Source organism: Thalassophryne amazonica, chromosome 16 (assembly GCF_902500255.1).
Source record: "Thalassophryne amazonica chromosome 16, fThaAma1.1, whole genome shotgun sequence".
Taxonomy (NCBI): domain Eukaryota; kingdom Metazoa; phylum Chordata; class Actinopteri; order Batrachoidiformes; family Batrachoididae; genus Thalassophryne; species Thalassophryne amazonica.
In genome coordinates, this window is record NC_047118.1 from 16,823,377 (window position 1) to 16,877,821 (window position 54,445).

The 54,445-nt window shown below is 39.7% G+C and overlaps 1 protein-coding gene across 2 annotated transcripts; it reads left to right on the top strand.

Annotated features, from left to right (window-relative positions):
* The first annotated feature begins 11,403 nt into the window (after positions 1-11,403).
* unkl (unk like zinc finger) lies at positions 11,404-41,699 on the top strand. Of its 2 annotated transcripts, XM_034189517.1 has the most exons (16): positions 11,404-11,525; positions 12,164-12,373; positions 18,751-18,927; positions 19,142-19,275; positions 19,445-19,580; positions 19,664-19,781; positions 20,250-20,334; positions 23,592-23,752; positions 24,084-24,272; positions 30,630-30,680; positions 30,929-31,106; positions 32,396-32,485; positions 32,591-32,824; positions 34,978-35,165; positions 35,248-35,505; positions 35,677-41,699. In XM_034189517.1, exons 1-16 carry the CDS (start codon positions 11,461-11,463, stop codon positions 35,830-35,832), a joined length of 2,430 nt encoding a protein of 809 aa, XP_034045408.1. In that variant the 5' UTR covers positions 11,404-11,460; the 3' UTR covers positions 35,833-41,699. The 2 variants fall into 2 exon arrangements, with proteins under 2 accessions (XP_034045408.1, XP_034045406.1); XM_034189515.1 differs by lacking the exon at positions 24,084-24,272 and having other exon boundaries at positions 11,413-11,525.
* Positions 41,700-54,445: the final 12,746 nt, after the last annotated feature.

A 54,445-nucleotide genomic window follows, 5' to 3' on the forward strand; every position in this document is an offset into this window, starting at 1 on the left:
TAGAGTTCATTTGAACAACACAATGAAAAATTTCATTTCATTCATACTTTTATAAATTGTTTGAAAGGACTTCAGAGTGCATTTATACACACTACTATTTTGAATTAGTTGACACTGCTGTGTGAAAAACTGCTATGTCATAACCTACCATCCCTGGTTCTCAAGACCAGGCACCTATAAGTAGCTCTACTCTACTCTTTTCTACTCTGTTTTACTCTTCCTTTTTAGATATTTAGATATACCTTTGTATACTGGCATAGTTCCACCTTAGAATTGGAATATAATATATAAGATATCTTACTGAATTTTCATGTGAAAAACTGTTTTACATGTGGTGAAACTAAACAGGTCAAGTTGTATTAACATCAAACTTAAAGTTTTATTATCATAGAACTTAGTCATATTAAAGGGCTTCCAGTTGTTAACACTGAACTCAAACTTTTAACATCATGATTAAAAGTGTATTAACATAGAGCTTAAACTTGTATTAACATTGAACTTAAAACTTAAGCATTAAGCCTAAAACTGTACTAACATCAAACTTAAAGTTGTATTAACATTGAAGTTTAAACTGTATTAACATAGAACCCAAAGTTGTATTAACACTGAAGTTAAAGTTGTATTAACATAGATTAACATTGAACTTAAAACTGTATTAACATTGAAAATCAAGTTGTATTAACATTGAGGTTATAACTGTATTGACACTGAAGTTAAAGTTAAATTAGTATTAAACATAAAGCTGTATTAACATCAAACTTTGCACTTCAAACTGTATTAATGTTGAATGTACATTTTTGTTAATAGAACTCAAAGTTGTATTAACATTGACCTTAAACCTGTATTAACATTAAACATAAAGTTGTATTAAAGTGGAACTTAAATGTGTATTAACAATGATGTTATAACTGTATAAACATCAATCTTAAAGTTGTATTAACATTGAAGTTAAAGTTGAATTAGTATTAAACCTAAAGCTGTATTAACATTTAAAGTTGTATTAACATTGAACTTTAAACTATATTAATGTTGAACATAATGTTGTATTAACATTAAACTTTCAACTGTATTAATGTTGAACGTAAAGTTGTATTAACATAGAACTCATAGAAGTTATGGAATAGTTAGAAAATATCAATATCCTATGTTAATACAATACTTGGCCTGTTTAGTGCCACATGGGGGTACAAACTAAGTTTAAAGCAACTAGTTTTCATGCAATTTCCTAGTAAAGTCAGCAAATTCAGGACAAGGGTGTATGAATTGTGATGTTTGCTTATCATTATGTCCAAAGAAACATGTTTAAAACTGAACACAAAACTCTGCAACAGATTTAAATTACAAATTCAAATTACCAAAAATGATGAAGCACAGAGGCTAAACTGTGTTTATGATGTCACTCAGAACATTCCATCAGTTTTAAATTCTCTTTTTTGTTTGATATCCAGCAGCACGGTGGCTTAGTGGATAGCACTGGTGGCTCACAAGGAGAAGGTCCCAGATTTGCTTCCGACCTTGTCCTTTCTGTGCAGAGTTTGAATTTTCTCCCCATGTTTGCGGACGTTACCTCCCAATGCGCTGGCTTCCTCCTACTTCCAAAGATATGCAGGTTGGTTGAACTGGTGATTCTAAATTGACCGTAGGTGTGTGATATCGTAAATGTGTTTGTCTGTCTATATGTGTTGGTTCCGCAACAGACTGGTGCCCTGTAAACCTATTGCCCATTGACCGCTAAGATAGGCTTCAGCCCTCCCACCAATCTCACTGTAATAATAATTACATCGTGATACCTTATAATTTGATTTTTTAAAAATTATTTTGACAAAACAAAGATGCTCGTTGACACTTAATCAAAAGCTAACACAACACATGCAGAATTTAAAAAAAAATGTTAAAAAAATTTTGAATTGCATTCTAACACAACCTTTATAAGCCTGCCATAAAGTTTTACAGTGCCTCTGTGTGCTGATCTGTCAAATTCAACCACAATACTTTCTCCTTAAAGGGGCCGTATTATGAAAAATAATTGTATATACTTTTTACACTTAATACAGCTGGCATTTCCTATTAAACAGCCTCAAAGTTTCACTGTTCTGCTTATTTACATGTAGAAACTACAGCGGTATAAAGCAAAATGTAGACTCACTTGTTCTGTGACCATATGTAACAGAGGTCTATATGTGACTTCCTGTTCTCTCTGGGACACGCCCCCAGTCTTTAGAAGAAAAACAAAGATATATCACCTTGTTGTGGCAAATATTGATACCAGTGACAATATTCACCCATTTTTACACTAATTATTGTTGCCCATTGGCGCATAATCAGTGTTAGCCACCAAACCTAGGCTTTGGAAAAAACAAACAAACAAAAAACCCCAACACTGACAAACATTTCAAGTTACAAGTAACTTCCAAACTACATGTGACAGAGAAAGATGGAAGAAGAAACCATTTTAAACCACCATGTCTTAAACTGGCAGGTCTGCTAGGTGACAGAGAGTATCCTTTGGAGTTTACCGAGCCGGGCTGAATGGTTTGTGCTGAAACTCCCACACTCCGCCCGTGGATTCTCTGCCATGTTCATGCCGGCTGTCCCCATATGTGGTCAAATCCCGTGATATCACGTAGGTGTTCAAACGAGACTGCGCTGCCCTGTTTGGTTGGTTTTGTGTTATTGTGTTAACCAACTAGAGGTGACAGATTCATGTATTCATACAATCAGAGATGCAGGCAGGTGGAGCAGATTTTCAATAATTGTACTTTTGACAACATTAAAAAGTTTAGTTAAACTTTATTTCCAGATAGAACAAACACATATTAAAATATTTGCATTTTTGACTGTGCTATATGTGCCATGTTAGCATATACTGTCACAGGCGATGATATGTGCCAGCAAAAGCATGCGCTGTGATCCATCAGCATGCGGACGGCATAGCCAGCAACTGCTCCTTTCCATTTAAAGCAACAAGCACAAATTTAATAGAAAACTTCTTTTTTTTTTGGACCTCAGTGTCTGTTTCAAATTACTGAGCAACAACCAATAATATTTGTGTCTAAGATGTCCATTGATCTATATTACAGTTGTCTGAATGTTTACATGGTGATGGTCTAGTGGTTAAGGTGTTGCGCTTGAGACCAGAAGATCCTCAGTTCAAATCCCAGCCTGACTGGAACATCACTAAGGGCCCTTGGGCAAGGTCCTTAATCCCCTATTGCTCCTGGTGTGTAGTGAGCGCCTTGTATGGCAGGGGTGAATGTGAGGCATAATTGTAAAGCGTTTTGAGCGTCTGATGCAGATGGAAAAGCGCTATATAAATGCAGTCCATTTGTATAATAAAACCCCTTTTAATATTAGAATCTTGTTATATTTGGCAGTGATTACAGCCAGATCTCTTTCTTATTCACATTTTTACAAGATCAAACAATATATCAGGCACAACATGTTTTGGGAATTAGAAATACTAAAGAGGTTGATGAGCAACACAGACAGTAATGATGCTTTTAATGACAACATGGCAAAATGCATTACACTTAACACGGAGATTCCATAGCTTGCACATAAGAAGAAAGGAAAAAGAAAGAAAGCAAAAAAACAAAACAAAAAAAACAACTTTTTGATGGCCCTGGGCTGTGTTTGTACATAAGGCAGCCAAAGATAATGATGTGACTGGGAAAAACAGGAGTCCAAACCACAAAATGTTGTTGCAGCTGTAATAGTCCCAACTGTCTGGGAAAGCAGCGCTGATTGAATGATTGTTTATTAGAGGGCAGCAAATGTGCAAAACTTGTTGCAGCACCACACCGAAGATTAATGTGCGAGATATTTCTGATACACAATGTTATATTCTGTGTGAGGTCACAAAAATAAAATAATGCAATTTATTGCCGAAAAGGTGCATAATAGTTCAATGAGGACTGTCGGGTTTATAACTCTTCAAGTTCAAAATCGCTGGTGGGGAGGTGGAGGACTAACGTCTTGTCACATGTAGCAACATGCACGGTGAAGGTGCTGTGAGAAGATGCCGACTGTAGACTATGTATACAGCTGAAGATGCTGAGGGAGGTTAAAGGTTTGCGGTGACTGACGTCACAGAAAGGAAGAAGGGTTTGACTTCTCCCTCGCTCGCATTGACAAAACTTCCTTTGGGTGATGCCCGATTAAACATCGAGTTTGTGAAAATTCCTCAACGGAAAAAAAACAAAACAAAGCAAAAACATCTGATTGCAGACGGCACTCTGTCCGTACTGTGCAGTTGTTGTTGTTGCTTAATTATCCTGGTGTTTATGAGCATCAAATAATAACTACAATAATGATATTTTTCCTCTCTCATTAATAATCATTATTGGAGTTTGTTACCACTGCAAATTCTTCACTGTCCAGATGTCTGTTTGTTCCTCGGCTCTGGAAAAGTTTCTACATGTACCCTGGAAAAATGCAGTGAGTGAAGGAATATAAAGACAAATAAGTCCATCTACTTCAATAAATGCTGTCATATTAGAAGTCTAAAAATAAAAAGAACATGAAAATGAGGAACATCTGATTAAACATGGGTTAAGCCTGATGCACCATATCAACAGAAAAAGCAATGTTGTTTTGCATTACATCATTCACTTACTCACTCATCCTCAACCGTTTATCCATTATCGGGCTGCGGGGATTTTGCATTACGTAATATTTCAAAATTTCAAACTTTTGAAGTTTTTTCTGTGTACATTTGTTAGAGACTGAACGACAATAAAGTCTAAGTATAATACAGTAAAACTCGCATATCATATATTCAGGTGGACCAGCAAATTTTGTAAAGTTATAATCGAAATCCGGTCTATGTATAAAACGGACAAAATCCGTTATATTTATGTAACAGATTAGTTACAGTCAGGAGGCGCCGACTGATCTACGGGGAATCTTGAATGGAGACCTGCCTAATTTAATTAACGAGACAATAATTCCTCTCAAAAAAATAAAGGCCTGCCTTAAATAAGCGGCGGGTATTATGTAGATTAAAAAGATTACATTTGGTCGAGTCACTCTTTTTTCTAAGTCCACTACGGAGTGCACCTTAAAATCCTCTGCAGCTCTGTAACTCCATCGCCATGTAATGACGGCAACGTGCATGACAGTTTTAAAATTCTCTGTCACGTCTTTATGCAATTTTTCTGGATTTGTCCCTCAACGAGCTCTTCTTTCTACAATCATCTATTGTACCTACAAATCACAGGTAAGGTGTACAATTTCCTCCATTAACTGGAGGTCATTTGAGTGTCATTTTCCAACTTCACATTGTTAAGTTTGTCATATTTGCAGGATATTCTCTGCCAAACATATTTGACCCAGGCTGTGGGTCCCGGATCTGAGCACGGTTTGGAAAAAAATAAACGGCCAGGCTTTTAACCATGGAAATACGGTACTCACTTTCCTTGAATCGACGAGTGTTAGTGCTGAACTTAATTTCGTACCCCTGTTACTGGGCACGTCGATCCAGACTGCTCTGTCTGGTACATTCAAGGGGCTTGTAATGAAAATGCATTGCGGTCTGACAGGATGTTTTGTCCGATGTGAGCGAAAATCCATTATTCAAAATCCGGTATACATTTTTTTATTACATGGAAAACCATACAAAAGCATTGGAACTTTTGTTTTTGTCCAGTGAGTACGAATACCCGGTTTATACGATCACAGTTTACATTGAGTTTTACTGTATACCATATACTAGAGCTCTTGGCAAAAATCTCTATTGTACCTGCATTAATAATAAATGTCCACCAAATGGAGATATTGCTCCATATGAGTATAGGCTGCTGTGGGACATGCCAATGATGACCAAACCATGACCAAACTGTTGCTTATATTAGTAGATACCTGCCTGCCATCTGCTGTAAATGTCTGGAATCATTAAAAGGAATAATGTCATCACATTAGTGGTTAGCATTGTTTTCTCACAGCAAGAAGGTCCTGGGATCTCTATCTGCCTGGTCCTTTCCGTGTGAAGTTTACATGTTGTCCTCATGTTTGCAAGGGTTTCCTCTGGGTGGTCCGGCCTCCTTCCAAAGACATGCAGATTAGGTGGTTTGGAAACTTTGAATTGAGAGTGGCTGTGGATGTGTTGGTTGTCTATATGTGGCCCTGTACTAGCGTCATGTCCAGGGTGTACCCCGCCTCTCAGTCAATGACTGCTGGGATAGGCTCCAACTCCCCCAAGGACCCTTGATTGGACTAAGTGGGTACAGAATAGTGGAGATTAGAAACAAGTATGGTTTTGAAATTATGTTCATCTTGAAATTAGTTTATATGTCAGTTTCTGTCAATTCTATCTTTTTTAAACATTCTTTCCTTATGACATCACAAACATCTGGTGCTCTCTGTCAATTAACAGGCCTAAGGATATGGTAAGGTTGGAAGTATGTGCTCTGTGAGTGCCCTTCCACTTTTCTGTCTTAAAAAAGAAGGCTTTTTTCAGTCACGTTTCCCTCCAACTGTTCCTCCAGTAGAACTTGTGGGATCATCAAAATTTTATTAAAGTTTAAATTTTATTACATATACCTGTACATTCTACAATGCCATGAAAGTCTTGCAGTAAATAATAACATTTAATAGTTTTCAAAAAGCTATGGGTTGATTCAACTCTATGAAAATTCTGTACCAACTGTTGTGATTTTATTTTATTTTTTTTAATTAAAATGAAGGAAAGTAAAAGTTTTAATGTGAGACCATTTACATTTCACAGGTTTACCTAATAAACTGGTAATTCAGTGTTTATCCAGCTCCCAATTTACTTTCAGTTGAACAACTGTAAAGTTGATGATGGAATATAATGTGTGGACCCAGGTTTTTGACATTTAACACCAACTTGCACTCAGTTTTGGGTTCCTAAAATATATCAAAATTGTGAAAACCTTGAAAAATATCTAACATAGGGAGGATGCAGGACATTGTCCATTGGTAAGCTGAGTGTGGCTGGTACAAGTCAAAGTAATTGGACAGTTCAGGGTTAATGCATAATTACAAGACAGTGCACTCTATGGGCCTCAGCAACTGAATAATGGATTAAACATATAATTGCATTTGTAAATTAAAATTCCTTACAGGGAAAGGGGACTCAAGAGTACAGATTAGCTGTCCAGATAGAGAAGGAAGCGAAAAGAGTTGGACCACATGCTGCAAATAACAGATTCTTCAAAAAACAAACCTTATCAAATTGTTTAAATGTCCATGTTTTGGATATTATAGCCAATGAAATAAAAAATGTGACTATTAGATCACATTTTCCTGGTTACATTGGAGGGAGCTGATGGAGAGTTATGAAATGAAGTAAATGCTCTTCCAGGAGAAACCTGTAGCATGCACTGGCTCAGGCTGAGCTCAAAATGTGTGGCAGATTTGGAGGAGGTCAACAGCAGGAAAGATGGCAGGATTGTGATTAAAAAAATACAATTAGTTATGCACCAGCCAACACTCAGATATAGATATGTTATGTATCAAATGTGTGAAAGTGATTATGTCCATTAGGGAAGTGTGTCATCTGGACCATCCACTTTCTATACCTGCTTACTCCAATTAAGAGTCCCAGGCATGCTAGGAGCCTATTCCAGCAGTGATGGGACGTGAGGAGTGGTGCACCCTGGACAGGACGCCAGGGCCACATATAGACAGACAAACACATTCACACCTGGACACACAGCTACGGTCAATTAAGTTTTCCAATTCACCTAACATGCATGTCTTTGGAAGTGGGAGGAAGCCAGAGCATCTGGAGGGAACCCACGAGAACACGAGGGAGAACATGCAAACTCCACACAGAAGGACCACAGGTGGGAAGCGATCCCACATGCAACTTTCTTGCCGTGAGGCAACAATGCTAACCACTAAGCCACCATGCTCCCATGTTCAGATCCATGACATTTTAATTTTATCAGGATCACAATGAAAATTAAATATGCACTGGGCAACAACAAAGTAAACCTATGTGCCAGTTTTCAAAACTCACCTAAACTGTCATTGTATAAATCGGATATTCTCACTTACCAGACAAAAGCAAAAGTCCCAATGTTTTTGTATGTTTTTCCATGTAATAAACATGGCTATTACATGGCTACATCGCTACGTGCGCTCTGATTGGCTGATTTACGGTCTGCTGTTTTCCCATATCAGACCGTTACCACGACAACCAGTCCGGATCGCGTATCACATTCCTTACAAACCAGAAAGCTAAAAGCACAATTAGAAAAACCAAGTTGGACATGAATATACGCCACAAAAATCTAAACAGCATCGGAAAAAACACAGACTGAAAGCTTACCAGCGAACCTGACCATCTGTTAGCAAGTTCTTCATGGAGATGGAGAAAGCAAACAGGTCTGACTGCAAACCCAAAAACAGTTAGCAGCTTTTTGCTCATATCGAACAAAACGTCCTGTCCGATCGCAAAGCATTTTAATTAAAAACCCCTCACATATATCGGACAGAGCAGTTTGGATGTAAACAGTAACAGAGGTAGGAAATGAAGTTCGGCGCTGACATTCGCCAATTCGAGGAAAGTGAGCACCGTGTTTCCTTGATTAAAAGCCTGGCCATTTATTTTTTCAAACTGTGCTTAGACACGGGACCTAAACAAGGCCGTCCGTAATTCAAGGATGGTGATTATGAACAAAATTCTGCTTGCTGCCTGCACTGTAATATGGTGTTAAGTTTCACACATATCCCTGGGTTTGACAAACCAAACCCCTTTAGATCACAGTCCTCTGCCTGGCTATGAACCTGCACACCTGCTAAATAATGGAGAATGCAAAAGCCTGTGATTTGTCACTTTTCTGATTTCACTCATTCCTCTCCCATCATAATTTAAAAGTGTTTGCAGCGCGTGCGCACTGATTACATTTCGATCATGGATCAAATACATTTGGCAGAAAAGTCCACAAATATGACCAACTTCACAACACAAAGTCGCTCATATGACCCACAATTCATGCTAAATGGTAAATGGACTGCATTTACATAGCACTTTCCATCTGCATCAGACACTCAAAGCGCTTTACAATAATGCTTCACATTCACCCCGATGTCAGGGTGCTGCCCAACAAGGTACTCACTACACACTGGGAGCAACTAGGGGATTAAGGACTTTGCCCAAGGGCCCTTGTGATTTTCCGGTCAGGCTGGGATTTGAACCAAGGATCGTCTGGTCTCAAGCCCAACGCTTATCCACTGGACCATCAACTCCACCAATTCATGGAGAGAAATTGTACCTACTGTATCACTGGTTTGGAGGTTGATGATTGTATAAAGAAGTGGAGGTTGTTGAGGGACAAATTAAAAAAAAAAACACTGTTCCTTCTGTAAATTGCATAAAGGCACAACAGAGAACTTTAAAATGGTCACACGTATGCTGACGTCATTGCATGGCCACAGAGTTACAGAGTTGCAGAAGCATAAAACAGGCTTTAGGATTTTAAGGTACCACGCCACAGCGGACTGAGAAAAAAAGAGCAACTCAGCCAAATGTAATCTTTTTAATGGACATAATGTCCAGCACTTATTTAAGGCAGGCGTTTATTTTTTACAGACAAAGATTTGACCCGGTCATTAAATGAGGTAGGTCCCGATTCAAGGTCAAGCTTTTAATCAAGGAAATAAGTAAGCCTAACTGGTGCTGGGAACTCCCGGTAGATCGTTTGCACCTCCTGGCTGGAACTAATGTGTTACATACATTAATGCAATTTGTCCATTTTATACATATAACGAATTTCGATTATAATCAACAAAATTTGCTGGTCCACCTGAATCCATTATATGAGAGATTTCTGTAGATACTTAAGGGGAAAAAAGTGAGATGCTGAAAACCTTCACATCTCAAACAGAGAATGTCGGATCCCCAGTAAATTTCAGGGGGTTCTGGTAAATTTCAGGAGGTTCTGGTCGAACTGTAATAAAAATTCAGTACACACCCTGCAAAACGAAGATATACTTGTGTGCAAAAAGTTCAAATACATATGTAGATCAATCAAACACCAGTAAATGTTGGGAAGGTGTCGTAGCACGGACCCACAACAGGGGGCGCAAATGAACGGACAATGAGTAAGCCAAAAGGTAACAATTTAATGTTGTGATATTACACAACGAAACGTGTCTTAATGTTCACAGTCAATAAACACCAGGTGACGTGTGGGCAGGCTCGAAGATAGAAGACGCCCGACGAGAGAGAAGCCGCGTCCCACACGGCCTCCACCACCAACGGCCTGAAGAACACCGGAGCCGGCAAGTCCCGAGTCCCCAGGTGGCCTCTGTCTTCGGCTGTCGACCCTGGTACTGCTGGCAGAAAACAGAAAGATGATGTGTGAGTGTGAGTCCGCACACTCAGTAATTAACAGTCCAGACACCGTTAGGAGGGAGCACCTCCACCTCCAAATCACACACACTCGTGCAGCTCCTGATCAACCACTTATCTGGGACGGGGTGCGAGGTGAAGCCGTCACTGTCACACCAAACGCCAATCCTCCAGACAAGGAAAGCACCAGGAAAACGGCTGCAACAGAAGGTCAGATTACTTTTCAACGTATAAGTCAGCAGAGAAAATTACCTTAGTACTGGTAGTCGATTTCTCGGCGGGGAGGTGGAGTTGCAGTCCGGCTTATATGGTGGTGTAGATGAGTGACAGCTGGAGTAATGAGTGACAGCTGTCACCTCCTCTGGGTCTGGCGCCCTCTCGTGCTTGGAGCCCGCACTCCAAGCAGGGCGCCCTCTGGTGGTAGTGGGCCAGCAGTACCTCCTCTTCAGCGGCCCACACAACAGTAAACCTGTATCAAGGGAGGTGGTGGCGTAACAGCTTGCATGTTGGACTGGGATGCCAACAACTCGGGTTCGCTTCCCGATTGCAACCACGCTCCCGACTGGTACTCTTAACATCAGTGCTGAGGGGGAGGAGTGACATGTGTCGTGGGCCCTTCTGGAAACAAGTCGTAGACTTTCGTTGGTTACCCAAGTTAAATAAGAAACCCTTCTTCTAAGGTAAAATGCAGGTGACAAAGGTGCAAAATTGCATGCATATATATATATATATATATATATATATATATATATATATATATATATATATATATATATGGAAGCAAATGAGCAAAGCACTCAGGGTCTTTTAAAAAGTGTACTGATCCTTTAACAACACATCATTTTACAACTGATTTTTCTTTTTTTTTTTTTTTTTGCATTTGTCCTTCACATAACTAACCTTACCATTTTGTGTTTGGAAGAACATTTCTGGGGTTCCAATACTACATTACATGAGATTCAATGGAAGCGTCATTGTAAAATAAACAAATTAAAAAAAATAAACGAATAAACAAAATTATTAAGTGTTTGCAGCACCCCCTGGCGGTGACTTCAAACTTCTGCCGTCGTGCAAGAGGACGTGCGCTCATGCCAGCAACAGATCCTGGCGCATGCGCACTTCATTATTTTGACTGAAAAATGCCGTCGGTTTCGAAAACGGCGGTTAATGCGTCTCCACAAACCGAGAAACCAACCCACTACACGTAAGTACAGCTGCTGCCGAGAAATAACTGCGGCGACGGTTCCGGAACAGTTTTTCCATTTGCACGCGTTCCTGTGTGCATTTACGGCTCTTGCATTCCTCGACTCTTGTGTGTGTGTGCGCGTTAAAAACATGGTGCTTTTCCTGGCTTTGTGACTGCACGCTAGCGACGCTAGCCGCCGTTTAGCCGACAAACCTCTCCGTCGACACGCTCACTGTCGTCCGAGTCGTTTGGGGCTGTTTTCGCGGAGCGTGGTAGGCGTTTCGAACGGTCCGCTGTACGGTTAGCAGTCCACTTCTGCTAAACGATTAGCCTGGAGGCTCGCTCGCCAGTAAACAGCTCGGCCTTATTTTGAGGTCCCTCTCGCTACGCACTTTTAACGACGTACGCTCGCGCAGTTTCAAGCAGCCTTGCGTCGGTATTTGTGCTTATTTCTGTTCCTGAATAGCTAGTCAACGCTAGTCACCCAAAAATACGCTGTGGGCTACACCACTATTCTTAAACAGCTACTGCTAAACCCTGCCTCCCCCTTATACCGTTTACTTTTGGTTGGTAATAAATTTTTTTATGAGCGGTTTTTAAACGGCGCCACTTTAATTTTGTTTGTTTGTTTTTCTCCCTCTCCGTGATGCATTCAGGTACTTGAAGGAGTTCAGGACAGAGCAGTGTCCGTTGTTCCTACAGCACAAGTGTACACAGCACAGACCCTTTACCTGCTTCCACTGGCATTTTCTCAACCAGCGACGAAGACGGCCCATTAGAAGAAGAGACGGAACTTTTAACTACAGCCCAGACGTATATTGCACAAAATACGACGAGACTACAGGCATTTGTCCAGATGGTGATGAGTAAGTAGAGTTCCCTCACTGCTACTTTGCAGCTGCTTCAAAATAACAGCGTGGTGATGGTGCTGTGTTCAAGTCCCTGATGCTACAGAGCGGGCTGAGATTGGAGCGCAACCGATGTGGTTTCTGCTGGACCCATGCTGATTTTTCCCTGCACTTGTAATAGCAAAATGTGTGGGTGGGTTAGTCTATCCCAGTCATCTTATGTAAGCAGTGAATGTTATCATCTAGTGTATATACAATTTAAAAGGTATATAATGAGGGCAAACTTATTCAAATTTGGTCAACTTTGATGCGCCATATCAGTTGAAATTTGCAACTTTGTTGAGCGTCTGTTGTATCCCATAGATGTGTCTGCTACATCTTGGATGTGGCACACCCTTCATGTCGGCTAACAACAAGATACAGGAAAGTAAAACCAGAAATAAACAATGGGCAGTATGGATGATCGGGGATGACACTAGGGCTAGGAGATAATATGATTTAAGAAAAGGTGCAGTGATAATATTTAGATTGATAATAACAAGCTTTCGACATTTATACTTTTGACTTGCATGTTGCCCGTGGGGATCCATGGGCTCTAGATTGGGTACTGTTTTTCATGGGTGGTAATAAATTGTGCAACGTTTCTATAATGAGTTGGAAAGGTGTGTGAGTCCAGAATGTTTTTAGAACCTTAGACCTCAACAGTTTTTAGATGATGAACTCAACCTTTTTATTTCCTGTTAATTGTGTAATTATTGTATTGTTAATTTACTGTCTTAGTGTATTTATAAATTGTTTAGGTTCTTACCATATACACACTATTTTTAATATTTTTGTTATTACTTTTATATTGTCATTTGATTTTTAAATGGACCTCAATGGAAAAGTGTTTTCACTCTCTTGTCATCCATGTATTTTTAACATATTTACAATTATATTATGTAGTTACATTGAACATGCTAAATAAAATCATGCATGCCCTTCACACTTTTAATATAAACATGATTTACTGCCCCCTGCTGGAATGGTGTGTTCAGAATGTAATTAGTAACATTAGCTAATATCTGCAGTTTCTTCAAAAATATTAGTCCTATCAATGTTCTGTTTTCACAGCATTCATCCTTGACCCAAAATACATACACATACCGGCAAATGTCAGCTCTCCCCGGTTTCTCCTTGATCGAAATCATACATACGCACGCAAACAGAGACCACTTGGCTATTACATTATAGATATGCATAAATCTAACAGCTTATCACACAGCAGTACTAAACAGCAGCATTGGCAGTTTTTAATTTTCACAACGTGTCTGACCATTATAACGGCTAAGTGTTATTTGAGCTACCTGTGGCAAAAAAAGAGATTGGGGGGGGAGAGCAACCAGTGATTGGCACAAAAATGACTGCAAAAGTAGTGTTGTCCAAGCTGAGGGAACTTGACCAAAAAAGTGTTATGTAACTGAGGACTGTAGTTGCGCTGATACTTGTAACAGGATTACAAGGATGTAAATGGAATTAAGAGAATGTGGATGTGTCTGGAATTAAGAGATTATTGTTGTTGCTGCTATTATTGTAGTAGTAGCACTTTGTAACCATATATGCAGAGACCAAACTTGAACCAATTAAACCCACTAGAAACACTAAAACACTTCATGTTTCAGTCATTATCAGGATGCCCTTGAAACTGAAAGCATTATTAAACAAATATCAATCAATGTAGGGATTAAAATTCTTCATCGCTACAACGGATTTCCGTCAGTTGGGCTGCCAAAAAGCACTTTGCGCTAATGGCGGTGAGCATTACTGTGCCTGTTTGGGGTTCTAGCTTTAAAATCAGGATAGGTAAGATGAGGAAAGCCAAAAATATTAAAATGATTACGGCTCTTGTGGTTAGTAATCTTATCAAACAAACATGTAAGTTGTGACATCAATTTTGGTTAAAGGCAAAGAAAAGCTGAAAATGTGCAAAAGAAAATACAAATGCAACATACATTTAGTATAACTAAACTGAGGAGGATCAGGGTGAGAAAATAGTCAATAAAAAACTCTCCAGAATGCATCCCTGGACATCAAAAACCCACAAATTTCTGACCCCCTTCCAACAAATGTCTTTTATCAAAAAAAGAACACCCCCACCACCCACCCACCCATTTCAGATCTTGGCTTCAGGCCTGAGATTCTAAGTGGTATTGAATTAAGTAAAAGCTTTACAAAAGCTGTCCCCCTAAAATGTGTTTTTTTCCTGAAGTATTTAAATAATGTGGAGATTAAAGTATTTCTATAATATGATGCTGCATTAGAAAAGCGCAACAATGGTTAGTCAGTGAAATATAATCTTGTTTAGCAGGAGAACAGTTTGCCATTTTCATAGCTGTCTCCACCTTGTTTTACCTTAAACACTAGCATGTGATCATAAGAGTTTCTATAAAGTAAATGGTGACCAGTTTATGATTTGGCCGTTAAAAAATTTTTCTGTCAGTTTTTTCATCTTTAATCCCTGTCAGTGTGGGGGGGGAAAATGTAAAATATATTTTGCCCTATCACCCAGCCCAAGATGATACCAAAACACCTCATCTGCAATTTATCCATGGAAAACTTGAAACTCACTTTTGAAACCTTAGAAATTTGCTCAGGAGTCCTTGTGGAACGGAACACATCACATGCTGTGGAACACTGGCACCTGCTGGATGGTTCAGGAATGTGCACCCACATCAATTTGTGAACTTCGTATTACACGCATACAGTCACTTCAGGATCTGTATTGCAGTAGAGCTGCAATGATTTATTGATTATGAATCAACTCTTAAATTAATCAACTGCTTTAATAATTGAGTTGCCATTTTGCTGATTGATTTTCATATAGTTCTCTTTGTATCTCTTCGCATTGTTCAGAAGTAACAGATGTTCAACTCCACTTGTTTATGGGTATTTAGGGGCCATTTCTGCTATGAACTAGTGTGAAGGTGTTTACAGATTTTGAAATGAATATCAAATTTCAAACCAGTCTAATGGTCCAGTCAGAATTCTGAAGGGAATCAAATTTACAGGGTACATTACCAGCACAGGCAAATCAGTACGTGTGACTACAAGCTACATTAAAATAGTTGGTGTACTTTACATACAACAAGCTGGCATCATGAAACACACGAGTCAGTATAGTGGAAATTGGTGCTTGTTTGTTTTCAGGCAGATCATAAGAAGTGGTGAGAACGTTGCGGAACATGTTTAATCCGTCGCACTAAGTTACTCTGGATGTGATGGTGTGCCGTCCACCGTCCATATTACATCACAAAAATGAGAGATGGTGACCAGCAAGAGCGACCAGCAGCTGAATCACACATGCATTGTGTCATGGTTGAATTAACACTGTTTTTGTTGTTGTTGTTGTTTTTTTTTTTTTAACTGTGTGTGTGTGTGTGTGTGTCTCGCTGTAGTAGGATCACGTCTCGCAGTTCATGCAATGTGAAAAGGTGAAGTCAGAGTTTATGTAGTAGTAGTGTGTTAACAAGTATCTGTCAGGTAGGATTAAACACTACATTATTCTAAATTTATCAGGGCTAACAAAAGAGTAACTGAGTTGCTTTGTCAAAACTGACTTGGGCTTATGTGAAAAATTCAGTGTTGCATAAGATGCTGATGACACAAATGATTACAACATCCTTTGTTTTCCCATTGTAAATTGATTTTGGGCTTTTGCAGTGTTGGCCAAACATAATAAAACACATGCAGATGCTGCCTTTGCTTAATTTGTGGAGTTTCGTGGGTTACTTGGCCGATAGATTGACAACAGTGTTTACGTTTGTAATTGAGCTTGAGAAGTTTGTCTTTCTGATACTTTGTCATGTACAGCCACTGTATTCTTCAGTCATTTTGATGGGAAATGTCAGACTGCCTTGCTATGTGCATGTGACAGTGTAGTTGTGTGAAACAACTGTTGTCCCTTTTTTATTATTTTTAAATAAAATAGACATATTAAACACTGTCTTTCACACGTATTGACTTAACAGTCCTTTGGCACAGAATAGCAGCATCGGTATTCCTCATTAATTTACGTTAATCTATAGCTAGTTGCTTTAGGGCAACCTCATTTTGCATGACTGTGAGGAAATGGTGCAGCACTTAAGCACCACAGGGAAATAAAAATAAATTAATGAACTTGTTGGGGGGGGGAAATGGAAGACTTCACGTCTTACTCTTCCTCCTCTGCCAATAGCAGCTATTTTTGTATGACCTTATGTGTTGCCATAGCAACTGTTGTCTCAAGAAGGGAAAAATTGGTTTGTTCGCAGTGACTATTGATGCATTGCTTGAGACACTGCTGCAATGTCTGTTGCTTTCACAGTAAAAATGATGTACGGTTATAAGAATATTGTGGTTTAATTCGGTTTGAAAGTCATTTGCGTTCATGGCACATTGTTTGCATTTGTTTCTAACCTTTGCAGTGTTGGAGGGTTGTTATTTTTTCTTTACTTTTTTTTGCTCTAACTTGATTTTTGAAGACATTTCACGTGGTCTTGGTTTTGAACAATTAATGTTTCTTTTTAGTGCAACAATCCTAAAGCCTAATCCATTATTTCATTGCATTTATTTTTCAGACAAAAGTAGACTGTCCCCTTATTATCGATAGGATCGGCACAAGTATTTGTTGGCAGTCAATACCGATGTAGGGAAATTGGTTTATAGACATTGTTCAGTGTCACTCGTGCTGGCTGCATACAGTCAGTCTGGAACATAAGTAGTTGGACACCCACACAAGCCTGTTAAGTCCTTCACAGTTTCCATGTTTTTCTTGGTGGCTATCCATGGATGCCAGAAACAACCATTTAGCCTTCTTGGACTGTGATGTTACGATGGGAGAGAACAGGCAGCTCCAGACAGGGGTTTACAGAAAACCAACTCACACTGACCAATATCTGCTCTTTGGCTCAAACCACCCCCTTGAACACAAGCTCGGGGTGATCAGGACACTTCAACACAGAGCCCTACAGGTGCCCACAACTGCAGAGGGAAGGGTTAAAGAACAACAACTTGTCCGGAAAGGCCTCACAGTATGTGGGTACCCACGATGGTCCCTGGACGAAGTGCAGAATTCCCAGAGAACAAAGAGAGCAGATAGACAGGAGACGGAGACAAGAAGAAGAGTGTATCTCCCTTATTTAGCAGGAGTAGGGGAAAAACTACAGAGGATCTTCAGACAGCACAAAATCCCAGTTTACTTTAAACCTTTTAACACCTTGAGACAGAAATTAGTTCACCCTAAGGACAGGATCCCTAGTTGCAAACAGAGCAATGTAGTGTATTCTATCAGATGTCAGGAAAACTGTAACGAACACTACATAGGTGAGACTATGCAACCTTTACACAAAAGGCTATACCAGCACCGCAGAGAGGGCGCCAGTGGACCTCAGTCTGCAGTTCATCTCCACCTTAAAGACACTAACCACACGTTTGAGGACAAGGAAGTTAAAATATTAGCCAGAGAGAAGAAATGGTTTGAGAGAGGGGTCAAGGAGGCATTCTTTGTGAAACGTTTGAAACCTAGCCTTAACCGGGGAGGGGGTCTCAGACACGCTTTATCCCCTGTTTACAATGGGGTACTCAGGTCAAAGCAGTTTCAGTCTTTTGTTCATGGTAATGAGTCATTCATGTCATCAGCAGAGTCGTCAAGGGAGCGATCAGGAGAGGGACAGCTGCCCTGTCATTAGGAGGGTGCTAACTAGAGCACAATAGGTGCTAATTAGAGCTATTGTTTAGTCACCAGCCTATAGCAAGTCTGCCTCTCGGTAGGAGGGGTCTGGTTAGGTTTAAAACTCCAGCTTTTGTGACTTCTTGATTATTCTTCTCTACAAGAGTCAAGACAGAAGTCAGACCACCAGAGCAAGAATTTTAGCTGAGGAAGCTTCTGTGATTTGAAGCGAAATATCCTCGCGTCAAGCAACCCAGTCCAGTCGAAGATTCAAGCTTCTCTACTATACCAAAAGTAAAACTACTCATGTGGAATCCCCCATTTCAGAGTAATATATATTAAAGTCTTGGATTTATGGCATCTTTCACTTCGGTGTGTTCATTAACACTGTGCAATACAAATATATTAAATTAGAATTGAAATTGTATTGAACCATTTTTTTCTGTCAAGTTATTAGTTCAATATGATGTAAATATTATACTACCCAGGTAGTATGCAACAAGATGCTGTGCTCTCAGCTGTAAATTATGTTGACTATTGCAGTGTACTGTGATACTTATCTTATTGTGAGGTCCTTGCCAGTACCCAGCACAAAAACAGAGGGTGCTCTTTCTGTGTATATTGTATAGATTTGAATGGTGTGTCATATTGTTTTTTATTGTGATGAGCCATTGATTTTAATTGCAATATTGTATGCTTGTATTTGCAGCTGTCCTTATTTACACCGGACCACTGGTGACACTGAGCGTAAATACCATCTACGCTATTACAAGACTGGAACTTGTATCCATGAGACAGACGCCCGAGGGCACTGCGTGAAGAATGGTCTCCATTGTGCTTTTGCTCATGGGCCACATGATCTCCGACCTCCAGTCTATGATATAAGGTGACACACAAAACAAATATTGGCTTCTCGTTTCCCTGCCAAGCTTCTTAGCTCCAATAAGCCTCACAATAGCATGAACATATTATAAAGTCAATATATGTGTTGTAAAGGCTTAATGGTTCACGGGACTTGCTTTGTTCCTTTAATGTGTAGGGTCTAGCTTTATGTATTTGTTACAAAACAAAGGATGAAAATAGTGTTCTAATTTACACAGAGAGATCCAAGCACAAGAGGCCCTCCAGAATGGACAGTTGGGACCTGGGGATGGTATTCCTGATCTACAACCTGGTGTGTTAGCCAGTCAAGCTATGATCGAGAAAACCCTAACAGAAGACCCCCGGTGGCAAGGTGATGAACCTCCACTCAGATGTTGATTTCATATAATGTTGAATAACAGCCAGCTTGTTACAGGGTAGTTATCTACATCATCTCAGTTCAGTCAGCTGTACTGGCATGAGTATAGTAAACTAGATTATTGCCAAATTAATGTCAAGGTAATATTTGCTTCCCTTTGCAGATACCAACTTTGTTTTAGCTAACTACAAAACCGAACAGTGTACTAAGCCTCCGAGACTATGCAGACAGGGCTACGCTTGCCCCCACTACCACAACAGTAGAGATCGAAGACGAAATCCAAGAAAGTTCAAGTACAGGTGAGATTTGACACATTTATTCTTAAAAGGCGATATGTCCTGCAATTGCATCATACCGTGTGACTCTGTTGATGATGCCACAGGTCAACACCGTGTCCTAATGTGAAGCATGGTGATGAGTGGGGTGAGCCTTCAAAGTGTGACAGTGGAGACAGTTGTCAGTATTGTCATTCTCGCACTGAGCAGCAGTTTCACCCAGAGGTAAGAAAATTTAAAAAGTAGAACTGTAACAGATGGGTGGCTTGTTGAAATTTAAAGCTTTAAATATGGGATTGTGTTGTGATTATTAGCACTGTTTTAAAATCCGCTGTTGTAGGCTGCATCTATTTAATGTAGCATTAATTAGATTAATTAATGCTAATTAGATTAATTCAATGAATTGACAACTCTGAATGAAAATAATTACAAGTTTACCTTCATGTTTCTGCTAGCTTACATGCCTCACCGTGTTTGTGTAATTTTTATAAGTCCAATATTCTGTGCTAATCGATACAAATAAATGAAGGAATTGGAAATAATCTTTGAGTGCTTTTAAATGAACCAAATAAGTAAAAGATATTGAGTAAATATGATGTATGTTGTCAGAAAGATTTTTTTTTTTATTGTGCAAAAGATTTCCTAGATTCCTCTTGCAGTTTAAACATGTTTTCTTTGTTTTTCTTCTATAAGATCTACAAATCTACCAAATGCAATGATATGCGGCAAACTGGATACTGTCCAAGAGGGCCGTTTTGTGCATTTGCACATGTAGAAAGTGAGTAAAATTTGGTCATCACAAATCCTGTTTTATTAAATTCCTCATATGTTGGTGTATTCACATGACCCTGTGGTTAGACAAATGATTTTTCTCCAAGTACGCTGTTGACTGATATGCTGTAAACATGGCAATATGTATCAGGGGTGGAGGGAGTGAGTTTTTATGATATGAGAACTGAATTTTGAATCTGTAAAATTGAAATGCTTATTGGTGAGGTTAGAGAATGTACTACTGTTACTCAACAGGGGGCACAGTTTATTTGTTATAGACTTAATCTGCATATTACTTGACATAACCTCAGTTTAAAGCAGACATGAAAAACATTTAAACAATGGCACAGTGAGAGAACACAGGTGCTCTGGTTGAGTAGATTGGGCTGAGGTGTTACACTGCTGGGTGTAACTTGGCATTGAACCTTCACACTGAACATGGAAAAAAAGGTGATATCAAGAAGAGTTCACCTGCCTGATGTGCAGTTGCACACAAATTGATACACCCATTAAGTAAAATTGCCTAAAACTAATGGAAACTATTTTTAAAGCTTTTTTTTGCATTCAAGTCTTGGGTTGTAAAAGATACATCAGAAGTAGCAGTTCACTTCAAAATCTATGTAATTACCAAATATGCAGTATGATGATGATCCTGGAAGGGAACAAAAGACAGAAAATGTGAATGTGATTGAAATGTGAGCTATTGTTTTTGTACATATAAGTCAAGAAATACAGCCACTCAGAGTTTATTATTCTACCCCCCTGAAGTAAGTCAAAGTATATTATAGTATTAAATTGCAATATTTGTAGAGTCACATTTGCTAAAGAACTGTGATGTACATAATTGGCAATCAAGTATTGTGATGTACAGTGTAGCTCATCAAGAAATAAGTGTTTTGTTCGGGCCGTGTGTGTTTGTTTTTCTGTCTCATTTATTGTTTTATGTGCATTTTAAAATACTTACTCTTAATAAATGCATAGCTGATCATCATTTGACAAAAACAGTAATCATTTTTAAGGAAATGATGATGCACATGTTAAAGTTGTATGTGATCGTTAAGTTGAATGCTGAAAAAAGTCAAGAGGCTGAACACTGGACACCATTATACTTTGTTTTTATTTGCTGTGGAAATCTGGTACACCATGACATTCTTGGCCAGTGTCATTTCAGATTAGGGATATACAAACAGGGAAACATCAGTGTTGGCCAATAAAAGTTTGAGAGGTTAATTATCATCATCTGCTGATGTGAAAAGTTTGCGCTGAATAAATTATCCGAAGTGATGCATTCACGGTGCAGCATGTATTATTCTCCCTTTATAGTTGAGTCGAAAAAGGGGGTTAGCGTGCAGTGGTGCGCACAGTTCTGCTAATCCGCTAATTAGTGAAGCTAACTTATTTGTTAGCTGATTAGTTTTTGAACTAACTTTGAAAACCATCAGCGGACCAATTAACTTCCGCTAAATTTAGTTCGGATAACTTTTAGACCACTAACGTGTTTTTGCGGGCATAGTGTATAAAGCTTAACAGTTAAAAACATTTGTAAAGCCTGAAATCATACATTTTAGTGCCTGCCTGTTACACGTTTTGTAGCAGACAGACAGCTATTAGAGGTAGAGCTCAATCCTTTGCCAAAGAGGAGAGCTACCAGAGAGAAAGGAAGAGGGAGATAAAAAAAGTTCCTTTATTTTCATAGCCATACAGACTTGCAGACATATCACAGGAGTCATGCACAGCAAGACAGCTTTGATTTATGGTTAAAAGTTTAAACAAACTAATTCTGGACAAGTCTGTTTTATAAAGTGAAATTATTAGCTGTATGTTTTAGTTTTAAAGTAATACACTAATTTTGAAGATTTTAGTGTCTGTAGACACACGTGCCAATAGGCATTATGGGAAATTAAGTTTCCTGTCATCAGTGGTTGGTCGGTGTATATATAAAAACCAACACACAAGTGACTGCAACATGTGTTGGTTTTTACAAATAAATCTGTATTTGTAAATATATTTTTTCATTTGTAAAAAAAAAAAAGAAAAAAAAAAAGCCAATTTGAAAACTGAAAAGTCTAAGTGATTCAGCACTTTTAGCGAATGTGTGGCAGTTGGTATTCACACTGCTATGAATACTCCCATCTGCCATGCAGTAGATGACCGGAAAATAGTTTTCCCATAATGCCTTTAGGCATGTGTGTCTGTAAACGCTAAAACTTTCCAAATTAGTGCATAAACATATAGCTGATATTTTCACTTTGTAAAATGAGGTGATGTTAATTTTCAATAACTTGTCTGGAGTTAGTTTAAAATCGTAACTATAAGTCAAAACTGTCTTGCTGTGCATGACTCCTGTGATACGTCTGTATGGTTGTGAAAATAAATTAATTGTTTCTCTTCTTTCTCTCTGGTCACCAGGTCTCTTGCTGAGAGAAGGCAGATCTGAGACAGAAGCACTGGCTCATTGTTGTCAGTAGCTGCCAGTGTACTGGAATCGATACTAAAATTAATTGGTTTAGCTGTAACTTCTGCATAATTTTGTAGGGGTTTATTGGTTTAGCTTTATAAAAGTTAGCTTTTCAGTTAGCAGATTAACGGATACCACAGCTAACTTTTTGGTTAGCTGTGCCAACCACTGTTAGCGTACACCCCCGGAGATAAACCTTTAACATTTTTATACAGGGAAATATGTGTAGAAAAGGTTTTGCTATGTTAAAAATTTCACAAATTGCCCCACATATCTTTTTTTAATGCAAATTAACTCAACATTATGGAAAAATCTGTTATTCCCCATATCTCCATTAATATGGGAGATAACTAAAAATATAAAAGCATCTAGACCCATGTTTTGACAGTCAAGGATCATTATCAGACCTGTCTTGAAGTGATCACGTGTCCTTTTTGTAGAATATACAGACTAGTGCCGCCATTACTGAAAAATTTATTTTTCACCACATCTTGCCATTATTTAAGATAATTAAACAAATATGGTGTCTTGACCTATGTTTTGAGGGTCAAAGAACATTATTAAACCAGTCCTGAAATGGTCACGTGTATTTGGCATGTTAACATGGAAATTTGACAGAGTAATTGAAAATCAGTATTGACACTCAATCCCTTAAAACTTCTGCATTGTCATTGGCTTCACTCATCACTTTCATCTCCAGAGTCAAAGTCAAATTGTGGGCTCCAGGCTGTTCAAACCAACAGACAAATGGACAAAAACATGACCTCAAGGTAATAATTATGTGATATTTATGCTAATCCTTCCAGGAATTCCCTCCACAGAAGAAACCATGAGCTCATTTCTTACAGCGATACAGTCGGGTTCACAGCTTGTTTCCCAGCAGTATTCGGAGTGTCCAGCCAGTGAGTGGAACAGCGGAGGCAACTCCAGCACCAGTGCAACCAGTAGCAACGGTCAAGTAGGAAGTGTATGTCTTCATAATTATATCAGAGTCGCAATGCTTTTATGAAATATTCTGAAAATAGTATCGGAAAAAATGTAAAATGCAAACCAGTCATTTACATTCTGTTTGTCATTTTCTCATTTTAGTGTTGGCATTTTTTATTTTCTCCATTATTTTCTTTCACTGCAGTGCACCGCATCCATACATTAGTTTAAGAGCAGGCAATTTTCTGGACGAAAGTACTCATTTAGAGGATAACTTATACTACCCGTTATAACCGTCAGACACTTTCAGAATAATTTGAGGAAAAATGGGATCGTTTTTATTTATGATTATGTGCACTTGTCTTTCTCAGGTTTCGTGTTCTAATAGCTCAGCTATAACGCCAAACTCAGGAAGCGACAGTTTGTTATCCCCAGTGGCATCCATCAGCAGGCCCAAATCGCTAACTAATAGTAGTTTATGTTCAGAGTCTGCTGCATCCTGTGTCTCATCTCTGTCGTCTAACTGTCCTAAAGCTCCGGGCTTTGAGCGTGAGGATCAGGTATGCAGACTGCCATCTATAGTCCTCTCAGCAATTCAACACAAGCTAATCCAAGATACCGAAATCATCACTCATACATTTCAAGTCACTGTTTTACTTTCGTTTATTATTTCTATGCAATTTTATTTACTTATTTCTTGTTTCCATACAATCTGCATTGTTTTTTCCTGGTTAAGTATTGATGAATTTATGAATGGCTGCTCTCTTCCATGGGGAAAATTGCACAACGACAACACCACGAAGACTGGTTACGAAGGACCCTCCCAAAACACATCTGTTCAGCATTTTGACATATTCACCATCAAAAGACCACAAAAAACACAGATTTCAAGATGCAAAAAAATTACGGTTTCCCATCCACTTCAATAAAAGATCTGAGGGAACAGTCCCGAGTCACTGAAGTAAAGCAAACATTAAATCTCTCTCTCTCTCTCTCTCTCTCTCTCTCTGCATGTGTGTCAACATGAATCAAACATTTTTACACATTAAGCAATCTGTGACTGCCTTTCATTAACCAATAACTCTGCTACTTAACAAAAACATTTTAGGGATTTCTGAGAGATATTAAATCACATTACGTCTATAAAAATGTAATTAAGAGGTGTTTGACTTATGTTTGCAGCAGGACAGAAAATTGAAGGAAGCTCTTTAATCCACAGGTTTTGCCTTCACTTTGACTTCTTTCTCAGGACATGTGCTGTCCATCGGGATACATTGCAGACAAACCCGTGTTCGATTCGAAAGAGTTTAACCCTTTCTTCATTTATTTTGGGATGTCAGAAGAATAGATTGTTTCATAGTTGGGATTGAAGCGTGTTGTGCAGACGCGGCAATGTTGAGGTACCTTGATGTACAACACGCAGTGGTGGGCACACTTCCGATAACAGATAATTATCAAAGATAATGTTTTCTTTATGGGATTATCTTTTTAGATAACTTTAAAAACCATCATCGGACCATTTATCTTCCGATTAATCTTTGTCCGATAACTTTTAAACCGATAAACAAAACTGAACAGCGACAAGCATTTTTAAAATTAGTTTAGCACTCACCTGTTAAAAATTTTGTAACAGACGCACAGCTATAACCTTTGCTAACAGAAGAGAGCTGCTTGTATAAAAAGCATCTCAATCCTCTGCAAACAAAAGAGAAACAGCCCCAAAAGAAAAAAAAAAAATTTCTTTTAACGCCATACCAATAGGCTGCCGATATCACCTAAGTCATCCAGAGGCATACGTTTTTAACTTATGGTTCAAATTTTAACCAAGCAAATTTTGGACAAGTTATTTAAAATTACTGTCATGTCTGAAGTTTTATTAAATGAAAATATCAGATGTATGTTTTAGTTTTAAAGTAATGTGCTAATTTTTAAGGTTTTGTGAGTACATCCTATGACCCGCAATGCATTTTGGGTAGGATGATGTAATCTCAGTACATCATGACAGGACAAATGCATTTCAGACACTCTGTTCAGGCTCCACAGACAACAGCATTAAACTCTAGTGCCTAAAACTCTCTTGAATATATTCTCTGCGTTTATAGATGTTGGTTTTATTTGCGTTTGTTAAATTCCACGCATTTTAAATGTAGCAGACAGGGATTACTGTATCTGGAATTTTGTTTTCAAGGCCTCTACTGCCATCTACTGGTCAGTAGTGTTCACTAAGCGTGTGGGAACCAGTAGATAGCAGTGTTCTATTTATTTTGACCCCCGTTATGTCAGATGATTGTCAAATCAACTTTTTGGCTTTGCAAATGGCTTTTTTTGTGTGCAGTGAATGTATACATTATACAAGTTTCACTTTTTTAATGGAATTACAACCTTATTTCATTTTCAAATTCTCTAATTTTTTGCATCCAGCCTTATTTCCTTTAGAAATTTCCTTGACAAATAATATCAGTCTATTAGGACGTCAGGTTGTGTGTTACACATATACATGTGTGTGTATATATTTTCCAACTTATTCCCATTGATGAAATGTTTCTTTTTCTGCCTGAAAGCTTATTAGATGAGTGTGTTCACGGCTCCGTTTGTTTACAAAATACACACGTGTTACAGACCTTGAAATCCAACAGCAGGGATTGATATTATCCAAAGATTTATGAACATACAAATTAACATGCTTACACTTTATCATGATTTTCTCCGTTGTGAGATATAAAAGTGTCTTATCGTAGCGCTCGTGTGTATGTGCATTATAACGCAGCGCACGAGCGACGTTACGATATTCTTCAGAACGACAACATACGCAACATGCATCCAGCAGCAGACACGCTGCTGTCATAGACAACTGCCTGTAAAGTTTTTTGGCAAGTTCTAACTTTCTAAACAGCGTAATTTTTAATGAAAGCCGCTTCATTTGTGCGGCTCTTTCGGCGCCATGTTTGTTTTTTCAGAGACAGCAGTAAGCTCTTCCTACCCCTCCAAACGGAGGGATTTGTAGCCCTTCGCCTTCCCCTCCGCCTCGCTCCAAAAAGAGGCACTTTTACCCAGAATCCTTTGCGATCTGTCTGTTTGTTACAAAACCTCAGAATTAGTGCATTATTCAACATTAAAAGATATATGTTATATTTTAACTTTGTACAAATGACATAATTGACATTAATGGAGTTATTCTATCGGTATTAATGTTATTTATAATCAAAACCATAAGTCAGCATGACTTTATTTTTCAAGACCTGCACCTGACCGGAGCATCGTAATTGATAGTTGGCTTTATGGCTGCTCTCGGAGTGCCTCTGTGCTGGGAGCTCTGTAGTAAACAAGAGCTTCCAGCAGGGGCAGAATGTTGAAAGAAAAGTGTGGTCTCGTTGTGGTTTGTTTTTATTTTTATTATTATAAGCTATTAAATTTGTTATACTACTAGTTGTAGATGTGTCAGAAGTAATATTGGAATTTATTTATTGGTTATCTGTAACTTCCGGTACATTTTTGGGTGGTTTATTGTTTTATCTTTGTTATCAAAGTTAATTTTTTGGTTATCTGTGCCCACCACTGACAACACGCCCCGCTTGCTGTGTCAACATCAACAAAACACACTGCTTACCCTGTGTACTGACAGCCTGCTGAATGCATGTTGCCATTCAGAAGTGATAATCCACAGATCGTAGGGTCACTCACTGACGCTTAATGAAGTAACTCAATTACAGATTAGTAATTAGTAATTCAATTACAAAAAAATGTTCGGGCTAAATTCTTTGCCTTGAGGCTTCATTTAACGCTGTAGTACATACGCCAGGCCTGTATGTGCCGCTGTAACACTTCCACCAAAAATGGAGAATAAGACCATAGATTATGCGCGTAACTCATGTAAGAGCTAATCAAAGTAGCAGGTGTCACTACAAGTTTACAGAGCCACATGCTGAGTAAAATAAAGCCATTTAAGAGAAAGAGGGTCTGCACTGATCATCTGAAACAAACTTATTGTGCATTTAAAGTGAAGCACTGTATGTTTTTGTTTTTAAAACACGGTCTGGTCCACTGGCTGCGCTCCACCTCCACAGATGAAGCGAAAGGATGCGCACTTTAAGAGAATCATGTTTAACTATTCAAAAAATGCCTTTATTCGGACTTGACAAGACTTTTTATCAACAGGCTGCACAGGTCATTCATCAGTGCAGCTTTTGTGGAAACGCTGCACTCCAAAACTGTTTATCACTGGCTGTGTTATTTGCCAAGTATCCACAGAAAACAAGGAATTTGACTTTAAACACAGAATAAATCACAGTAATAAAAAGTGCAAATGAAATGTGCAGTAAGAGGGGAAAAAAGAAGAACGTCCTGTCCGCAGACTGAAGATTTCACAGACCACCTGGACTTATTATTCGGCAAGCTCAAAAAAAAAAAAGAAAATTACTCGGGAAAACAGAGAGAGGGGAGCACCCTAAATTTAAAAATCTGCATGGTGACACAGTGACATTGTGCCATTGCTTAGGGAGAGACCTGCCACTACTTTTTGTCCGATTACTTGAGTAATTGATAAAATAATCGATAGAATACTCAATTCCAAAAATATTCGATAGCTGCAGCTCTGACATGCTCTGCCTTGATGTAACAGACCAGTACTGGAAAGTCTGGTGTTTTCATGGTGACAGTCAGAAAAAATCTGCAGTGTTCATATCTGCACAATATTTCAAGGAGTTTTTAAAGCAGTAATCATGTTGACTGGGTTGACATGCATACAGTGCGCAGTAACTCTGACCATGGTAAGGTCTATTATTGTGGGAGTAAACAAAGTTATTGCTCAGCCATTTCTGCGGCCAAGGATCCTCGGTTCAAATCCCAGCCTGACTGGAAAATCACTAAGGGCGCTTGGAGAAGGTCCTTATTCCCCTAGTTGCTCCCAGTGTGTAGTGAGCGCCTTGTATGGCAGCACCCTTGCATTGGAGTGAATGTGAGGCATTGTTGTAAAGCGCTTTGAGTATCTGATGCAGATGGAAAAGCGCTATATAAATGCAGTCCATTTAACATTTTACCATTTACTTTGTATCTATTTGTTTGGGCCAGGAAGTCAAAGTCATATGCTGCCTGACGTCACAACTTAACAAGCTGGTATCATCAGAAGTCACAAAAAGTCATTTGTTGAGCCTCTCTGAAATTGTGTTGCATACCTCTACAGGGTTTTCCCCAGATATTTTTAGTATAGCGGTGCTGTTGGCAATTATCGCCTGAGGCAGCACATTTGTGGCATGTTTGTAAAATATTGGACAATCATGTACTTAAGCTCACAATAGCATTCAAATAATGAGCTCATAAAAGCTCATTAAAGAATGCTCAGGCATTAACATCATACAAGGTGATATGTGATTTATTAAATACATTTAATAAAATACAGTGCACATTCAATTGACTGTGTCAGCTATCAATAGTATTAGGGCAGGTTAATCCAGGAGTCGACAAGACCTTATTTATGACTTTGTTTTGGCGATTAGAGATATCCTCGTGTATTATAATAAATATTCTAGAGAAAGGCAAGAGCTTCTCTCAGAATTCAGAAGAATAGGCCTGAAAGTAGTTTCTGTAGGAAGTATTTTAGACATAGGTTCAAGTTAGAGGGTGAAGTGTTGGCTTTTTAAATGCTTGAAAGACACTGGGCTCATCAAGAGGGTTTAGTACTGCTGTAACGGACTTATGCAGAAGGTGGCAGCAATGCAACAATAAGGATGCCGGCTGCCATTAAATACCATAGAAGAAGAGAGCGTGCACTTGATTTATTTCACGGGGGTGCATTCTGAGGTCGGACAACATTCCTGCATTTACAGAATGCCACAAGAAACCACCAAAAAATAAATAAAAGTACTTAATTTACTCATTTGTTGTCAGTCTGGATAAAATCATCAGACTCGGACCCACTGATTTTGCAGCTAATCTTGTTTCCTCAGCGGAGCGTGTGTGAGACAAAAACAAACATGGCTGACTTGCTGAAGTTTGATGACATGGAGATGTGAAGAAATTTGGTTTTGCCACTGGAAAAAAATGGTAAAATAAACACAATTTTGCGAATATTTGTACAAGCCTGAGCGGGCCATCATTTTAGAAATTGTAGTGGCCCAACAGTGGGCCAAATCGCCAGCGGGCAAATGGCAAGGTCGGGCCCTGTCAAATACAAAAAAAAAAAAATCTTGAGACATTGATAGCACACACGTATGTATGTATATGTGTGTGTGTATTTACACTGCCAAATTCTCTGAAACGCCTTTGGAGATGGCTTATGGTAGAGAAATGAACATTAATACACGAGCAACAGCTCTGGTTGACATTCCTGCTGTCAGCATGCCAATTGCACGCTCCCTCAAATCTTGCGACATCTGTGGCACTGTGCTGTGTGATAAAACTGCACCTTTCAGAGTGGCCTTTTATTGTGGACAGTCTAAGGCACACCTGTGCACTAATCATGGTGTCTAATCAGCATCTTGATATGGCACACCTGTGAGGTGGGATGGATTATCTCAGCAAAGGAGAAGTGCTCACTATCACAGATTTAGACTGGTTTGTGAACAATATTTGAGGGAAATAGTGATATTGTGTATCTGGAAAAAGTTTTAGATCTTTGAGTTCATCTCATACAAAATGGGAGCAAAACCAAAAGTGTTGTGTTTATATTTTTGTTGAGTGTGTGTGTGTGTGTGTATGTATGTGTATATATATATATATATATATATATATATATATATATATATATATATATATATATAAAGCCACTGTAATGAGACTATAACAGCGCAGCACCGTTATTCTGTTGTCTGGGGAGAACCCTGCTCCGATGTCGAAGAGATGGAATTCATGTTTACACTTTAATTTTGCGTGTCTGAGTTTTGTCTTTTAAACGTGTTTTTGTGAAATATTTTCATTTTCAGGTTAAGAACAAGGGACAAGGGGATCAAAAATTGATGGACCAAGACAAACAGGTCTGATTTCAAGGCATTATTATGGTGTGATAAATCAAAACAAATATAGCTTGCTGTTTTTAGTATTTTTGTTTATACACATAGTATAGTTTGCGCTGCCTGGCGATTGTTACAAGTATTATGTTCATAGTGAAAGAATAACCACCAAGTATACGCTGGACATTGGTTTGTTTTTCCTTGGTAACCACCAAATAGTGTAACCAAAACTGAATTTGGCAACAACAAAAATATTTTGTTTCTTTTTTTAGACACAAAACACTGCATTCTCTGCCGTGAATCCTTTGGCATCAAGCTTTACCTCCAGTATAACATCAAGCTTGGCTTCTAGTATTGGCTCTGATAGTTCCTCACCCACCACCTTATCAACAATGAATGCAAAAGCCACTCCTTTCTATCCAGGGAGCAACACAGTGGAGTCGGTCATAGGTATGTAAATGCAAACCTTAAAAAGTCTGACATTGTACCTGTTGAGCCTGTTTCTTATCACTTGGTGTTTTTGTTTTAAACCACCTAGAGCAATGTGTGCATGGTGCAGGTGTCGTACCTAATTCCCACCCATCCAGTTGCAAATTTTCCAGTGGTGCAACCAGTGGGCTTGCCATCATTGTGTGGGGAGTCAGTCAGTCATGACATCTCATTTCATTTGTGAGGGAAATTACTTCAATAGTACTAGACCCATTTTGTCACCACATTTGATATATGTATTACACAGTGAACCCAAGAAGCTTATCGATTTTGGGGTCACAGTCGCCACTAAATATTTTGAGTGCAGTAACTTCTCTCCTGATTGTCTGATTGTCACCAAACTTGGTATGTGTGTGAGACAAAGAAGCCTATTAATTTTGGAGTCAAACGTCAAAATCACTCAACTGTATTTTGTAAAAGCCTTCTGCAGAAAAGCATTTTTTGTCTGTGGTAAGCTTATCAAGGTTTACCCGGAACTCCATGTGTTCACATAGATTAAGAGGATGTTACAACCAGCATCACAGTATTTAAATTGCTGTTTTCTTGTTTTCAATTTTGTACCTGTGGCACATTGCTCAAAAAACGAGGTGTGGCCAAGCTCACACTTGACGCCTTCATAGTGCCCATTACAAAGAAGTGTTTCCACTTTATACCACCAAAAATGTGGTATAAAGTCGCACACTGCATGTTTCTTTATTCAAAGAGTGCAACATTCTCAGTAGCACAACATTCAAAGTGTGCCTGTTACTTGCACTCACCCGTTGGCACGACAACTGTAGGAGGGGAAAAGGATAAACAAAAAAGAGGAGAGGAGGGAGAGAAATAGTGAAGTATTTTACAAGAATCTCTCGCACCCACTTACTCACTCACTCACTCACTGAAGTCAGCACTCAAGGAAAAATACTAAACTTCGCCTTACTGCTTCACCACCGCTGGTGCTGTCTGGTAGGTTGACACTACTCCGTTAACTTGCCGGGAATCCTTTCACTTGTGTCCACTTTCTCTGTACCAGAGTACTGTGCTCCTGGTGTACTGCAGCTTAAAGGTGGCAACATGTTCCACTTTCTTTTTTTATTTTTTTTTAATGGGACTACAGCAAGCCCATTAATAATGAATCACAAACCCTTTGTGCACTGTGCTCAATGGACTTGAACACTTCCCGGTGCTTTTACTTTCTTGTGTTTTAGGCTGCGTGCCATAGGTCCTCATGATGGGGCCTCTAATGTTTTTGTGGTTGGTTCCTCCTCCAGGTTCTGCCCTGGACCTCAATTTTAGTGACATTAATGTTGCATCTCTTGACAAGGAGTTAGAGGAGCAAGACAACAATGTAGGATTGCCAAGTAAGGACACTTAATGTTTTGAATTACTAACAGTTGATTAAGCATTTAAACAGTTTGCTTCTCTTTGATTATTTGTTTAAAACTGAGCTGTTATTGTCCCCATAGGTCAAAGGGCACTCGGTGGATCTGCTCCAGTTAACATTCCTGGCTCCCTTGCGCGATCCTCCTCTTTAAATTCTTCATCTTCCCTGTCCACTTCCCCGTTAAGCTCCCTCTCACAGTCGCTGTCACAGTCCCTGCTGTGTGGAACCATGTCGCAGCAAAATCAGCCTTCGCCCATGTTAGCCAAGCAAGAGCATGGTCTCCTGGGAACACCCACGTCTTCACAAAACTCTCTCGGTAATCTGTTGACTTCACATTTTTATCTATCTAGCTAGCTATCTAGCTAGCTAGCTAGCTATCTACCTATCTATCTATCTATCTACCTACCTACCTACCTTTTTCCCCAAATGAAGATATTGTGAAATATTGATTTTTAGTTCATATTTCAGTCTCCAATCTTAAGCCCATGTTCACATGTAGTTTATTGTGGGTGCAGTGTGCACCAAGATTAAGCAGTTTTTAGATTCACTGATACTTTCACACTCATCCACAATCAGGAATTTTCTTTTTCTTTACACTTGAAATGAGAAACAACACCATTTTAAAAAAACAGTAGCGATGGAAACATCCTAAAAGGACTTGATTACTTTCAGCACACATTTAAAACCAAAGCAAACAGAACCAAGTCGGGTCACATCATCATGGCGTTACTATTTGGAGCTTTTCCTGATGTCAGACTCCATATAAAATACAATCAACAGTCATCTCTCTTCAAGCAAATAAATATGAATAAATGTCTTTATCAAAAAGGAAAGCGTGTCTAATGACACAAAGAATTGTGCCATTAAAAATGCACAGGAACAGGTGTGAGTGCGTGCGTGCGCCCTGTTACGGCACAAACGAACGGACGTGTGTGTCTGCTTACCGTTATGGCGCAAATGAATGCGTATGTGTGTGCGTGCTAACGAACAGACATTCATGTCTGGGTGTGCGCGCGCTGTTATGGCGCAAAAGAACAGACGTTCATCGGGGCTGTGAAAACTCGGCCGACCTGCGAAATTCTGCGGATTTCTTTATGGAAGTGGGGGGAGGGTGTTAGTGTTTTACTTTGTAATCGTGATAGTCACTGAGTTTTAAAAATATCTGTCGCAAACTGTTAATTTTCTTACAACATCGTGCAAGTTTTAGGAGTCTGCGGACACTGATCTGTGTGTTACAGATACAAATGAGTCTCCTCGGAGTTGCGGAGGAGAAAAAAGCCTGGCTGTTGCGACAGTTGTCATAAAGCGGGACTGGTTGGTTGCTGCGGCGATGCTGTGTGGCTCCTGTGCAACGTTTAAGTTAAACGTAGCATGTGGACACCGCAAACCTTTAGAGCTCTAAAGTTTTTAAAAGAATTGTGCAGCACGTCTGTGTCATGGACCAACGTCGGACAGAGAGAAGATGGCGAGAAAGACAGTTTGAAAAAGTCTGATAAGGACAAGAATCCGTGGAATTGTCACTAGCTTCATCAACACAGATGAAATGGGAAAACTGTGCCTTCAGGAAACACGGTAAGAATTTTTCTCTTTCTGGAAAATAAACATTGTGCTGTTCAAACAGGATTTTAGACAAGATTATGTGACTTTTTCATTAATCTGGACTTTCTTTCATTGGAAAAAAAGACTGGCTTTGAATGGATTTACATGAATTTACACAAGAATATAAATTAGTTTTTACTAATGTAAACTTTTTTCGTGGGAAAAAGACACTTTGGTGTTTGATGGATCTACAGGAATTTACACATAAATATGTTGCTTTTTTACTGTAAGGTATGTTATTGATATTTTACCATGATTTTCAAAATTTTCTACAAGCTTTAGCTGTGGTTTTTGAAATACTTTTAACAGTCTTTTCAGTCTTCATGAATTTCATGTAGGTTAATTGTTCTGAGTTAATGCATAATTTGGTTTACAATTAAAAGGAAAATCATTCCAGGTCCTACTTCCACATCATATTCTGTTATTTCAACATGATCACCTGCTGGTTCAAATGAAAGGTTGAAGACAGGGTCATTTATATATGCACCAATTTTGAGATTTTTTTTTTGTTCCAGATGCTGAAAATGTATCATTAGATAAAAAATTATTTTACTTTCTGGGATCCCACAGGGCCCGAGACCCCGGCTCCTGAGGGCCTATGCCCCCCAGACCCCCTGCAAATTTTCCTCGGATTTCACAATTTTCATTTCAAAGCCCTGGTTCATGTCTGGGTGTGCACGCGCTGTTACGGGGCAAAAGAACAGATGTTCATTTCCACAGCAGAGTAACAACGTGAACGGAAAACATATAGTCATATCTATTACTTTAAATTTTATTTTTGATTTGCATCAGTTTTTTTTTTTTTTGGCCCTTATTGTCTATGATTTATTTTGAGATTCATGTATTTATTTTAACTTGCACTGTATTCAGGATTGAATGGAGGAGCCAACAACATATGGGACTTTGTAAGTGGCAACTTTTCACCGAGTCCGTCTCCAGTTTTTAGCAGCTTGACCTCGACAGCCAGCACTGCTGATCTGGCCCGACTTTTTCGTGAGCTGGATGAGGCCAAGAGGAAGATCAAACAGTGGGAGGAGGCCTGGCATCAAGTCAAACAAGTCAGTATTTTTTACTTGAGGTATGTCATTCATTTAGGTGGACTACAAGATTTTGTTTCGTGACCTGTTTTGGCTGTTTTAGGCGTGTGAAGCCTGCCAGAAAGATGCTCACGAAGCAAAGGAACAAGCAAAAACAGCCGAGGCAGAGCGGCAACTGGCCGAACAGAAATGGGAGGAAACTAATCGCAAGCTGAAGGAGCTCCAAGCAGACTTTGACATGCTTTGCCGCACCCCTGGAACGCCTCTTCTACGTAGCTACGGAGAGCTGGACCAGCTCCCCTTGTCAAAGCTTCACTCCATCCAAAGTCAGCTGCGTAATGACCTAGACCTTATAGACGGGGTAAGGCAGACTAGAACACACACAGCATTTCATTTGTAGCGTCGGCACGGTTTTGCAAGGCTTAATCAGGCTACCATTCAAATCTGCATTTGGCAACAAGCATGTTAATTAAGTCTGCATGAACTGTTTCCCTAAGTTGCAGCTGATATTCATTCTCTTCTCCCCCAACAGGTTATATATCAGCTTCAGTCAAAGAAATGTATAGTTTGCCAAAAGCATGATCGTTGCGTTTTTCTGCAGCCTTGCCAACATTATGTACTGTGTGAGAACTGTGCACCTAGTAAAACAGAATGTCCCTACTGTAGAACAAAAATATTAAAGTGGTGATGTACAATAACTTAAGGTACTATTTAAAGAATTAGCCCTTGAAAAACTACTACATATTACAGTTTCTATCTCGCAGTGTCTGTTTTATACAGTGATTGAAATAACTTGGAGCTGAATGATGTTTGACTGAAGATCCATATATTATCATTTTTTGTTGGGGGGGTTGGGGGAGGTGGTTGCTCATTTTATGTGCACTTCACTTGTGATGTGCGGATAACTTAATGAAAAGCCACACATTTAAAAGCACATCATGACTCCAGTCTTAAATCTAAAATTAAAAATAAATAAATAAAAATTAAATCTAGACTTTGGCTAAAAGATGCATGTACTCACATTTCTATACTTTAAAGCAAATATGCATTGTCAGGTCTGCATGGAAGGTCTTGAAGTACTTTCGAATAGAGCACTGAAACAAGTGTAACTGATTGATTTATTTTATTAATTTTTGTTGTTTATCCACCCACACATACTGCACTTTTGAATCAGTGTGTTTCAATCTCTGAGCGCCTAAAATGGCATTAACGTTACCTCATGCACTTAATCAAGGATGCCTGAATGAACGCTTTAACGCAGGTTAACTTAAAACTTTGAGGTAAAAATGTTTTTACACACCAAGTCTGTTCTCGCTTGACATTTTTTTAACTCAAACCTTTGAGAAAATACTGTAGATGCTTGTATAATGCAAGTGGATTTTATTTTGATGTCTGCAAATTGAGAGTTAATTTCACAGTAACTTTAATAAGCGAGATGAAACAAACAAAAACAAAAATGTGGCTTGTCATTGTTAAACTGTACTTAAGGTTTTCCATCCAAGGCGGTGGTAGGGCCTCCAGCTCTGTGCAAGAAAACTAGTCTGGTGTCTTGAACATAAAATGAGCAAAAATCTAAAGGTGATTGTTCTTTAATTAAAGAGGAATACTTCTAGATATGTTTAGGCCATTTGATATCGGCTGTGGCAGCAAATAAAAATGGGGGTAAGAGCAGCGGAATCATTATCAGATTGCAAAGTCAACGCTGCCATTGATCCAGATTATAATTTTTTGTGACGGCCTACATTGTCAAGCCCTTCAGACTGACAGCTGCAAGCAGAAACGAGAGCGATGAGCATCCAGAAATAGTTAAATGGGTCTCTGTCTGCTCAGCGCTACTTCACCAGAAAGCACAACAGCCTTCGCAAAGTGGATAAACTGTTGCAGAACATCTCACTATCATCAAAGATATCCTCATACAGTAGAAACTAAATTATTTTTAAAGTACTTATATCAATTGAGGTATTAAATCTGTTTACAGTTTGCATGTCTAAACAACACACTGTAATACAGACTAACCAATGAAATGAAACGTAGCAATATTGTACTACTTCAGTGTACCTCTTTAAATAAAGCTCTAAATTTCAAATCCAGAAATCGTTTTTTAAAAAGTAACAGTCAAATCATTGTTTTGACCGACTTTCTGAAGTAGTTTGAGCTCTTATAAAAGCACTTTGTTGAACTGGGACTTTATTAAAGGGTGTATAGAAATTTGCTTTAAGCTGCTGTGTAGGTATTCTCTTTTTTCTAAATTTATACTTTTTATTTTTAACATAAGCTAATGTCTGAGGCTTTTGTGTGTACTGTGAAATATAATTTGAATATTTCAATGTCTCCTGTTGATAAATTGTGGCATGGTTCTACATATTAAGATTTCATATTTTCTTTCCTAGTTAGATTTATAAAAAAAATTCAATCAAACAAATGCAAATTTTAAAATGCATTTTAGACATAACCAGCAGCTGTAATATCAGTAAGGCACATGCTACATGTTAAAGTTGTTATTCAATCTGTTTTGTTTTTGTATACTGGTAAATTTATATTGCATAGTCCTTAGAAAAGCATGTTTTTGCTAAAAATCTGAAGTTTTTTTTTTTTTTTGTAGGAATCTAGCCTGTTGACCTTGTCTAGAACATATCGGCCTCTAACTCTGAAGTGCCTTGCCTTAGATTAAAAGTTGTGTGTCATTGCCAGAGCAAACACTGGTCAGTCGAAGCTTGTGTACAGGTTTCTTCAAAAATGTCTTGTTTAAATTAGCAGATGTGTTGACACACCCATGTTCGTATTTGTGTATATATGCCCGTGTATTATGCCCCAAGTTCATGAAGTATTCCTTCAGAGGATAACTAGTGACCACAGAACACTGTTAGTGCTTGTGTCCTGACTTTAGCATTCAGCTCAACTGAAATTAGTTGGCAAAAGAAGGCGGATGTGCGCGTTGGAGCCCCTTCTAACTAACGCTGACATAAAACGCGAGCAGCCTTCTTGTTCCCTCAACCGCCCACTAACTCATTCTTCTGTCATGGTGCTCTTTTGGTGCAGCTTCAATTTTTTTTTTTTTTCTTTTCTTTTCAAAATAAGGTTTTTGTAGTTGATCACTTGGGAGGAAGCAAACATTGAACTCATGCTTTTTTTCCCTTTTCTTTTGTACGGCAACATCTAAAATGCTTGTTACAGTTCAGAAACTTTTGGTTTTTGTTGCCCTAATTTTGCAGTGAATGAAGAATTCTGTAATTCATATGTAACTTGGTGTTTGCATAACATTTGAGCTTAGGTTAAAAGAAATGACCTTCTACTGTGTTATTTTATTCTTTTCTTTTTTTTTTGCTTTAAACTCTGTAGAAAATTGTATATCTCCAGGTACACCATTAGTTACTCTGTAATTAAGGGAAAATGTTGTTTACATTCTCATAAATGACAATTACGTAACTCAGAGGAAAACAAATATATTCCAGAAAGCTTATGGTATTTTAGCATCTTCATGATTTATATTATGGAATAAAAGGCAGACTAAACACCTCCGGTATTGCGTGTTATGCGATATAACAACCAGCTACAAAAACAATATATATATATGAGAGAGAGAGAGAGAGATGTATTCGCACTGTGTCACACTGCCAGAATATTTGTATCAAGTCGTTAGTGTAGTAAAGGCTTAACAACTTCTGCAAGCTTTGCTGCTACTGGAAAAAAGGTATTAATGTAGTTTCTTGTAATACACGTAGATGTTTGAATGTTGTGCATCCACAGCTTAGATTTAAAAACAAAACAAAAAATGAAAAAAAAAAATTCTGCATCTAATTTGATGAATCCTTTTTTGGGTCAAACATCCTTTTGAATCTAACTTTAGTGCTTGTATAATTCACTTAGAATGATGTCACAGGCCCGTCCTGCTGTAGGTTGTCCATTTTGAGTAGAATAGGTGGTGTATTTTTGATGCATTTCTTTCTTTCTTGCCACCTGACACCGGAAACGGTGTACAATGCAGTTAAAGTTATAGTTATTCTTATATCACATAAGGGGTGGGGGGTGTTCCTGTGAAGCCACCTAATTAAATGATGTCTAGTGTAAAAATAAAAAAAAACGAAGTGTTGTCGCAGTGTTCTGAAGGGACATTTCATCCTTGAAATGAACTCTTTATAGACAGATCAGCCTGTAGCTCCGAACGCTCGTTTCCTAATCTACAAAGGTCCACAGCCAGAACCCTGCTTAAGACACTTTTAAGTCTTACTACCGATAAAGATTTTCAGGCAAATACTCTGTCTGCATTTCATTTTCAGAAAAACAGGTGCTTCATTTCTTTGAGGCACAACAGAGAAATCCTACATTTTATAGGACAATAATACTGTTTCTAATTAGTTTATATATTTTTCATCTTTTAGTCTTACAGGGGCATGTTGGACAGAACTATGCTAACAGCTTTTGCTCGACACTAACGGACATGAATCCATTTTTGCAGTTTTACCAAAGACTTGTACTGTTAATTTGTTTCGTATTAGATTTCATCATTCATTTGATCTCAAACGGCAACCTAATTTGTTTTATTTTAATCACCTTGTACCTTAAATAGCTAATGTTTATTATTCGTAATTAATGACATCTTTTCTATCGGACATTAGCTGTAGTGAATTGATAGACAAATGATCAAAAGCATGCATGTCAGATGCTTACAAACTGTATTTGTACGTTGGATTTTGTGTTGAGCATACATTTGACGTTTTTGGTAGATTTGTGCAATCGTGGCTAGCATACGCTGACCATAAGCGAGCATTCCTTGTCAGTTTTGTCTACAGTGAAGGAATGTCAAAGGGTGACATTTGTGCTTCTGATGTGGCCATATAAACTTCACGACAGTACTGTTTTGAAGTTCTTTTTCTTGGATTTTTTTTGCTTAACATAATTTCAAGTACTTTGGAAACTGATGGTTGTGCATTGTATGCTGTTTAAAATAGGCCTACAGTGACCGTATGGTGCTTCTTATTTTTTTTCTTTCTTTCTTTCTATGTAACTTTTCCATTTCTTAAAGCTGTGGTCCAAATTATTAATTTTTTAATGTATTAAAAAAGTATAGCAAGGTGATTATTGTAAAAATAATAATTTAAATTAAAAAAAATGGCATATACAGACATAGTTAAAACTAAATTGGGATAATTTAGTGGCCTACTTCCCCCAATTTTTCTAACGACAAATGAAATGATTGTTCATTTGATAAGCACAGTTTATATTTGTTCAGTTTTGTTCAATTTCACACAATAACAGACTAGTCACACTTTTCAAGTACATCTGTGCCTTTCTCCGATGATCTAATTTTGATTGGTGTTAGAAGAATATTGTCCCACGTGTTCACTTGATCAATGATAAAATGCAAAGTGCTTAATTAGAATCAAAAATTCCAGTGCCTTACAATACTTTTGTGGACCACCATGTGATTGTTTTAGTATTCTCTGCAGTCAGGCCACTTGAGTGGGCGTCTAATCAGATGAGAATTGCTTTACTAATTCCACAGGATGGAGTAGACTGAAAGTGATCATTAATCGTTGTCTGTATTTGCCATAACATTTAAAGAAACAGAGCAATACGTCTCGTTGAACACAATTCTGTCTGGCACCATTTGGCACCAAAACTCAAATTGTTTGTAACAAAAAGTAAATAAATAAAAGCACCAAATAGGAAGATCTTTGTAAATGAACTGTAACAGGTGTATTATTTTTGCTCTGCATTGGAATAGTTTAATCTATTTTGCATTATTGTTAGTTGTGTTGTCTTTTTTTTGTTTTTAATATTATGAAAATGGAGCCTGAAAATTTATGCAATCTTGTAAATGTATATGATGTATGGAACTGTTCAGATTAAGTTAAAAAAAAAAAAAAACACACAGCAAGTGTTGTCAAATGTTTAAAAAAAATCTGAATGTGGAGCCGTTTGTTCCATATACTTTGGAAAATTTCAGTAGAAATGTTATTTTAACATTGAAGCCCTGAAATATTGAATGTATTGTTATAAATTAGATATTCAATTAATAGGTCACTGGAATATTATGGAGCGCAGTTAATTCATTATGATGTAGCATCTAGTTGTGAACTGCTATTCAATAAAAATTATTAGAACTAAAACCAATGCAACTTTCCATATTTCTGTGTCAGCGTTATAAGGAAAATGTATTTTGGACAAGATGATAGTGGTTTAATAGACAATGTGTTAAAGCTGCATTTTGAAAATTTACTTAATGTCAGTAGATGCAGACATTAAAAAAAAAAAAAAAAAAAATGTCCCCATTATTTTGTGGAGAGCTGTATGACTATGTAGGAGATTCTCATCTGCTAATCGTAGAAGTTACTCTGTTGGTATATTGATAAATTTTGTGTTGTGAACACAAAAACAGGTGCAAGTCTTTTTAGAATAGATTTTTTTTCTACATTGAGGATTGTGTACTGCATATTTTCTGTAGTGTTACTAGTTTTAGTGTGTTAAATTGTTACACTACAATTATGCAATGGTTTACAGAGTTCACAAAATTATTTTATCATCTTGAGAATTAAAATAATTTTTCATCTGAAATGTGTCCATACATATTTTCTCAGAACAACTTACAGATTAGAACTATTGCCATTTTATTTATTTATTGGTGGTGGTGGTGGTGGGGGGGCGCTATGATTGCATTCTTTAAGATTAGTTGATCTGAAACAGGAATTGTGAATTAAGTGTTGTATAATGACTTGGCAGCTGTTTTTATTCCAACATGTTCACACATTTAGAATACAACTAGTTTTTCGAATAACAACAAATTAATGCTTTGGCTCGTTAGTGGGGAAAATTAGGCATGCAGCCAAAAGTCAAATTGAATTCAGCATTATTTATGTTTTTCCTCACTTCCTGCCGTGATTTCTGCTACTTATTCCAGAGCAAAGCTCTTTTGTAAATGCTAGCTTGTATCAGCCCAGCGTCTGTAGGCGCACTAGTAAGTAGCAGGGGTGGATACAGGGTTTTTTTGGGGGGGGGGGGGCGGGGGGTGTCTAATTCATTGCAACTGGACAATTTGCTCATTCATGGAATGACAACGTAATGTTGTCACTGAGATATATATATATATATATATATATATATATATATATATATATATATATATATATGCATGCTAGTAGTATAAATCAATTTAATTTATATAGCGCCAAATCAGAACAAACAGTTGCCCCAAGGCACTTCATATTGCAAGGCAAAGCCATACAATAATTACAGAAAAACCCCAACTGTCAAAACGACCCCCTGTGAGCAAGCACTTGGCGACAGTGGGAAGGAAAAACTCCCTTTTAACAGGAAGAAACCTCCAGCAGAACCAGGCTCAGGGAGGGGCAGTCTGCTGGGACTGGTTGGGGCTGAGGGAGAGAACCAGGAAAAAGACATGCTGTGGAGGGGAGCAGAGATCAATCACTAATGATTAAAAGCAGAGTGGTGCATACAGAGCAAAAAGAGAAACACTCAGTGCATCATGGGAACCCCCCAGCAGTCAGTCTATAGCAGCATAATTAAGGGATGGTTCAGGGTCACCTGATCCAGCCCTAACTAGAAGCTTTAGCAAAAAGGAAAGTTTTAAGCTTAATCGTAAAAGTAGAGAGGGTGTCTGTCTCCCTGATCCGAATTGGGAGCTGGTTCCAGAGGAGAGGAGCCTGAAAGCTGAAGGCTCTGCCTCCCATTCTACTCTTACAAACCCTAGGAACTACAAGTAAGCCTGCAGTCTGAGAGCGAAGCGCTCTATTGGGGTGATATGGTACTATGAGGTCCCTAAGATAAGATGGGACCTGATTATTCAAAACCTTATAAGTAAGAAGAAGAATTTTAAATTGTATTCAAGAATTAACAGGAAGCCAATGAAGAGAGGCCAATATGGGTGAGATATGCTCTCCTAGTCCCTGTCAGTACTCTAGCTGCAGCATTTTGAATTAACTGAAGGCTTTTCAGGGAACATTTAGGACAACCTGATAATAATGAATTACAATAGTCCAGCCTAGAGGAAATAAATGCATGAATTAGTTTTTCAGCATCACTCTGAGACAAGACCTTTCTAATTTTAGAGATATTGCGCAAATGCAAAAAAGCAGTCCTACATATTTGTTTAATATGCGCATTGAATGACATATCCTGATCAAAAATGACTCCAGGATTTCTCATAGTATTACTAGAGGTCAGGGTAATGCCATCCAGAGTAAGGATCTGGTCAGACACCATGTGTCTAAGATTTGTGGGGCCAAGTACAATAACTTCAGTTTTATCTGAGTGTAACAGACTTTCTGATGTCTTTGCTTTATTTATTTCCTTTATTTACTGTGAAGCTGCACAGGGTTAATGTTGGCACTGTTGTGTTGCCGTAGGCGGAAGGTGAGCGAAGGGCTCCCGCTTTTGGTGTGTGTACAAGAACGCGCAATAAAGAGGAGCCACGTTATGGCGCTCGAATGGTCCACAGTGGTCCCGTCTCCCTCTTTCTTTTAATACTGTCAAGAGCCCACAAAGGAGCCGCTACATGAGTTTAAAAGCAGGAAATTAGAGGTCATCCATGTCTTTGTAAGACAATCCTGCAGTTTAGCTAATTGGTGTGTCCCCACTGGCTTCATGGATAGATAAAGCTGGGTATCATCTGCGTAACAATGAAAATTTAAGCAATGCTGTCTAATAATACTGCCTAAGGGAAGCATGTATAAAGTGAATAAAATTGGTCCTAGCACAGAACCTTGTGGAACTCCATAATTAACCTTAGTCTGTGAAGAAGATTCCCCATTTACATGAACAAATTGTAATCTATTAGATAAATATGATTCAAACCACCGCAGTGCCTTTAATACCTATGGCATGCTCTAATCTCTGTAATAAAATTTTATGGTCATCAGTATCTAAAGCAGCACTGAGGTCTAACAGAACAAGCACAGAGATGAGTCCACTGTCTGAGGCCATAAGTTCATTTGTAACCTTCACTAATGCTGTTTCTGTGCTATGATGAATTCTAAACCCTGACTGAAACTCTTCAAATAGACCATTCCTCTGCAGATGATCAGTTAGCTGTTTTACAACTACCCTTTCAAGAATTTTAAATAAAGTTTTTAAATACTGACAATCTCTATTGTAAACCATATCTTTTATTACTATCTACAAGACAGTAATATACAATGTGATATTACTAGTTTTTGCAACTGTCAACGATGACAACAGGCACATTTTTATCAAACAATAATAATAATGAAGTCAGAAACATCTTAGAGTATTTTCCAAAACCTAACATGAAGCTTCAGTACAGCAGTTCATCTAACTTGAAAGTCCAACTATGCAAATGTCAATATGCGTTAGGTTTCTTTTCTTTTTTCTAATATTTTTTCTTTGAATTTGTGTTTATTTATTTGGCTGGGTGGGGTGAGACTGGATCCATCCCTGATACGCAGGTTACTTGTCTGCATTTTTGAGTTAAATAAAGTTGAGATTATATGTTAAACTCCCATAATTGAAGTATGATTTAGTCGTCATGTGACGAATGTTGTGGAAGACCATATATGGACTCCCATCTTTCTCTGTGACACGCCCACTGAGCTAGTGCTCACTGTGAGACACGCCTACGTGACCTGTGGGGGAGCTCAGAAGAGACACATCTCTGAAGACCAAGGGGGTGTGGTAAGCAAAATATCCATCCATCCATCCATTTTCTTCCGCTTTATCCGGAGTCGGGTCGTGGGGGCAGCAGCTCAAGCAAAGCCGCCCAGACCTCCCGATCCACACACACCTCCCCCAGCTCCTCCGGGGGAACCCCAAGGTGTTCCCAAGCCAGCCGAGAGATGTAATCCTTCCAGCATGTCCTGGGTCTTCCCAGGGGCCTCCTCCCAATGGGACGTGCCCGGAACACCTCTCCAGGGAGGGGGCATCCGGAAAAGATGCCCGAGCCACCTCAACTGACTCCTTTCGACGTGGAGGAGCAGCGGATCGACTCCGAGCTCCTCCCAAGTGACCGAGCTCCTCACCCTATCTCTAAGGGAGTGCCCAGCCACCCTGCCGAGGAAACTCATCTCGGCTGCTTGTACCCGCGATCTTGTTCTTTCAGTCATGAGCCAAATCTCATGACCATAGGTGAGGATCGGAACGTAAATCGAGAGCTTTGCCCCCCTACTCAGCTCTCTTCACCACGACGGTCCGATACAGCGACCGCATCACTGCAGATGCTGTACCGATCCGTCTATCGCTCTCACGCTCCATCCGTCCCTCACTCGTGAACAAGACCCCGAGATACTTAAACTCCTCCACTTGAGGCAAGGACACTCCACCGACCTGAAGAGGGCAAAGCACCTTTTTCCGGTCGAGAACCATGGCTTCGGATTTGGAGGTGCTGATTTTCATCCCAGACGCTTCACACTCGGCTGCAAACTGCCCCAGTGCATGCTGAAGGTCCTGATTTGACGAAGCCAGCAGAACCACATCGTCCGCAAACAGCAGAGACGAGATTCTGTGGTTCCCAAACCAGACCCCCTCTACACCCTGGCTGCGCCTAGAAATTCTGTCTATAAAAATAATGAACAGAACCGGTGACAAAGGGCAGCCCTGGCGGAGGCCAACGTGCACTGGAAACAGGTTTGACTTACTACCGGCAATGCGAACCAACTTCCTGCTGCGGTCATACAGGGACCGGATAGCCCTTAGCAAAGGACCCCGGACCCCGTACTCCCGGAGCACTCCCCACAGGGTGCCCCGAGGGACACGGTTGAACACCTTCTCCAGATCCACAAAACACATGTGGACTGGTTGGGCGAACTCCCATGAACCCTCGAGCACCCGATGGAGCGTGTAGAGCTGGTCCAGTGTGCTGCAACCAGGACGAAAACCACACTGCTCCTCCTGAATCCGAGGTTCCACCATCGGTCGAATTCTCCTCTCCAGTACTCTGGAATAGACCTTACCAGGGAGGCTGAGGAGTGTGATCCCCCTATAGTTGGAATACACCCTCCGGTCCCCCTTCTTAAACAGAGGGACCATCACCCCGGTCTGCCAGTCCAGAGGCACTGTCCCTGATCACCACGCGATGTTGCAGAGGCGTGTCAGCCCAGACAGTCCCACAACATCCAGAGACTTAAGGTACTCAGGACGGATTTCATCCACCCCAGGAGCTTTGCCACGGAGGAGCTTTCTAACCACCTCGGTGACTTCTGCCTGGGTAATGGATGAGTCCGCCTCTGGGTCCCCAGTCTCTGCCTCCTCTTCGGAAGATGTGACGACGTGATTGAGGAGATCCTCGAAGTACTCCTTCCACCGCCCAACAACATCCCCAGTCAGGGTCAACAGCTCCCCACCGGCACCGTAAACAGTGCCGGTGGAGAGCTGCTTCCGCCTCCTGAGGCGTCGGACGGTTTGCCAGAATCTGTTCGAGGCTGGCCAATAGTCCTCCTCCATAGCCTACCCAAACTCCTCCCAGACCCGAGTTTTTGCCTCTGCGACCGCACAGGCTGCGGCACGCTTGGCCTGCCAACACATGGCGACTGAGCTGGGGAGCAATAAGCAATGCAACCCCAGCTCTCCGCCTCTCCCCGTGGGCAACGCCAGAAAAATGAAGCGTCCAGCCCCTCTCCAGGAGTTGGGTACCAGAGCCCATGCTGTGCGTGGAGGTGAGCCCGACTATCTCTAGTCGGTATCTCTCAACCTCCCGCACAAGCTCAGGCTCCTTGCCCCCAGCAAGGTGACATTCCACGTCCCAACAGCCAGGGGCTGTGAGCATGGACTGGGCCGCCGGGCCACCCGCCCTCGACCGCCACCCAATCCTCTCTGCACCCGACCCCCATTGCCCCCTCTGCAGGTGGTGAACCCACAGGAGGGGTAAGCAAAATATGAATGAATAAATTTTTGGCGCACATACACATAATTAAAAAAAATCTTGTGAAACAAAAATGCAAAAAACTCAATTTCTCATGGGTGAATGGGTGTAGGCAGAAGCAAAAGCATATAAACACCCATCCCTTTTATCATTTACTATACTCAACAAAAATATAAACGCAACACTTTTGGTTTTGCTCCCATTTTGTATGAGATGAACTCAAAGATCTAAAACTTTTTCCACATACACAATATCACCATTTCCCTCAAATATTGTTCACAAACCAGTCTAAATCTGTGATAGTGAGCACTTCTCCTTTGCTGAGATAATCCATCCCACCTGACAGGTGTGCCATATCAAGATGCTGATTAGACACCATGATTAGTGCACAGGTGTGCCTTAGACTGCCCACAATAAAAGGCCACTCTGAAAGGTGCAGTTTTATCACACAGCACAATGCCACAGATGTCGCAAGATTTGAGGGAGCGTGCAATTGGCATGCTGACAGCAAGAATGTCAACCAGAGCTGTTGCTCGTGTATTGAATGTTCATTTCTCTACCATAAGCCGTCTGCAAAGGCGTTTCAGAGAATTTGGCAGTACATCCAACCAGCCTCACAACCGCAGACCACGTGTAACCACAGCAGCCCAGGACCTCCACATCCAGCATGTTCACCTCCAAGATCGTCTGAGACCAGCCACTCGGACAGCTGCTGAAACAATCGGTTTGCATAAACAAAGAATTTCTGCACAAACTGTCAGAAACCGTCTCAGGGAAGCTCATCTGCATGCTTGTCGTCCTCATCGGGGTCTCGACCTGACTCCAGTTCATCGTCGTAACCGACTTGAGTGGGCAAATGCTCATATTCGCTGGCGTTTGGCACGTTGGAGAGGTGTTCTCTTCACGGATGAATCCCGGTTCACAATGTCCAGGGCAGATGGCAGACAGCGTGTGTGGTGTCGTGTGGGTGAGCGGTTTTCTGATGTCAATGTTGTGGATCGAGTGGCCCATGGTGGCGGTGGGGTTATGGTATGGGCAGACGTCTGTTGTGGACGAAGAACACAGGTGCATTTTATTGATGGCATTTTGAATGCACAGAGATACCGTGACGAGATCCTGAGGCCCATTGTTGTGCCAACATCCAAGAACATCACCTCATGTTGCAGCAGGATAATGCACGGCCCCATGTTGCAAGGATCTGTACACAATTCTTGGAAGCTGAAAATGTCCCAGTTCTTGCATGGCCGGCATACTCACCGGACATGTCACCCACTGAGCATGTTTGGGATGCTCTGGACCGGCGTATACAACAGCGTGTACCAGTTCCTGCCAATATCCAGCAACTTCGCACAGCCATTGAAGAGGAGTGGACCAACATTCCACAGGCCACAATTGACAACCTGATCAACTCTATGCGAAGGAGATGTGTTGCACTGCATGAGGCAAATGGTGGTCACACCAGATACTGACTGGTATCCCCCCCCCCCCCCCCCCAATAAAACAAAACTGCACCTTTCAGAGTGGCCTCTTATTGTGGGCAGTCTAAGGCACACCTGTGCACTAATCATGGTGTCTAATCAGCATCTTGATATGGCACACCTGTGAGGTGGGATGGATTATCTCAGCAAAGGAGAAGTGCTCACTATCACAGATTTAGACTGGTTTGTGAACAATATTTGAGGGAAATGGTGATATTGTGTATGTGGAAAAAGTTTTAGATCTTTGAGTTCATCTCATACAAAATTGGAGCAAAACCAAAAGTGTTGCGTTTATATTTTTGTTGAGTATATATATATATATATATATATATATATATATATATAATACACACAATTTCAAAATATGTAAACAGACAAATAGGTTTGTTGGCTCATGATATGGTTTATTACTGATAACTCAGCTTCTTTTGTAGTCAAAAATATTGGATTTGGATTTGTTTTGTATGTGTTTCCCTAAACCTCACTGCAGTAGGTCATATATGGGACAAGTAATGAACGATAACGTAACTAACATATGTTGGCTTTTGACATTTTAGATTTAAAATAGTTTTCCAGCTTAATTTATCATGAATAAAAACATCCAAAAAAATTGGTTTCAGTTACAATTTCAATTTCAGCATTATTTAATAATAAATTCCTGAGCTTATTTCCAAATATAATACTTAGTTTCACCAAGATGAAGCGATAATTTGTTTGAATCAAACCATTGTTTGAAATTCAGTAGTTCCCTCTCCATCATGTCCAAGAGCTGTCCCCACTACAAAACACTATTGTATCATCTACAAACAAAATACAACACACAGACTTAGAAACCCAACATATATCACTAATATATAATAGAAACAACTGCCCAAGGACTGAACCCTGTGGCACCCCACATGTAATCTTCAAAAAGTACAAATTTATCCCACCAATATGGACACACTGATACCTGTTGTGTAAATAGCTAGCTATCCAATCATCTGTAGTTTATCCAAGTGTGATCTATAGTATCAGATGCTTTCTGTAAATCAAAGAAAACCCCTACAGTATATTGCTTGTTCTCACCTGCATTTGTAATTTGTTCAAATCAGTTAAAGCCAGTAAAGTACAATTGTTTTTCTAAATCCATATTGCTGTTCACTGAGTATGTGATGTTTTTTAGCTTCAAATGTTAAAATGTTTTAAGAAACCTGGTGATGAAATAGTAACTTGCATAGAAACATCTGGGGGAAGAATGAGACTGTATCCTCACTTCAGTTCTTTGTTTCACAAGTTGTTGCCTCTGCTCATATCCTCCTGGCCACCAGATGGCAGTCTGGCTTCAGCTCACAGGTAGTCTGGCACAGATCCCTGTGTCAGGGACTCTGCGGCCAGTAAACAAGCGAAACATTTGTCACATTTACAAAGGTCACATTTCACCATCGAATCTTAGTTCAATAAATGGTATCATTTTAAGGGACTTGCTTTTGCCTGGCTGAAGCCACACAGTTCACTTTAGTAAGTAAATAAGCTGTGCGACGGTTAATTACAGTGAGCCAACCATAGTGAGAATTCATCGCTTATTCCAATTTAAGGGTCACGGGGGCTGGAGCCTAAAGCAGCCGCCATTAGGCGAGAGGCAGGATACACCTTGGACAGGCTGCCAGTTGGTCACTTAGACAAACTGAGTTAACAGATATTTAGACTCCTGAAGAGCCAAACGTGAGTGTAAGTTTCTCACCAGAAACATAATTGTAATAAACTGTCATTTCTGCCAGAAGAGTTCATCCGGTCTTGATTGCGTCCTGACTATCTAACGCAGGTGATTTTACCGATGAGCTCCTCCCTTCAATTTGAAGTCCTGATCATCTTTGAAATCACCTGAAAGGTGATCAGCAGGAAGAAAAACCTGAACCATCTAAATCCTTCATGCCCAACCGATCTAGAACAAGGTACCAAGAACCACATTCAGTCCATGCTCCCTGAAACTGAACACAGGTCCCCATCAACTGGACGCCTGTTTCACCCAGCTACTGGATGTAGAGCTGGGGATGGACTGATTGTCTACCTGGGTGGTTACCATTCAGGAGCAAAAGCAGCACCTGGCCTGAGTAAGTTGTCTTTCTTCCAGGAGTGATAGTGTCAAAGATTAAAAAAAAAAATAAATAAATAAGGGAGGGGGAGGCATGTCTGGTCAATTTCATGGAAAAAAAAAGTTTCAGTTGAATAAAAACTTGGGTTCTCTAATTTAAGATGATCTACTCTGGAGCCTCTGTGGTTCCTGCAATGATGATGAATACATGACATAATTTCAGAAACCACACAATAAAAAACTAGGAATTTATTTTGTAAGAGACAAAAAAAAAACAAAAAACGAAAGACCTTAAATTTAGACTTCAAAGACTCAAACAAATGTCTAAATCTCAGCAGGTAGACTTGCCCAAAGAACTGGAGCACAATTTAAATCAATCAATAAATAAAAATACAATCTGCAGTCTATAAATATAATTTTCATCCTTGAAGCAGAAGATTTCAACCTGATGTTATATTATTTCAAGCAGAGGTCAAACCAAACATTTTTAATGAGTTTAAATGCTCAATTTCAAATGTTCATGTTCAATTTCAGCAAAGTTTAAGTCTAAGAAGTCACTGAGATTAAAGGCCAACATGAGTCACCGGTAGGTTTTTGCCAAGTTCTGCTTTTGGGCTCCAGTGGTTACTGAGAGCTGAGTACAGGGTTGCCAGGTCTGTGTGACAAAATCAGCTCAACAGCAGAAAAACCAGCCCAAGACTGCAGCCCCAAATATGCCCAAACCAATCCATATACTCATTCATTCATTCATTTTAAGGCGTGAGTCCAGGTTGTGGTGGCAGCAGAGCAAGCAGCTCATCGTGTACTTCCCTGTCCTTGGCCAAATCCTGTAACTCTTCCCAGGGAATCCTGAGGCATTCCCAAGACAGCTTGGAAATAAAATCTCTCCAGCCTGTCCTGGGTCTTCCCTAGAGCCTCCTCCTGGTTGGATGTGCCTGGGAGACCTCCTTGAAGAAATGACCAGGGGGCGTCCTCATCAGATATCTGAACAATTCAACTGGCTCCTTTCGAAGTGAAGAAGTAGTGGCTCTACTCAGTTCCTCCCGGATAGTCGAGCGTTTCACCCTGTCCAGGAGCGTAAGCCCAAACACTCGACGGAAGGAATTGCTTTTTCTACAGCTTGTATCTGCGATCTTATTCTTTCAGTCATTATCCAAAGTTCATGACTGTAGGTTGAGGATAGGAGCGTAAATCGACCGGTAAATTGAGAGCCTCACCTTCCGGCTCAGCTACTTCTTTACCACAACAGTCTGCAGCAACGTCCGTAAAATTTCAGACACCGCCCCAATCAGTCTATTGATCTCCCACTCCAATTTACCTCCACTCATGAACAAGACCCCAAGATACTTAAGCCCCTTTCACACTGGGGCCAACGTAAAGTTGTGTATTGCGGCGTACTGACTGCGCCGAGTTATGCAGCTCTATGCCGGGTTTTTGCTCCTCTACGCAGCAGTATACTGAGGGCAACATGAGGCGGATGCAAAACATTAAACATGTTTAATTTTTTTCAACGTAGAGCACTGGACGCAGAAAGTACTCAGTTGTTAAGCAAGTCTACACAATACACCACTACTGTATGTAAATCTACACAACATTGCGCTACTGTACACCAAGCCTCTACAATTCTACACAACCCTACGCCAGTGCGAAAAATCCTTATATCAGTACATACCTGGATTGATAGATTTTATTCATCCCGCTGGACTTTGCTTCAAAACACGGAAGAAGAAGAGGTGGCCAAGCTTGTCCACTCCTCATGGACAGATCGAAAGCAAGATGACATGTCCACATCCACTTCTTACGGACAGATAGCATGCGCTATCACGCTGCAGAGTGCAGCTTTCTTTCGCTTCCAAGTTCTCTCAAGATTGTGGCAAGTTAAATAAAGTCCACTGACTCCTGCTCACGGACCGATCACCAGCAAGAGGACATGTCCACGTCCACTATAACCCCTCATGGATGGATGGCCAGTGAGAGGACATGTCCACCGTCCACTCCTCATGGAAGAAATGCGCGTGTGATTGCCGGCTGCCGTTCCACGGCACTTTCACCTTCTTAAGTTCTCTCACGATTGTGGCACATTAATAAAGTCCATTAAGTCCTGGAAATAATGTATTCTGACTTTTTCCAATGTATCAAATGCATCTGCGTGTCCAGGCAGTCCCATCATGGAGCCAATCTTCTCGATCCCCTCTGTGCACTAGGTCTCTCTCTCTCACTCTCTCACTAACTCACTCATTCTGTGTGCGCGCAACTACGCAGCCGTGATGAGGCAGCAGCAGAGGTGTAAAACTCCGGCTTCAGAAAGTAGAAGTCCAGCCACATATTTGTTTCATCTTCCTAATAAACCAGCTTATTGTAATTAGTTCCGCTCTTCGGGCAGGTGGAGGAGCTAATTATTGAGATCACCTGTTTTAGGTGCACAGGGAGAAGCAACACATTGGAAAGTTTTTACTTTCTGAAGCCGGGGTTTTACACCTCTGGGCAGCAGCTGTACATCTTGAAATAGGAGTGCCGTTTGCTTTTCTTATACCGTTTTGAGAACGGAGTGCATTTCCACAATGCCAAAAAAAAAAAACGTAGGCAGGAGCGGACTGTGAGAGGCAGAAAAATAGAGTACACAGGGACTACGTCAAATCTGTGCAATTTTCCAGCGTACTCCATACGCGTCACAACTGTATGCAAATCCGGTGTGAAAGGGGCTTTAAACTCCACCTCCCCTGACCCAGGTACTTCAGCTTTCTCCCACATGCAAAGACATGCAGGTGAGGTCAACTTCAATCAATCAACTTTTTTCTTATATAGCGCCAAATCACAACAAACAGTTGCCCCAAGGCGCTCCATATTGTAAGGCAAGGCCATACAATAATTATGAAAAACCCCAACGGTCAAAATGACCCCCTATGAGCAAGCACTTGGCCACAGTGGGAAGGAAGGAGAAATGGAAACTTTAAATTAACTGTAGGTGTGAGTGTGAATGTGTTTTGTGCTGTCCACAAAACCCCACCTTACACCCTGTGAGTGCTTGGATAGGTTCCAGCTCCCCCACCCCTCAGTTGGGGTAAGTGTATAAAAGGTGGATGGATGGATAATATAACACCGACAATATGATCAAAATTCACAGTTTGGAAAAAACAATTATTTCCTCTGACGGGAGAAATTTCAGACGAACATACGGCCTTCAACTATGTTCAGTAGCGACCCATACGGTCTATAATAGCGATGTCTAAGATCACGTGGGGGCTTCTCCCGACTTGCATGGGGGATGCTGGGAAGCACATAGCAACAGCCAATCAGAGTAGAGATGCAAGATGACATCAGCTGGCTGCTCGCTTAAACAAAATAATCAAAGATGGCAAACATTATCCCAAAACATCTTATTTCTGGATAAATATAAGGTGTTTCTTATATACTTTGTAAAAGTTAACGAGAAATAAACACTGCTAAATGTAAAAATGCTGTTTTTGTAACCTGATAATACCTCTGTGATTTACAAGAGATCTTACGGACGTTAGCATGCACACCCCATGTACACGCCTCACTCCAGGTCAAAGGTGACTTTCAGTAATTTCAAAACGTCATGCTTGTGCACGCACACACATCCTCTTGAAGACAGTTTTAAAAAGGAAATATTCATTATGGAATTCCCCACAGATAAGTATGTTGTCTTCAATAAAATGAGCTGTAATTTTGCAACACGTTTCAAAATTAAATTGTCATTATAATACATTTTGTTAGTTTTGTGAAGTTTGAAAGGTCATATAGCTTTAAACAAATTCCATCAGACTTGAGTGTGAATCTGATGGAACGGCGAGAAGCGAGAAGGTCCCATGTTCATTTCTGATCTGGTCCTCTCTGTATGGAATTTGCATGTCCTCCCCATGCTCGTGTGGATTCACTTCATGGTGAATGTAAATTG

Excerpts from the sequence above, each read along its gene's own strand:
- unkl (XM_034189517.1), top strand. The coding sequence starts at position 11,461 with ATGCCGTCGGTTTCGAAAACGGCGGTTAATGCGTCTCCACAAACCGAG. Across the intron at positions 12,374-18,750 it reads ATTTGTCCAGATGGTGATGA|CTGTCCTTATTTACACCGGA; the intron begins GTAAGTAGAGTT and ends TTGTATTTGCAG. Across the intron at positions 19,581-19,663 it reads CCAAGAAAGTTCAAGTACAG|GTCAACACCGTGTCCTAATG; the intron begins GTGAGATTTGAC and ends ATGATGCCACAG.